General features: G+C 47.7%; 5 protein-coding genes across 8 annotated transcripts; all 5 read right to left on the bottom strand.

The window, feature by feature from the left end:
* Positions 1 to 6,433: 6,433 nt before the first annotated feature.
* On the bottom strand, positions 6,434 to 9,155 carry LOC100279360 (uncharacterized). The gene has a single exon (NM_001152377.2). It carries the CDS (start codon positions 9,140 to 9,142, stop codon positions 6,779 to 6,781), a length of 2,364 nt encoding a protein of 787 aa, NP_001145849.2. The 5' UTR covers positions 9,143 to 9,155; the 3' UTR covers positions 6,434 to 6,778.
* Positions 9,156 to 11,821: 2,666 nt separating this feature from the next.
* Positions 11,822 to 18,503, bottom strand: LOC100272897 (uncharacterized). The gene is made up of 2 exons (NM_001147350.1): positions 18,126 to 18,503; positions 11,822 to 12,676 (listed from the first exon to the last, which is right to left on the bottom strand). Exons 1-2 carry the CDS (start codon positions 18,401 to 18,403, stop codon positions 12,196 to 12,198), a joined length of 759 nt encoding a protein of 252 aa, NP_001140822.1. The 5' UTR covers positions 18,404 to 18,503; the 3' UTR covers positions 11,822 to 12,195.
* A 700-nt stretch (positions 18,504 to 19,203) lies between these two features.
* Positions 19,204 to 21,302, bottom strand: LOC100285574 (uncharacterized). Its single transcript, NM_001158465.2, has 3 exons — positions 21,046 to 21,302; positions 20,559 to 20,771; positions 19,204 to 20,482 (listed from the first exon to the last, which is right to left on the bottom strand). Exons 1-3 carry the CDS (start codon positions 21,280 to 21,282, stop codon positions 19,439 to 19,441), a joined length of 1,494 nt encoding a protein of 497 aa, NP_001151937.2. The 5' UTR covers positions 21,283 to 21,302; the 3' UTR covers positions 19,204 to 19,438.
* Positions 21,303 to 22,699: 1,397 nt separating this feature from the next.
* On the bottom strand, positions 22,700 to 26,949 carry LOC100191654 (Fatty-acid-binding protein 2). Of its 2 annotated transcripts, none has more exons than XM_035967659.1 (11): positions 26,567 to 26,949; positions 25,322 to 25,900; positions 25,003 to 25,200; positions 24,768 to 24,843; positions 24,507 to 24,609; positions 23,778 to 23,846; positions 23,661 to 23,697; positions 23,499 to 23,573; positions 23,370 to 23,421; positions 23,239 to 23,283; positions 22,700 to 23,144 (listed from the first exon to the last, which is right to left on the bottom strand). In XM_035967659.1, the coding sequence occupies exons 3-11, from the start codon at positions 25,198 to 25,200 to the stop codon at positions 23,047 to 23,049; spliced, it is 753 nt and encodes a 250-aa protein (XP_035823552.1). In that variant the 5' UTR covers positions 25,322 to 25,900; positions 26,567 to 26,949; the 3' UTR covers positions 22,700 to 23,046. The 2 variants fall into 2 exon arrangements, with proteins under 2 accessions (XP_035823552.1, NP_001130555.1); NM_001137083.1 differs by having other exon boundaries at positions 22,786 to 23,144; positions 25,003 to 25,210; positions 26,567 to 26,780.
* Positions 26,950 to 31,817: 4,868 nt separating this feature from the next.
* On the bottom strand, positions 31,818 to 36,826 carry LOC100282335 (uncharacterized). Of its 3 annotated transcripts, NM_001155247.1 has the most exon segments (10): positions 32,608 to 33,072; positions 33,170 to 33,213; positions 33,448 to 33,519; positions 33,783 to 33,890; positions 33,967 to 34,047; positions 34,171 to 34,327; positions 34,489 to 34,606; positions 34,764 to 34,815; positions 35,507 to 35,562; positions 36,468 to 36,576. In NM_001155247.1, coding segments are annotated over 8 exon segments (639 nt in total). In that variant the 5' UTR covers positions 35,549 to 35,562; positions 36,468 to 36,576; the 3' UTR covers positions 32,608 to 33,072; positions 33,170 to 33,204.
* Between the last annotated feature and the right edge of the window lie 16,408 nt (positions 36,827 to 53,234).

Raw genomic sequence — 53,234 nt, 5'->3', positions numbered from 1 at the left:
CTATCTCTAATGTGTTTTTAGTAGAGTCTCTTGGATATAATTTGCTATCTGTTAGTCAATTATGCAACATGGGGTATAACTGTCTATTTAAAAATGTAGATGTGTCTGTCTTTAGAAGAAGTGATGGTTCACTAGCATTTAAGGGTGTATTAGACGGCAAACTTTATTTAGTTGATTTTGCAAAAGAGGAGGCCGGTCTAGATGCATGCTTAATAGCTAAGACTAGCATGGGCTGGCTGTGGCATCGCCGCTTAGCACATGTGGGGATGAAGAACCTTCACAAGCTTCTAAAGGGAGAACACGTGATAGGTTTGACTAACGTACAATTCGAAAAAGATAGACCTTGTGCAGCTTGTCAAGCAGGTAAACAAGTGGGAGGAGCACATCACAGCAAGAATGTGATGACCACATCAAGACCCCTGGAGCTGCTACACATGGACCTCTTCGGACCCGTCGCCTATCTGAGCATAGGAGGAAGTAAGTATGGTCTAGTTATTGTTGATGACTTTTCCCGCTACACTTGGGTGTTCTTTTTGCAGAATAAGTCTGAAACCCAAGGGACCCTCAAGCGCTTCCTCAGGAGAGCTCAAAATGAGTTTGAGCTCAAGGTGAAGAAGATAAGGAGCGACAACGGGTCGGAGTTCAAGAACTTTCAAGTGGAGGAGTTCCTTGAGGAGGAAGGGATCAAGCACGAGTTCTCCGCTCCCTACACACCACAACAAAATGGTGTGGTAGAGAGGAAGAACAGGACGCTAATCGACATGGCGAGGACTATGCTTGGAGAATTCAAGACCCCCGAGCGTTTTTGGTCGGAAGCCGTGAACACGGCTTGCCACGCCATCAACAGGGTCTACCTTCACCGCCTCCTCAAGAAGACATCATATGAGCTTCTAACCGGTAACAAACCCAATGTATCGTACTTTCGTGTATTTGGGAGCAAGTGCTACATTCTAGTGAAGAAGGGTAGAAATTCTAAATTTGCTCCCAAAGCAGTAGAAGGGTTTTTGTTAGGTTATGACTCAAATACAAAGGCGTATAGAATCTTCAACAAATCATCGGGTTTGGTTGAAGTCTCTAGCGACGTTGTATTTGATGAGACTAATGGCTCTCCAAGAGAGCAAGTTGTTGATCTTGATGATGTAGATGAAGAAGACGTTCCAACGGCCGCTATGCGCACCATGGCGATTGGTGATGTGCGACCACAGGAACAATTGGAGCAAGATCAACCTTCTTCCTCAACTATGGTGCAACCCCCAACTCAAGACGATGAACAGGTTCATCAACAGGAGGCGTGTGATCAAGGGGGAGCACAAGATGATCATGTGATGGAGGAAGATGCGCAACCGGCACCTCCAACCCAAGTCCGAGCGGTGATTCAAAGGGATCATCCTGTCGACCAAATTTTGGGTGACATTAGTAAGGGAGTAACTACTCGATCTAGATTAGTTAATTTTTGTGAGCATTACTCCTTTGTCTCTTCTATTGAGCCTTTCAGGGTAGAGGAGGCCTTGCTAGATCCGGACTGGGTGTTGGCCATGTAGGAGGAGCTCAACAACTTCAAGCGCAATGAAGTTTGGACACTGGTGCCTCGTCCCAAGCAAAATGTTGTGGGACCCAAGTGGGTGTTCCGCAACAAACAGGACGAGCACGGGGTGGTGACGAGGAACAAGGCTCGACTTGTGGCAAAAGGGTATGCCCAAGTCACAGGTTTGGACTTTGAGGAGACGTTTGCTCCTGTGGCTAGGCTAGAATCAATTCGTATCTTGCTAGCATATGCCGCTCACCATTCTTTTAGGTTGTTCCAAATGGATGTGAAGAGCGCTTTCCTCAACGGGCCAATCAAGGAGGAGGTGTACGTGGAGCAACCCCCTGGCTTCGAGGATGAACGGTACCCCGACCATGTGTGTAAGCTCTCTAAGGCGCTCTATGGACTTAAGCAAGCCCCAAGAGCATGGTATGAATGCCTTAGAGACTTTCTAATTATTAATGCTTTCAAGGTTGGGAAAGCCGATCCAACTCTTTTTACAAAGACATGTGATGGTGATTTGTTTGTGTGCCAAATTTATGTCGATGACATAATATTTGGTTCTACTAACCAAAAGTCTTGTGAAGAGTTTAGCAGGGTGATGACGCAGAAATTTGAGATGTCGATGATGGGCGAGTTGAACTACTTCCTTGGGTTCCAAGTGAAGCAACTCAAGGACGGCACCTTCATCTCCCAAACGAAGTACACGCAAGATCTGCTAAAGCGGTTTGGGATGAAGGACGCCAAGCCCGCAAAGACTCCGATGGGAACCGACGGACACACCGACCTCAACAAAGGAGGTAAGTCCGTTGATCAAAAAGCATACCGGTCCATGATAGGTTCTTTGCTTTATTTATGTGCTAGTAGACCGGATATTATGCTTAGCGTATGCATGTGTGCTAGATTTCAATCTGATCCTAAGGAGTGTCACTTAGTGGCGGTGAAGCGAATTCTGAGATATTTAGTCGCTACGCCTTGCTTCGGGCTCTGGTATCCAAAGGGGTCTACCTTTGACTTGGTTGGATACTCAGACTCCGACTATGCTGGATGTAAGGTCGATAGGAAGAGTACATCGGGGACGTGCCAATTCTTAGGAAGGTCCCTGGTGTCATGGAACTCTAAGAAACAAACTTCTGTTGCCCTATCCACCGCTGAGGCCGAGTATGTTGCCGCAGGACAGTGTTGCGCACAACTACTTTGGATGAGGCAAACCCTCAGGGACTTTGGCTACAATCTGAGCAAAGTCCCACTCCTATGTGACAATGAGAGTGCTATCCGCATGGCGGAAAATCCTGTTGAGCACAGCCGCACAAAGCACATAGACATCCGGCATCACTTTTTGAGAGACCACCAGCAAAAGGGAGAGATCGAAGTGTTTCATGTTAGCACCGAGAACCAGCTAGCCGATATCTTTACCAAGCCTCTAGATGAGAAGACCTTTTGCAGGCTGCGTAGTGAGCTAAATGTCTTAGATTCGCGGAACTTGGATTGAATTGTAGCATACATGTGTTTATGCCTTTGATCATGTTCATTCTGCATTTTGTTGCTTATTGTGGTGCTCAAGTTGTACAAACACTCCCTGGACCTCATAAGTCCTTTTTGCAAGTGATGCACACATTTAGGGGAGATGTGCTACAACTTGACCCTTTGAGACTAACCATCTGCTTGAGTTTGCTTGATTTAGTCTTGAAGGTGGATTGAAAGGGAAAGGTGAACTTGGACCATGCAAGACTTCCACTGCACTCCGATGAGAGGGTAACTTATTCCAAGTTCATCTCTATGATCTTATTGCCTTTGGACTCTTAATTGAAGATTTTGGTGAGGCAATGGGGTTAAAAGGCCAAGATTGATCCCGTTTTGGTGCTTGATGCCAAAGGGGGAGAAAATAAAGGGCCAAAGCAATAGATGGATCAGCTACCACTTGAGAAACTTTGATAATAGTAGAATAGAGCTTTTGGTTTGTCAAAACTCTTGTATTGTCTCTTTTGTCAAAAGTTGGCCTCTTGTGGGGAGAAATGTTGATTATGAAAAAAAGGGGAAGTTTTTGAAATCTTTGATCAATCTCTTTTGGAATGACTCTCTTTATGCTTCAACATGTGTGTTTGACTTAGAGATAGAGATTTGAGTTTGATTTGCAAAAACAAACCAAGTGGTGGCAAAGGATGATCCATATATGCCAAAATTGAATCAAAATCAATTTGAGTTTTATTTGAAGTGATTTTGCACTTGTTCTAGTTGCTTTATGTTGTGTTGGCATAAATCACCAAAAAGGGGGAGATTGAAAGGGAAATGTGCCCTTGGGCCATTTCTAAGTATTTTGGTGATTGAGTGCCAACTCAAGTGCTTAAATGTGAATTCATGCCATGGATGAATAAAGTGCAAATCAAGAGCAAAGGTATGTTTCTAAGTCTTAGTACATTGGTTTTGTGTACTAATATACTTGTCTAAGTATTGGAAACAGGAAGAAAAAGAAAAGAAAAGAGTTGGGTGTGTACAGCCAGAAGGCTGCTTCGGTCTGGAGCACCGGACTATCCGGTGGTGCACCGGACAGTGTCCGGTGCGCCAGGCTGCCTCGGCCGAAGAGGCCCCTCTCGGGAATTTGCTGACGGCGTACGGCTAAAATTCACCGGACTGTCCGGTGTGCACCGGACTGTCCGGTGAGCCAACGGTCGGCCGGGCCAACGGTCGGCCGCGGATTCTGCGCGCGACACGTGGCCAAGCCAACGGTCGGAAGGGGGCACCGGACTGTCCGGTGTGCACCGGACATGTCCGGTGCGCCAACCGCTCCCAGATCTGCAACGGTCGGCTTCGCCATTTAAGGAAAGGAATCGGGCACCGGACACTGTCCGGTGTGCACCGGACTGTCCGGTGCGCCCGATGACAGAAGGCAAGGATGGCCTTCCAGATTTGTTCTCAACGGCTCCTAGCTGCCTTGGGGCTATAAAAGGGACCCCTAGGCGCATGAAGGAGAACACCAAGCATTCCTACAACATTCCTAAGCACCAAGACATCGATCTCGCACATTCGTTTCATTGTGATAGCATATAGAGCTCTTGTGGAGTTGTGAACTCTTTAAGTTGTGTTGCGAGCTCTTGTTGCGACTTGTGTGCGTGTTGTTGCTCTGATCTTTTGAAGTCTTGTGTGCGTTGCTCATTCCCCCTTGCTCTGTGTTTCTTTGTGAACTTCAATTGTAAGGGCGAGAGGCTCCAAGTTGTGGAGATTCCTCGCAAACGAGATTGAGAAAAAGCAAGCAAAACACCGTGGTATTCAAGTGGGTCTTTGGACCGCTTGAGAGGGGTTGATTGCAACCCTCGTCCGTTGGGACGCCACAACGTGGAGTAGGCAAGCGTTGGTCTTGGCCGAACCACGGGATAAACCACTGTGTCATCTCTGTGATTGATCTTTTGTGGTATTGTGTTTTGTTGAGACTCCTTTCTAGCCACTTGGCAATCATTGTGCTAACACTTAACAAGTTTTTGTGGCTATAAGTTTAAGTTTTTACAGGATCACCTATTCACCCCCCCCCCCTCTAGGTGCTCTCACATCTCCATATTATGCTCAGGCCAATGGACAGGCCGAGTCTAGTAATAGGACATTGATTAATTTGATAAAAAAGAAGATATCTGATAATCCTAAACATTGGCATAAGATTTTGTCCGAAGCTTTATGGGCTCATAGAATATCTAAACATAGTGCTACTAAAGTATCTCCTTTTGAGCTTGTCTATGGGCAGGAAGCAGTATTGCCTGTGGAAATAAGTTTGAATGTTGTCAGGTTCGCCAGACAAAATGATCTAACTGTCACTGATTATTATAATTCAATGATGGATAATATTGATGAGGTGACCGACAAGAGGGTGATAGCTTTGGGAGCAATAGAAAAGGACAAGATTATGGTAGCCAGGGCCTACAACAAGAAGGTCAAAGCAAAGTCATTTCAAGTAGGAGATCTGGTGTGGAAAACCATCTTGCCTCTAAGGAATAAAGACCGGAAGTTTGGAAATGGTCGCCAAGCTGGGAGGGTCCTTATAAAGTAAAGCAGGTGATGTCTGGTAACACCTATTTGCTACAAACATTACAAGGCAAGGATTTACCAAAGGCTTTGAATGGGCGTTTCCTCAAACAGTACCATCCTAGTATGTGGCAAGATACCTAAGAGAACCGATGTGATCACATCGAGTTAGTTGTTTTTGGTTCGCCCAGCTCCACCAAAAGGCAGGGGGGCATATGTTTGAACCATAAAAGAGCCGGCGGACGGTCCGGCCCTGAGGCCGGACGGTCCGCGGTCCGGACAGTCCACGCCTGTGGGCCGGACGGTCCGCGCGTGCGCAGAACAGATTAGGGTTCCGAGTTTTGTGCTACGGTTGTTAGCTAGATTCGCGGAATTAGCTCGGAATCAGTTGTGTAAAGGGTCCAGTCCCCCTCCTCTATAAATAGAGAGGTCTACGGCCGATTTGTAATCATCAATCGAACCAATACAACTTCTATTCGTATTTATTTCCAGTACAATTAGGAGTAGTTCTAGTCTAGTTCTAGTTTAGCCTCTCAATCCCAAATTCTTCGCCTCTCTTCGACTCTACGCCGATTAGAGGAGTCTAGGTCGGCCGGTCCGAGCCTAGACAACCCCTAGGATCTCTCCTCCCCGACGGGGTCCCTCCCGGGAGCGAGATCCAGGTGCCGCCGGTGATCTTCCGCCGCCCCTGCGCACGCGCGGACCGTCCGGCCCCAGGGCGCGGACCGTCCGGCCGTCAGGCAGGAAACCCTAGCCCCTGTGCCAGGTCGCGGACCGTCCGGCCCCAGGCCGCGGACCGTCCGCACCTGACCAGAGAGTACCGCCGCCGGTTCTTCTTGAGTATTTGGCGCTCCAAAAAAGCGTCAACAATAATAAATTGAATCTATAAATTTGATATGAAATATATGTAGTAATCGTGGTCTGAAACAAAAATAAACTCAGATACTTGAATTTTAGCAAGTCCCGATCAGAATTCATGCAAATCGATAGCTAAAACTACCGATGAAATGACAACGCCTAGCACTGAATTTTAGCAAAGTCCCCATCTGAATTCATGCAAGTCGATAGCTAAAACTACCGATGGAATGACAACGGCTAGGCGGCTAGCACTGAATTTTACAACTTGATCAAGCAACGGAAGGGTGGTGACTGGTGCACCGATGGAATGAGGCAGGCAGACATGCAGTGGCAGGTTATATTGCCTTATTCAGAAGAGAAGCACACGCAGCTGGGCAGCTCACATCACATCGCCGCCACTTGGCTCGCTGTCGCTGGCCAGGTGATGGCGATGGGGCTAGTCACCTTATGCTCGCCGTCGCTCCACACGATGGACCCGAACGTGTACTTGTCGGGCACGCTCCACATGCGTCGCGACGTGAAAGTGATCTCGTACGCCTGCGTCTTCTGCGTCGCGCTGAACCGTAGCTTCCGTGGGTTCACCGTCACGCGCACGCCGGCCGGGCTGGTGACGCTGGCCCAGTACGTGGCCCTGGCGCTGCTCCCGACGTTGCGCACGACGCGGCGCTGCGTGACGGCGTCCCTGGTGGAGTTGAGTACCACAGAGAAGGCAGGGTAGTTGTGGTCGCCGACGGAGGCCTTGCGCTTCGAACAGTCGACCGCGGGGTCGTCTTTCGTCCTGAACACGGCGATCTGCTCGGCGGTGTAACCGATCGCGCACAGGAAGGAGAGGTACTCGTCGGCGCCGGCGTCGTACACGAGGCCCGGGTCGACCGCGCGGTCCGGGTCCACGTGTCCGGCCCCGCGCACGAACGGCGTCGACGCCTTGCCGGTGGACATGTCCTTGATGATGTCCCCGGCGTTGTCGACGTTGTACGCGGTGGTCATCATGGCGGACTTGACCGCGGCGGGGCTCCAGTCCGGCCGCGCCTGCCGGAGCAGCGCGGCGATGCCGCTCACGTGCGGGCACGACATGGACGTGCCGGAGATGATGTTGTACTTCACCCGCCTCGGGTCGCTGCCGAGCTGCGACGGCGAGTTCTCGCCGGTCCACGCGGCTAGGATGTCGACACCAGGGGCAGTCACGTCCGGCTTGAGGATCTCGGGCGCAAGGAGGTTTGGGCCCCTGCTCGAGAACGACGCCATTCTCGGTGACGAAGGCGTCCGGCCGACGACGGTGCCATGGAACTCGATCGTCGCGACAGGGGGTGACGCATTCGATCTTATGTACTTCTTGATGCTCTCGGCGTCGGCAAACTTGACGGCTGTTGCAGGGAGGATGTGAGCGGTAGTCAGGGCCTGCTCGCCGAAGCTTTCGTCGCTCACGAGGATTGCTCCGGCGCCACCTGCTTGTTTGACGGCCTCGCCTTTCGCTGCTCGGCCATTCACGCCGGGGTCGCACACCACAATCTTCCCGGCGACCATGCTAGCATTGAGCTTGCCGGCTTCGCAGACTTGCGAGCCCACGTCCTTGCCGTATACTAGCGGTATCTTGGCTTTGCCAAGCGGCGCGCCGGCGTAGATCGAAGTGCCGGTGGATGTCTCGCCGTTGCCGAGGACGACGCTCGCTGGGAACCTGCGGTTTATGGTTGACGCGCCAACCGTCAAGAACCAGGGCGCGACGTTGACGGTGGTGAACTCTCCTGGGCCGAAGTTTCCCGAAGATACAGAGACGGTGATGCCGTTGCGCACGGCTCTGAACGAACCGACGGCAATGCCATCTTTGTAGAACTTTCTTGGCTTGGGCTTTGAGGCGCCGAGCGAGACGGAGATGACATCGACCCTGTCAGTGATGGCCGCCTCAAACGCCATGAGGATGTCGGAGTCAGAGCACCCGTGTTTCCAGCATGCCTTGTAGGCGGCAATGCGCGCGCCCGGGGCCACGCCGATGGCCTTGCCCTTGGCGTAGTTGAAGAAGGAAGCGTCCACCCCGGCCGAGCCGGCAGCGGTAGAGGCGGTGTGCGAGCCGTGGCCTTGGGTGTCCAGCGGCGACAAGGACTCCCCCGCCTCACTAAAGGCGGCCACGCCCATGCGCTGCTGCATGCCCTGGTAGAAGAACCTGGCGCCGACGAGCTTGTTGTTGCAGTACGCGGAGCCGTTGAAAGACGGCGTGGAGACGCAGGTGCCCCGGAACTTGCTTGGCGGTGGCGGCAGCGACGCGTCTGCGGCGAAGGACGGGCGGTCCATGGGGTAGATGCCGCTGTCGATGACGCCAATGACGACGTCCGCGGCGCCGTTGGACCTCGGGAGGAGCCCCGACGACGGGGAGAGGCCGAGGAAGGACGGCGTCAGCGTGGTGTGCGGCTGCAGCGTCTCGTCGGGGACGACGGCGAGGACGGAGTGCTGGGACGCGAGGTGCGCGGCCTGGCGCTCCGTGAGCCGCGCCGCGAAGCCAGTCGCGGCGTGCGCGTACCCGTAGAACACCAGCGGCGCCGGGCGCAGCAGGTGCGCCGGCAGGCTGTCGTGCAGGAAAGAGGTGTATGAGCGGGAGAGCAAGCGCGGGCGTGTCGACCGTGGCGCGTGCTCCGCCGCGACGTGCACGATGTAGGAGGACAGGGACTCCTCCTCGGCCGCTGCCGCCGCCGCGGCGGTGACAGAGCTGGCAGCGAGGAGGAGGCAGAGGCACACCACGCCGGCTAGCCCAGCCATTGTATGTCTCAAGGTGACAATGAGAATACGAGTGAGCAGTGGCGTCGCGGTGGCGCCGATAAGTAGGCGAGGCGATTGGGTTGGTGGTTACATTGCATGGACACGGCGCCTGGCGCAGTGTGGGATCAGATCACCACGGCAGCCATGCGCGCCGCGCCAACTCTGGGAATAAAGCTGAGACTCGTTCTGATTATTCAACTCTGCTCATGGGAGGCGTTCTGATTATTGTATGAGGAGGCCTGGTGCCCCGCTGCATGTTGCCAAATGATCACGCTCTCGTGCTGGTTTTTCCTCTGTTTTCTGAAGGCGTCGTTGCCTACCTGCTTAATGACAATCTCTGAAAAGACGGAGCAATAATGGCGACCGTTAAATTTACGTTTAATCTCTCCCATCTCACTTTCATTATTCATGCTGAGTTAAACATAAAATTAGCAATCACACAGCCGCGTGGGGCTCATGGGCATCGGGGAGCAGGAAGAAAGGGCATGGAAGAAGACAGGGAAATAGGAAAGGGAAGAGAAGGACATGGGTATTATAGTAATTTATTCTTTTTATCTTATGATATATTTTGTCAAATGGGTCACAAAAATAACTCGGTTTCACCAAGACACCAATAGAGTTGCTCATGAGGTTTAAACAAAAAAAAAACTTTAGTGTTAAAGCTGGGTTGTACCAAATGAAGTCTTACTCTGCTTGTGGCAAACATAGGAATAGTTCTTTCTCTTTCTTTTTCTCTTCTTTTTATTGATTGTAAAAGTACCAGGTTCTAACCTTTTCTTTTCGCTTTCTAATAAAATGCGCAGTAGGGGTTTCCCCCTCCTGATCCTTCAAAAAAGTCTTACTCTGCAATTCGCACTATTTGGAACTGAATTTACGCTTCCTAGATGATGGTGTTTTGGCTATGGAAGGCATTCATCAGAGAAGGAATCCAAAAAAAAAAAAACAACAACAACAACTATACACTTTAGTGCCATGGATAACAAATACTATTGTGCCCGCTATAAGCTAGTAGTAGTAGCTAAGAAATTCATGTGGTGGATGGGTACAAGAATCAGTGCCAGATCTCTGGAAACTAATTTGCTAATTGAAATCAGAGTGTTTACCTCATGTGGTTTGTTCCGATGTATAGAAAACTCTGCCCACGTGTGCCTCGTTCTCGACATTCAACTGCTGGCAGGCATGTTGCATTGTCCGCAAGCCAACACTTCCTATGTCTATACGCAGGGCTGGATCTGAGGGGCGATCCTTCAAGTATATACTTAAGTATAACAGTTATTTAATTAATTAATTTAAATATTGTTTGTTTAGTTGGTTTAACCGTCTAATGTTACTGCGTGCTAAGTATATGTTATCTTACTCATGCAACGTAAAGTGGTTACTTCAGTTCCTAAATCAGGACCCAGAACAGAATACGTCTACAAAACCATCGTCGTTCTTCATAAAAGCTTTTGCCTAGTGTCCCTAAAATCTCAGGCACGCCCTGTCTATACGCCTCCATGTTTTAACATGTGCGTTGGGCAAAATAATTGTTTTGGATGTAAGATAAAAAAAACCTGGTATGTGAACGTGATAATTTCATGATATAATCATTAAATGGAAGTGATCTAAAGCGAGGTATCTTATTCATCATAAGAAAAAAAAACAAATCAGAACATAATTAGGTACACTTAATCCACCACCTAGCACTTAATTGGCATCTGTACTTTTTTTACTCGGTCTTTATTGCCAGTCTAGGATCAATGTAACGTTCTCTTTTTATTTAAATGCTTAAAGGGGGTAGAGCTCTTTATCTTAAAATCATTCTTCAATAATCAAACAAACAAAGATAAAAGGGATTGCAATAGTCAACTAAGTACCGATGAACTCAATCACTATAGTGCACCATTTATATTTGACAATGACATTGCTTCAGTCTTATGTTGGATCCATTTATGGCCCTCTTGTGCATTTTTTTTACCTGATACTTTGTGCATATTAAAAAAATAAACATGTAAATTTTATGAATCACAATTTGGATCTCAATATACTCCATATGATAGGCTACCACAATAAACTTTATGCCATCGACTTAAGGTGAAAATGATGTGACACTTAAAACTTAATAATGCATACAACATCTTAAACTTATATGATTCTATTTTAATTCTAGACTAATCTTTCAGCATTTTTAGAACAAAATAAACTTAACTTATATTTGTTAAGTGTGTCCTCAACAATTGGTTAACAGAACCGGAACGGGTTAACCTTAACCACGCGTCATTGATCGGGGCCACTTAACCATGGTTGCAGGCTTGCAGCCCCCGATCACTATAAACGTCTAGACGATAGGGCCTGTGGGATTAGGGTTTGAACATAGCTAATTGTGTTGGCTAAACCGGTGGCTCCTTAATCCCTTTTATATAGCGCTTATCGTTCTAAGGGATAAGGGATGGAGAGTATCTTTTTTTAAAAGAGACATTCTATTCGACGAGACATACTTTATTTGCTTTCACAAAAAAAAATGTTATTAATGTTTTCAATATACCAGAAATCAAGGCAGTCAGTAATGATAGAAAAAGAATAAAAAATAGAGAAACCTCATTGAAATTATGACGCTATCGTTTAGTCTTATATTTGGAGGGAGGACTAGAACGTCTCGTTAATGAAGAGATAAATAAATACATGTCAATAGAATATAATACAGACAACAAATTTTGCCTAATTCAGAACGACGAGCAAAGCAAAGGTCAATACGAGCAACATGGTTGAATTAGGCAAAGAGAAGCAGAATCCAGCATTTACAAGTCAAATAGTAACCAATGCAATAGCCACTGACTCCTTACACCAATTTGCCTAATTCATCTGTATCTTTCTCAATTCTCGGTACATCGGGTATAAGGAGAATCCCAGCTATATGAACTCGAGTTCATTCGGTGTCGCTAAGCATGCAGACATCAGCCATTGGGTTTCGCTGTCTAAAATGGACACCGGTGTTTGGGCTGACACCAAGGTTCAGGTTACATCAGATCTACCTAGTTCTTCATGCCCTTGTTCCTGATACTATTCAACTTTTGCTAATTCTTTATGCGCTTGTCCCTGGGAGTGACCAGGTCAGTTGAATCTGTCGCATCCTGCAGATCAAGCATTGATTGAGATCTCATGACAGCTGAGAACTGCTGGGGTGGACGAGGTGCAGGCGGAGAAGCAAAAACACCCATGACACTGCTGGGCCTTCTGTGCGGACGACGGGAAGATGGCTTCTGGCAGCGGTTATGTTCATCGTCGCTACCACTGTTGCTTCCTGAGCTGCTTGTGGCAGCAGGCGATATAGCCATCCTTACGCAGTTTGTGGGGCTGCCAATCGCATCATCTTCGGGGAATACCTCTTTATTCTGTGGTTTGCCCCATTTGAGACTGAATGGAAGAAGACCTTTGCGCTTCCTAGGGGATGGTCTTTCTTGCTTCGGAAGCTTTTTCAGCGGAGAAGGTACTACGGCACCTTGAAGCTTTGCAAGAGATCCAGACTTTCCATTATAGAACTTGCATACCCCTTTCCTGCCATGTGTAAGAACAATGATCAACAAAATGGAAGACTAATATAATTTTGAAATATAATTTATAAAGTCATAACCAATATAAATCTAATAATAACAATTTAAGGACTGAGCAGAGAAATGAGCAGTCCTCAGCCTGCTCACAGCGAAAAAACAGACAAAAAATAAGTTGCCAACTCCAAAACAAAGACAAATAACTAGATTTTTTAGTGCTGTAGATAACAAAATAAGATAGATGCTAACAAATTTATGTGGACTAAGAATGTCCTGTCTGTTTGATCCTGTGCTTGGGTTAATACATGTTGTCCCAACCGCACTGTGCTGGAAATCTACATGAACAAATATCTGCTTCCATTACAAGGTACAGCATTCCAGGTAGCCATAAGTGTTAAGAGCCTACACACTATATTAAGCAACTAAGGAATGTTACGATTATAGAAAAAGAAAATGAACTTTTAAGTTTATAACTTTATATGATCAAGAGCATGTGTCCTGATAGACTATAGTTGTACGAATTATCAAATATGTCCAACAATATGCTCAAAGAGATGAATGTGTTCAGGTGATTCCACACACAAACCATGAAACAAGTTTTCACAATATCACATAGTTTAACAAAACAACAAAGAATCCCTTGCCAGAGATTACATATGCATCTGCCAATCCCAGAGCTTGCAGCCTTACACAGGCCCTACCTAACCATCAGGCAGTAAGGTTTTGGAACCAAGAACAACCAAGTTATACCGGATTTACGATAGACATTGATCTGTTTCACTTGCTATGAATATGCAAAATGAATGGAAAACTACTTCCGTCAGAACGTATACAAGCAGCTCTAGTGTCTAACAGAAAAAATTTCATCACTCAAGGGCATATGTTTTGAGCACATAAAAGCTTTGATAATACCAGGAGTCTATGGGAATACAATCTGGCTATGTCGCTTAGTATTTGGACTGAACAACTAATATATTGAAATATCGAATCCAGTTTTCCACTGAACTAGTAGGACAGACCCTCGCAGTTTCACGGGCGTGTGTGGGCTAGAGGTTCGAGTATATGGCGCATGTGGGTCCAGAGTGGTCACATGACATGAAATATGACGACACTGGACACACAGACGTGGTCAAGAGGGGAGGTTCCTGGCTTAGGGTTGACCAACAAGGACGTCGGTCTTCTAAGGGGGGTAGATTGTGATATCCTGACCCCAATGGATGATGATATTCAGACCTAAGGCTTAATAAAATTAATAGAGTACTCATACCAACAAGATGTATCTTCTTTTTTGGAAGTAGACGGCCACAACAGTTTGTCAACTACAACAGCATTTGGTAAAATCACAATAAAATATAATACTAATGAAAATAATGTCACAAGAATTATATAGTGTTTTGTGCCTAGTCCAACATACTGCTCCGATTATACATCCATGTGTCATAATAAGATAACTATAAGGAACTCTACAAAAAAAGTAGACACACAATCTTCCTGTCTTAATTAGAAAGCAAAACTCTATAAGATAGAAAGAAACATAACTTTATAATGCAATTAGGCTTTATCGGAGAAATACTAGAGTAATTGATGCATGTTTTTTATCATTGATACCCACTACTCTCCTTAGAAAGCCTAAATGAAAACTTAGGTTCATATCATTGACATTGCGCAGTCAAGTAGATCACAGAGCATTTGAAGGACTAGATCAAAGTTTGCAGGCCCCACTGAACAACTAGCGCTAAAACATAAACATAGGTATCCAGCGCCTCCACTGAATTATTCGATACCAATTCTCTTTTCTCAAACACGCAGTGATCCCAATTTATTACAAGCAACACGAGAGATTCATCACAGACTTAAGCCCTGTTTGGTTTTACCCTAGTTAAACATTAGCAATGGGGTGTTTGGTTCCCAGCAAAAAGACATGAGTACCCTTTTAATTTGGTGCCAGTATTAAAAATTATGGATATCCAGATCAATCACCCAGTATTAGCTGCCATTGTCTGGGGTTAAAGAGACAAAAAGATAATAGAATCTAGGCTCTAACTAAAGTATATTTAGTCCACTAGTTGGTCTGTTTGGTACAGGATAGCTAAAGTTTATCTAGTCCACTAGTTGATCTGTTTGGTTCAAGATAGCTAAAGTTTATCTAGTCCAATAGCTGATTTGTTTGGTCGAAGATAGCTAAAGTTTAGTGAATAATGATTATCCGGGTTAATCCAAACCGGACCTTATAGGAAAGCTAAATACCTGTTGATGCCAGGCAGTTAAGGGAGCAAACTTGTCAGCGTGCCAAACGGGACACAGGCGAAGGCTGGCACAGGTGCGCTACCGGACGGACAGGACAAGGAATTGGGTCGCCGAGTCCGTAGGCCCAATTCTCTTTTTCCATCGGACAAATGGTCCATGTAAGCCCATGAGTGGCAGTAGCAGTAGTTAAGGAGAGAGGGGGAGAGAAACAAACTATCGAATATTTTGGAGAATCAATACTAACTCTGCTCCTTCCTCTGCAATTCTGTTCTTCCTCTCCTTTCTGTTCGTAGCCAGTAGAGTAGTTGTAAAAATTGGTATCGGATACTTGTGGATCTCCGGGCACGCCGTCCGTGAAGATGTTCAATGCAACGCCTCCCAGCCTGACGGAGGCGCTGGAGGCGCAGGCGAGCACCCTGGAGACGCAATCCTAGCTGCTCCAACAAATTTGTGATCGCCTAGATGCCCAGGATCTACATTGGGACGTGCTTCAACGATCGGTGGCAACCAACGCCAACGCCATCTCGGCTCTCACCACGGCGGTGGCAGCCACCGATCCGGCTTCAGTGCTCGTGGATCTCACCAGGGAGTTGAAGATGGAATTGACGTCCCAAGTGGAATAACAGGTGACCCAGTTCCAGTCCCGGTCGTGGGAGCGCATCGATGCGGTGGACAGTGCCTTGTCCACTCGTGTGGCGGCGTTGGAGCTGGTTACATCGTCGCTCGACGCCTGGAGACCCGGCATCAAACACTCGGCACGCGTGATCCAGTCATCCGTCGACTCGCTCTGTTCCGAGGTGTCCCATCTGGGATATCGCGTGGATCGTCTTCAACCACCATCGCCTACTCTTCGCCTGGTAGTGGTATCCTTGGTCCTTAAGCGTCGACGGTGGAGTGCCCGGCGGCTACCACGGTGTTCGTCGACGGCCCAAATATGCACCGCGATGTTCACCAACGTCGAGAGGACAGCCATGGGTATGTCTATGCCCATGGCCTACTCCTGTCCAATGGTACGCCTTCTGGTTTCGACCCGTTTCATCCAACTGTTCCTCCACCTTGGCATGATCGTTTCGATAGTGCTATGCATGATTCCTTTGCTCCTACACTGGGTCAATTACCTGAAGTGCCTTTTCTCACTTTTGACGGTGATAATCCCAAATTATGGCAGAAAAGATGTGCGGATTATTTTTCCATGTACTCAGTTGATCCTTGGGTTTAGATACATATAGCCACCATGCACTTTTCTGGCGCAGCGCCGCGCTGGCTGACTGGCTCCAGTCAGTAGAATATCAACTGAATCATGTCACCTGGGTCGAATTTGGCCACATGGTCGCTGAACGTTTTGGCAAGGACCAACATTAAGTGCACATTAGACACTTGTTTCATATTCGTTAGTCTAACACAGTCTCTGATTATGTCGAGCGTTTGTCTTAGCTCATCGATCAACTCTGTGCATATAATCATAATGCTCATCCTGTGTTCTATATTATTTGTTTTCTTGATGGTCTCAGAGATGATATTAAATCCGTTGTTATGCTTCAGCGCCCAAAGGATCTGGATACTGCTTTTGTTTTGGCTAAATTGCAGGAGGAGGTCGGTGATTGGCGTCGCGATTCCAGGAAGCCTGAAAGCTCCTTTCCTCACAAGGCCTTCTCCAAGACCCCTTTTCCACTGCCATTACCTCCCAAGGCATCTTCATCCAAGCAAGATGATTCTGCTCCAGTTAGCGTCTCTCAAGCTCGGTCAGCTGATGATAAGCTCGCGCCCTTGATGGCTTATCGTAAGGCCAAGGGGTTATGTTACAAGTGTGGGCTACCGTATACCAGAGGCCATCGTTGTGCAGACTCAGTTCAATTACATGTTGTGGATGAACTCTGGCAACTCTTCCAACTTCCAATCAATGAGGATGAGAGCTCTTCTGAATAACTGAATGCAATCTGTTTATCCCAGGCAGAAGTGGAGGGTGTCGCTGCCCCAAAAACAGTTCAGTTCATCGGTCAAATTCAGGGTATGGAGCTATTAGTCTTACTGGATTCAGGGAGTTCCCACTCCTTTTTAAGTGCTCAAGTGGCAGCTCATGTCCATGGCCTTACTCCTCTGCAACGACCCTTGACGGTGCAAGTAGCAAATGGGGCTCAACTGCAGTGTACTCACGAACTCACCAATGCAGTTTGGTCGCTATCAGGGTGTGACCACTTCTAGTCTGCGGGTCTTACCACTGCAGAAATAAGACTTAATTGTGGGCATGGATTGGCTTGAAAAATTCAGTCCTATGATGGTGAATTGGGCAGACAAGTGGTTGATGATTCCTTACAACGGTTCTACGGTCTAATTGTTTGGTCTCCAGTCTGCCAAGGGCCAAAATGCAGTCATTGAACTATGTAATTTGTCTGCATTGCCAGACAAGGACCAGTCGGTGTTCTCTACCTTACCAGCTGAATTACAAGCACTAGTCAGCCGATTCCATTCTGTATTTGCACTTCCTGCAGGCCTTCCTCCAGTCCGAGATTGTGATCATCTGATGTCTCTCTTGCCCGGTGCTCAACCATTTAATAGGAGGCCTTACAGATATGCACCAGCTCTGAAGACTGAAATTGAACGCCAAGTACAAGAGATGTTGTCGTCAGGCATTATTCAGCGCAGCAACAGTGAGTTTTCTTCTTCAGTCATATTGGTGAAAAAGATGGATGATTCCAAGACCAAAGACCAAAGAATCCACATTACGAGGTGACGTTCGATTATGAAGAGCACGAATGCCTAATCCCCCCAAACCACAGTGAATGCAAGACACCAGAAAGAATTGACTAGAAACGTAAATCGCAACAGTTCCCCATCTGATCACTCCGAACGAGACAAGAATGTGATGTGAACAACACCCTTGATATCCAAACCGAAGAAACAAACGGTGGACCAAAAACCAAACTAATCCGCTCGAATTACTCCAAGACCTCCCCTGCTTCAACAGAGAATCAGGAATCTGCGTATGCAACGCACATTCCCCAACTGACACCGATCAAGAACCAATCTCTTGGAATGCGTTAGCCCAACCAAACCCAAGAAATCACCAAAAATCCCTGGGAGAAACGAGATCAGCGGGATAAAGAAGAACCGCCTGTAGCCACATTACCCCCGAATCCCCCAAAGGAGTCGCGCGAATAAGCTGACAAGGCCGATCAAGATCCGTTCCCTGTGGCGAAATGGGGGCTCACCTGGAGGGCAGGGCCTCCTGGAGCGCGTCCATGGTGTCGAAAGCGGAGCCCTTGTATGAGCTCTGCACCTCGCCGTCGCCGCCCTCGACCTCCTCGCCGTCCCACTCCCACTGCGCCGCCGCCGCGGGGCTGTCGCTGTCCCGTCCCACCGAGGACGAACCGCCGCGCCCGCGCCCCGCCGCCGGCGGCGGCGAGGCCGCGTAGCCGCAGCGGGCGACGTGGCCGAACCTAGGGGCGCCGCCGCCCACCCCGCGCCCGCTCTGCAGTGCGATCGACATGGCTCGCGCTTCTCTCGCGGCCTCGCCTCACATGCAAGTTGCAACGGAAGAAGCAGCAGCAGCCTCTTGTTTCTTCCGCTATCGCTCGCCTTCGCACGCGCACGCCGCGCACGGGTACCAAAAGAATAGGGGAGGCCTAGGACCAGTTTTATATGGAGGCACGGGGCAGGGTTCGTGTGGTATTTATCTATCTTTTTTTGGGGAAAAAGGGAGTATAACTTTTGAAGGTTGTTTTTATTTTTTTCACGTTTTTTTTATTTTAAAATTTCCTTTTCTTCTTGAAATTATAATGCTACGAGTGAAGTGAAGAACAAAATGGATATGTTGTAGATGTAGGTGCATTTGACTATAAGCTTACAAAGTTGTAAATGTTGATTTATTATGAAACTAAATAAATTGTGCAATTTAGACCAAAGTGAGTACTACCTAAACCAAAAAAAAAACTCCCTTACATGCTGTATTGGATCTATCCTAAGTCAAATATCTATATTTGTAACTACCGATTTTTTAAGGAAAAAAACTTATATAGATTCATGGCATATGATTTATGTTTTTAGATTTTCTATGAAAAATACTTTCACAATATATAATTCATAGATTTTCTAAACAAAAAGTTTGTTCCGGTTAAAAAACTGAAGCGCGCGGGCGCGCACGCACACGAGCGAGCATCCGTACGTGTACATGTATCCGCGCTCGTCGGAAAAGGTGGGTGGTCCAGAACCCGGTGCACCGCTCCACGCACGCCCGTCCCCTAACAGCCAACAGAGACCTAACCCGGCCAACAAACTCACGCGAAAGTTGCGACGAGATTATTATGAGTATCATTATAATCTTGGACGTACACGTACGTACGTACAGAAACAATAGCGAGTGAGAGATTTGGATGGATCCCCGCACGCGCCCGCAGACGTCACCTAATATAATGAACAATGCGGGGGCGGCCGGAATCAATGAATCATCAGTAACGGAGTAGAAATCATATCATGTCAGGGAAGAAACGAAACAGCGGGACACACACGCACGCATGGGGATAGATCACTGCGTGGCGACGAGCTGCACGCCTCGGACGGCGAGCGCGGCGAGCGGGCCGATGGCGAGGGAGTTGATGTAGGTGCAGGGCTCGGTGTAGGAGGAGTTGCCGCGCTTGTCCACGAAGCCGTCGTTCTTGTCGGGCCCGCCGACGATGGCGCCGGTGAGCTCGTTTGGGTTGGGCTTGTCGGGCGCCATCCAGTCCCCGAAGCTGAGGCCGCAGTTGACGTCCGTGCCGGGGGGCAGCACGGGGGTGGATGCGCCGCGGTGGTGCGGCTGCGTGGGCGGGTTGGCGCCGAAGCCCACGACGTAGGAGCTGTGCCGCGGGTTGGCGCCCAGCAGGTAGTCCATCTGCTGCCGCGCGAACTCGTGCAACCGGGCCGGGGGCAGCGGCTGGTTCCCGCACAGCACCGTCTGCCCCGTCCGCAGCAGCAGGTCCGCGTACACCACCAGCAGGAACGCCGTGCTGGTCACGTACTGCGAGTTGGCGCCGTCGCGGAGGTGGATCACGCCGCCCGGGGTGATGAACACCTGGTGGAACGCCGTGTCCGGCAGCACCGCGCACACGAAGTTGTCCGCCTGCGACTTGAAGTTCTGCGCGCCGCCCGCCGAGGTCATGTTGAACTCGGCCAGCAGCACCTGCGCGCCCGGGAACTTGAGGTCCCAGCTGAACTCGGCCACGCTCGACGAGATGGCCTCGTGGGCGATGAAGTCCGCGTACACCTGCCGCCTCGTCGCCAGGTACAGCCAGGTCGCGGCCCACAGCAGCTCGTCGTTGTAGCCCGAGTAGGAGCAGTAGAAGGGGCACTCGCCGTCGTAGCTGCCCAGGTGGCTCTTGGCGAACGTGAACAGCAGCTTCGCCTTGTTCAGCAGCTTGCGCGAGTACTTCTTGTCGTCGCGGAACACCATGGACGAGGCGGCGAACGCGGCCGACGTCTCGGCGGCGATCTCCGTCCCGGGCGTCTTCGAGTCGATCTCGTACAGCGTGCGCGGCGCCTTCATGTTCTCCGGACGCACCCAGCACTGGTGGTCCAGGTTGGGATCGCCGACCTGACGATGGTACGTGTCACGATGATCGATCGTAATTAATCCAACGCGCACGGACGCCGGCCGGCCGGCCGCTCACCTGCACCCACAGCTTGTTCTTCCTGGCGGCGCATTTCAGCAGGTAGTCGGTGCCCCACTTGATGGCCTGGTGCACGTGCTTCAGCTCCTTGGTCGACTCCAGCTCGGGCTTGAATGCCAGCGCCGTCCACGCCAGCGTCGTCACCGTGAACGCCAGCGGGAGCCCGTACTTGACGTTGTCGCCGGCGTCGTAGTATCCGCCGGTGAGATCCACCTGCTCGCGTCGGTCGATCCATCCATCCATCGGCCACATAACACATTAAGCTCTTGTCAGTGCCATACCGCTATATATGGCTGCCACTGGCAGGATATATTGTATCTTTTTTTTAATCAGTTGGGAGGACATCCCATTATATGTGTCAGTTTCGCATCAGCATCCATGAGATGAACAAGGGGCGAGGACGACCAATTAATAATGTCCATGGAAATGGAAATGGAGAAAGAAGACGACGACGAACACCACCATATCTATCACCAATTCACCATACATTGGCGAGCTTGCCGTCGTCGAGCCCGGAGTCGCCGCGCCACTTTACGCGGTTGCTGCGCGGCAGCTTCCCGGAGCGCTGCGCCTCCAGGAATATGATGGTCTTGCTGAGGGCATCCTTGTAGTCGAAGCCGCAGCCGCCGGCCAGCGCCGGTTGCAGGGCGTCGCCGGCCAGCACCAGCGCCGCGAAGGCCAGGGCGACGTGGGCGCGCATGCTGCCGTGCCTCGGTGCGCGCATGGCGGAACGGAACGACGCGAGAGGCGGGTACCGGGCCCTGGGGGGATATGGGGGGACGCCACGCCAAAGGAAGGGTCGCGCTTGGATTCAGGAGGACGGGCGAGCACCCAGGCGGTTTGCGAGGTGTTCGGCCCAGAACGAAGCCAGGTGACCGTTGCTCCTGAATCGTGATGGTTAACGCTGTAGAGCCTTTCTTTGCATGCTGCCAAGTCGCCAAAATGGGACGACCTCCTAATCAAAATGCACTAAATTTGCCAGCAAAATCATTTGAGTTTTGCACAGCTCCAGCACAAATAGCAGGTAGGGACCAAAACGATCGATCAACACTATAACTATTTTTGTTTTTATTTTTTTCTCGAAAATAAAATCGAAAACGATAACTCTAAAAAACGGAAACGGCATCGATAGTTTGAGAATATTTAAAACGAAAGTTCAATATGTTATGGTCGAAATCTAAAATACGATCAATAAACATCATAACATGTATGCTTAATTGACCTAAAAATCACATAAGTCATACATCCAATAGAAATTAGTGATAGCATATAAATATTCACAAATTCAGAAGGATAAAAACATATCTCACAAACAATTAAAGCAATATCTCATGTATACAAGTGATGACAAGCATTGCACATACATACATATAGTCAGAAAGTCACAAATCGGCACCTCACAAAATAAAACTATCTAATTTAAAACACATCAATAACCATCGAAAACCCTAAAGCAATATCACACATCAAACTATGATGCATAGAACTAGTCATATGACTTAACCTAAGAAATTTTAATACAAGGTAGAAGGTCGAAAACAAAATAAGATAATGTAATACAATAACTAAACCATCATCATGTATTTAAATAAAGCATTAGCAACTCTAGTAGCATGACTACATAATCAAGATGTGAATGATGATATGACCTTTGTGTTCTTATTGTACTCCCACTACTCGATATAGTCAATATAATTGGTGTCCTCTCCTGATCCTTCTCAAGTTATTAATAAAATTATGAATATGTGTATCAGAGCAACTCCAAACTATATACATTAGATAGATCTTGATTTTTTTTAAAAAAAATAATGAAATTAATTTTATATTTTTCTAAGTTAAGATAACATTATAAAGTTTAATTTAGATTTAATATTTTTACGAAAACATTGAATTTGTTAGCGATGATAAAATGTCCAATAAAGACAGGTTTAAATACACTAGAGTTAATAGTTAGTTGCCAAAATTAGTTGATGGCATCCAAACAGTCTTGCTCCTAGTTTAGCTATTAGCTGCTTTTAGCAAATTAACTAATAGATAGTTGTTAACTTGTTGAGCTTCCCATGAACAGTACGGCAGTACCTAGCTTGCATGCACACGCCATCTATATCTAGCTTTGCTAAAATACAAGATCGGCAGATAAGTAAAACAAAAGGGAGAACCATCAATCATCTGTATGAACAAAGCTGAACCCCGTCATTTTTCACTTGGGGCACAGAAACATGCTCTTGTTGTACAACTTTTTACTGTATCATATATTTGTCGACATGATACAGCACGCCAGCCAGCCAGGAAATGGCAAAGATGCCAAACCATATGAAAGGCATGGAGGCCTTTGCCAAGCATATGCTTTATGTTTATAGCTTACAAAGACAGTCTACCACTATAAATACAATCGATCCTCTCCTGGCTTCCTTTCTGTTTATATGTCCTCTCCTTGTATAGATGAATGAAATAATTCCAGGTTCTTCGATTTAGTTTTCCCGTTTCCCTAGCATCTTCTTATGAGTCCAGCCACATTTTGCGCAATGTCTTGTTTAGTCTCCACTGAAACTGGGGGGTCACCAATATACATATCGAAGAAGGCTCCTGTTCATAAATACATGATTTAATAAGAATTAATGATTAGTAAACTCTAAAATAAATGCATAAAATACTCAGTATCTTTGACACTCTGACTTACTGCAAAGATCTTTGCTCTGGACAGTGCCAATTTGTTTGCCATCAACTGCACACGGATGTTTTTAGTCAAGACATTGTAGTGGAGACAAGAAACTAAAGCATGTGGAAAGAAATAAGCTATATGGTACTAACTTTCAGTTATTAGCTGGCCATCAGATGTTTGCCGGAAGTCAATCTTTGTACCCTGCAGTTGCATTGACTTTTAACTTCTCACACCAAATGCGCAAAGTTATGTAGCCCAGACATAACATTGAAACTTACAGCAGGTATACGAATGTCTTCACTAAAACAAGAACCAAAAGTCTTCAAGCAACCATAATCAGTATTAGGATTCATCTGGTTCAATGATGTATACATAAAAAGCTCACTTAGGCCTATATGGTTAGGAAAGGATGAAATAATTGCTGAATAAACAGCAAATACCTTTTGCAACCGGAAGCCAAGAGACTTCTCAAATGCACTGGAAAGCATGTTGAGACAAATGATTAACTTTGCATAGATACTAACATATTTGAACCAAATAAAGAAAAGAACGCTTACTCTCGAACTGTGCCAATGCTGAGACCATTGTAGCTTACTACTAGCCTAACAGTCATATCAATATTTTCCCTGGAAAAGATTGGAAGTTTGTTAGCATCATAGGCAACTAGGATGCACATAAGGGGAAAATGGCAGGAAACTTTGCAGTGTCAAATCCTATGCAGCATCAGAACCTCACGAAATAAATAGCACTATAAATGATTAAATGGTTCTCAAACAATTGCAGGCCCTGAGAAGTGTTCTATACACAACACTTTTTCCCTTTTTAATGATACCAACATTTCCTAGCATTTCTTTAAAATGTGGGCCTAAGCTGACACGAGTGTTTCCGTGTAAAGGGTTGACTGGCTAGGTAATGGCCAGAATTTTGGGAAGGTCTTTAGAGCAAGTATAATAAGGTGACATAGACCGACTGCAAGAGATGTCATGTCAGATTTATGGTGACGCGAAAAAAAGAGAAATGGAGTGAGAAAGAAAGCGGACTGGTCACTAGTAGCCAGCTAAAAGTAGACTGCTCACAAACTCCAAGACACTTTGTGAGAGGAAGAGATAAAGCAAATATTAAATATATAGCTTATATCATGAGAGGGTTATAATATAAGTAGGCTTTTAGTTGGCTATGATATGTGACATGGCAACATCATAATCCCATTATGGGTTATATTATTGAACTTGCTCTTAATAACAGAATTCGTGAAGACACATAAATGATCAATAGGCATCGCACACCTCAGAAGATCTTCATAGAAATCTGGGTGATCCTTTAACTCAGCATCTGGAATATAAGCGTACTTTGGACCCAGCTTCTTGCAGACAGAATCAGGTTGTATATCTGAGAATATGCCAATATAACATAATAAAAACTCGGCCGGTAGGGGAAAGACTGCCCCCACGGTAAGTAACCAAAAGGCAATAATTAAGCAGTAACTACCTGTTAGCAATTCACAAATCATAAATAACAGTAAACACGACAAATTTTACTTTACTCACATAATCCAAAGGCATAAAGATTCAGATTTTTGACCCTCATTATTCGCATGCTTCTAAAACCCATTCCAACAAGGACCTGCCAATTTTTAACCATCAGATACATGTATCAAGTGGAGGCAGTGTACCTAGAAGCATCAACATTATAGATAATCTGTAGAGCATGTGGTGTTCAAATATGGAGAAAAAATATTGGCCCATAAAACAAAAATTCACAGAAGCATGCTTGAAAAAGGACCTCTGTAGTCAGATTGGAATTGTCTTCGAGTACAGTGGGGAACTTGATGCCAGTTGTTGGTTCCGTTGCATCTTCTGGTAAGAGTACTCTTGGCACAGCAACACACGCACAACCTGGACGGTTTTCCTCTGAATAAGACTGTTCAGTAGGCTCTATGTTTCCACGATCTTTTCTTAGTGCCATTGACGCAGCCAGCATCTTTGGTGATCTTGTCCACGAATAAAAAAAATATTAACAAAGCAAAAAATAAAAAAGTTAAAAAACAAATGGCAAAAGTAAGTTCTGTCAGCTCAGAAAACAGCATGTGACGAACTCATACATGTTTTCAAATGGTGGAATTACAGTAGCAGCAGCCAGCATAAGGATGTTGCAGGCATGCCGCTCCTCCACCTCTGTCCACAGGCGTCCAAAAGTTGCGCTTGCAAGCCTTGCTAAAAGCACTTGTACAGCATGATCTTCTCTTAATTGTGAACCAAACTCCAGTCCAGGTAAATGCTGCAAGCAAGAGGTCACTTGCTTTATGTGTGACCGACAAGCTCTTGAACTTGAGCCTGCAGCTGCTGATAGCCTTTGGAATAACTTAGGATTCGATGCTCTAGAAAACCAGAAATAGAAAGCTCCAGCAAACTTGTTGAAACAGCTGAATGCTTCCTGAACAGCTCCACTCCCCGTAGCACATATATGCCTTGGATGTTGAAATGAACACTCAACTAAGTTTCCGACTTGCGATACCAATCGTAACCCAATATCATGAGATATTGGAGAGTCCATTGGGAACCTGGGAAGGTAACCTCCATTGTGATCAAGTTTGGAGAAAATAGACCAGTCTTTCATAATGAAATCACTTGCTTCCTTAGACGAAGTTGGGGAGTTTAATAAGAGTAAAACGTTGTGGAATCTGCCAATTGGAGCAACAAAAGCGAATCAGGACACAAAGAAGTAATATGTCAATTGCATACATGCTTACACAGATTTTCCCCCCTGGGCATACTATTTTACAGCAGAATCTGTATGTAGACCTTAGCAGCACTATTTAATCGTCTCACAAACATTTAAATGAATAAATATGAAAAGATACTAATCAAAATCGCATCAAAATTGCAATATAAAAGGTTGAGCTTCTCAAACTAGATCCTAAATTGCTCTTCTCAAACTATCTCCTGGAAAAAAAAACCGCGACCTCAAAGGTAAACAAAGCAAAACAGTGATGATCTATCTGCTATGGTGTTCTAACTCGATCAGAATTAGTGCCTCGCAAACGAGCTTGAAAGAGCACCCGAAATCTCACCCGGTTACAGAAAAACTACAAAGCCCCGAACCCCTGATCCCAAACATCCCAAATTAGCATCAGAACGCGACGATCTCGCTATTGGCCCCCAGGATTCACATTCATACAGCACCAACCCCGCAGAGGCCGCCAATCGTAGCGCCGCCCAGCCTCACCGCGCAGCACCAGGCAACCAAATGCCCAAATCTCCAAACAAACCCCACTCCTTCCACACGACCGCAACAGATCCCGCATTCGTTGCTCGGACCGCGATTCCGCAAACCAAAAGCGCCGAACCTGGCCTGGCCGTCCCCCGGGATCGCGCGGTGGCTGATGGTGACCGTCGTGCTCGTGCCGCGCCGCCTCGCGCCGGCTGCGGCGGGGATGGAGACGAGGCCTAGGGCCCCAAGCTTCCCTTCCTTGGGCGCCGCGGCGTGGCGTGGAGTGCCGGTCGCTTCCTCGCCGGATTCGGGAGCAAATCCAATTCCAAGGGAATGGGGGAGGTGAAACTAGGCCGTAAGCAAGCAGCTTGGTGGCGGTTTCGTATTAAAAACTCGGGCCGCGGCCGCGGCGTCTGCCTGCCTTCGTCGCCGCTTCGGCGCTCTCCGCCCGTGACCGTGAGGGAGGAACGGCAACCAAACCAACAACACGTTACACGTGCGTGCCTCTTCTTTATGCCTGCTCGGCATCCGCCAGACCGCCACCTAGGTATAGGGTAACAATATGCTCTAAATTTATCAATATAAGATTTAAGTATCATGTTGTATTAGAATCCGACTCTACTTTTATTTATTTTTAAAATAAAATTTATTTAGAGTATTGATATTCTGTGAAGAAGCACATCGTGATTCAATACCACCCCGCCACCAGTCCACCACTGTTATTTCTCGGGGAGGTTAACAGAATTTGCTATTTCTGACCTTGTTTTGCTGTCATAAATGGTACTATTTGTTCATAAATACTCTCTCCGTTTATAAATATATGACACTCTTGATTTTTTTTAAAAAAATTTGACCACTCGTCTTATTCAAAAAATAAATATATGACACTGTTGATTTTTTTAAAAAAAATTGATCACTCGTCTTATTTAAAAAAATATGAGTTATCATTTATTTTTTGTGATTTGTTTTATCACTTAAGATAGTTTGTGTTGACTTAAAATTTTACATTTTTAATAAATATTTTAAATAATACGAGAGGTCAAAGTTTTTGAAAAAAAAATCAACGGTGACATATATTTATGAACGGAGGTGGTACTACGCATATAATAATCTTTTCCATAACATATATATTTGGTGTTACAAGTGTTGGCACTTCTATTTATGTAAACTTAGATAAACTTAAGATGATTTAGCTGGTGCAGGGGATACGGTTCCTGGGGTCCATCGGCCAATGAGTACAGTGGGGAAATGCCATTAGCAACTAGAGCCCCGCTAGTTGAAAGGGAATTAGGCTTACACCTATTTCCTAATTGGTTTTGGTGGTTGAATTGTCCAACACAAATAATTGGACTAACTAGTTTGCTCTAGTCTAAAAGTTATACAGGTGCCAAAGGTTCACACTTAGTCAATAAAATGACCAAGAAATGGGTTCAACCAAAAGAGCAAGGGACAACCGAAGGCTGCCCTGGTCTGGCGCACCGGACTGTCCGGTGTGCCACCGGACAGTGTCCAGTGCACCAGGGGACTCCAAGCCAAACTTCGCACCTTCGGGAATTTTCAGAGGCGCTTCGCTATAATTCACCGGACTGTCCGGTGCCCCAGAGGAGAGCGACTCTGAACTCGCCAGCTCCGGATTTCTGCTCCGCTATAATTCACCGGGCATGTCCGGTGCACACCGGACTGTCCGGTGAGCCAGCGGAGCAACGGCTACTTCGCGCCAACGGTCGTCTGCAACACATTTAATGCGCGCCAGCGCGCGCAGAGGAGCAGGGCACACGCGGGTGGCACACCGGACAGCCTACATGACTTGTCCGGTGCACCACCGGACAGCCAGGCGGACCCACAAGTCAGAGCTCCAACAGTCGGAACCCAACGGCCTGGTGACGTGGCTGGCGCACCGGACAGTGTCCGGTGGCGCACCGGACTGTCCGGTGCGCCATGCGACAGCAGCGTCCACCAAACGGCTAGTTTGGTGGTTGGGGTTATAAATACCCCCAACCACCCCACATTCAAGTCATCCAAGTTTCTCAACTTCCAACCACTTACAAGAGCTCTAGCATTCAATTCTAGACACACCCAAGTGATCAAATCCTCTCCCAATTCCACAAAAGCTTTAGTGTTAAGTGAGAGAGATTTGTTGTGTTCTTTTGAGCTCTTGTGCTTGGATTGCTTTCTTTCTCATTCTTTCTTGAGATCAAACTCACTTGTAATTGAGGCAAGAGACACCAATCGTGTGGTGATCCTTGTGGGAACTTTGTGTTCCAAGTGATTGAGAAGAAAAGCTCACTCGGTCCGAGAGACCGTTTGAGAGAGGGAAAGGGTTGAAAGAGACCCGGTCTTTGTGACCACCTCAACGGGGAGTAGGTTTGCAAGAACCGAACCTCGGTAAAACAAATCCGCGTGTCACACTCTTTATTCGCCTGCGATTTGTTTTACGCCCTCTCTCTCGAACTCGTTTCTATTTCTAACGCTAACCCGGCTTGTAGTTGTGACTAATTTTGAGAATTTCAGTTTCGCCCTATTCACCCCCCCTTCTAGGCGACCTTCACTAGTCACCCGAAGGAGATAGGTAACATTTACTCTAGCGGCACCCTGCCCCGAACGAACCTCGCGGCACCAAGCCCAGGGTCGACGTGGCAGAACATGACAGGGGGGCGGGCGCGCTAAAGGAAACCGCTCGAGTGGATGCCACGTCGGGCCCGAGACCGACCCGTTATAAGTGATCGGATGCACTAACTACGTCTGGCAACAAGCCACAACGGAGGTGCTGGTCCGCCTCCCACTCATGACCTATGAACCTCTCCGGGCGCAGTGTATTCATAACCTACGAACCCTCCCGGCCTGTGGCGCACTCATGACCTATCGGACTAGTCCTGAGTGCACAGACCGCCGGCAGGGCGCAACACGACAAGACGCACCGAGCCCCAGGCTACGGAGGTCAAGGGTCGGTATAGCCCAAATGATGGGCCTTGGGCCCCACGCTGCTCGCGTCATCCACCATAAAGAATACAAGACGGACATGTGACCTCGGTGCTCACGAGCACGGGTGACTTCACCCCGAGGTAGAACAATTTGTTTTACCTTGCCCGGTTGCTCCTTCCCAAGAAAGCCACTGTCGGCCGACCCCTATCTCGGCCTATAAAGGAAGGGGTTGGCCCTCAGACAAACGGATGCACACACGCACGGATAGACCTCAGACCAGAAGACACTGAGACGAATCGACGAACAAGAGGAGCATGCACCGACGAGGACTCAGAGGCCAGAGCCCCGCCATCAAACCAAGACTTAGATAAAACTCCACTATGTAACTTTTAGTTCCACTTCCACCCCGATAAGAGACTTGAGAGCCTCTCCTCCCTCTCTTGCTTGCGTATAACCCCTACTACGAGCTTTGATCATCAATGGTGTCGGTAGCGCAAGCCGCCGGCGACTAGAAGTAGGAACATTATGCCTGAACCAGTATTGCGCCCACCGCGCGCACCGTCCGGAACCTGGAACACGCACGATAAATTTACTTATCGGAGTGAGGTTCGAAACACCGACACTGGGTTTATGAAAACTATTAAGACTTATTAAACCGGATAAAAATTATTACGTTTGCTATGAAATATGTTTTCATAATATGCATATTTTGTGTTATATGTGTTGGCACTTTTATCTATATGAAGTTAGGTAAACGTAAGATGCTTTGATTTGATATAAATTGGATGGCTTTCCTTCGAAAACACATCATATATTTAGTTTTTTGGGCATATACATCTTGTGATTTTACCATTGTTTTTTTTAACTTTGTGGTTTTATCCCTTTATTTAGAAAATGAAGCTATGTCATACTCCTAAGCTGTTACTTATAGTTGATAATGTTAAATCTGATGTGAAAAGGAAAAAAATGACCATACAATTTATTGTGATTGTACCCCCGCGTTATATTGCAAAAAGTCAAGATAGAAGGAGGATAGTTTAAACCTTCCATCTATCGTTTTTTATATTTTTTTTTATTTTTAATCAATAATTCTGGTTTTCAATACCGACATTGAGAGTGAGGGACAAACAGTAACTTCATTTTTAAAACAGAGTGATAAAATCATAGAGTGGAAAAACGGAGAGCAAAATTACAATTACAGAGCGAAGGTTATAATCATAATTGTCCTTTAGTTTTTTTGAAAAAAAAAAGAAATGTTGGGTGACTCTAATAGAATATACTTTCATTATTAATCACGTGACAAACTCGCCGTATGCGATTTGGGTTGCCACGATCACAGATGATGAATTAGCAATGGCACCGGCCGATCTTATGGGTAAATATGCTAAACAGGGGTAACGGTAATGTGTAGTATAGTGCGTGTCCACTTCATACCAGGGTCCAGATTCCAGAGCACACGCGCGCCTAGTACCAATAGTGGAAAGGTTAGCAAGCATGTCAAACACGTTGGAGGAGACCAGCTGGCCACGACTTTGCGCCTTTGCCTTTGCAAAAGGAGGGACGAACTCCTCTAGCTCTAGTCTCTAGAGACGACGCGCATGGTGGACCAGGCCATGACGACTCGGCGGCAATCCAGAACAGTCTCTCCGCATGTGGCCCAACAGTCGGCACCGATTCTTCTCGGGCCGACCGACAGCGGCCGACCGCGGACTTGAGCGCCGCGCCTGGCGCCGGAGCGCCTGACGGCCTGAGGCCTGAGGGACCCCGACGGTTTTTCATGGCCTGGACGGCGGCGCGCGCCGGCAGCTGCCTCGTGGCGCGGTGTCGTGGCGTGAGAGTGAGAGCGATGGCTCTCCCCGCCCCTAGCCACATGGAGTGCTTGCAGCGCCCACATGCCTACCACAGCAAAGGGCAGCTACGTGCGACCGACGTACTACGCATATGCGATGATATTTGATGTGATCCGCACCGGAGGGCCCGGATATAAAAGCTAAGCAATGCAATGGACCACCCCCCACCAGACTATCAGAGAGTGGACTCTATCAGGAGCCATTTGGATGCTTTTAGAGCATGTCCAACAATGCCTCAAACTAGTGCCTCAAATTGAAATATAGGGCTCTACACAGAAAAAACTACTCCAACACTGCCCTATTTCATAAATTTTTGTCAAAAAACTATAGGGCACCATCTCAAGTGCCTCAAATATACTACACCGTAGTGGGCTGCCCTATAATTTAGATTTGGGGCTTTACTGTTGGAGCGAGGTGTTTTGTTGGTGCCCTAAATTCTATAAAATATACTTATTTTTAAATTATAGGGCATTTTTATAGATCACGTTGTTGGAGATGCTCTTAGTTCGATAAAATTAGAATCCACTCAGTGAACTTGTCTTAAAATTTGATGTTTCATAACTTTTTCAAAGTTCATGTTATATATATATATGCATGCCTCGTATTCCTAGGACAGAAGATAGAAATTGATTCGATATATCAATGTTACATTTTCTACTCTACAATTTGTAGTATGCTCTTTGGTTCGCTCCATACAATAGAGTATTATAATACTCATTCATTATGACGGCACACAAATATTCAATAACATGTTGGTATATAACAATTGCATAAAAACAAATAGTACATATATGTATATCTAAATTATAATCGAACGAGGTCTTGGTGTTTTTAGAATTGGGATTATGGATACAAATGAATGTATTTCAGTTTTGTTCAGTTCTTTTTGGCGTCGCTGAAGAAGGGCCCACGAGCTGTATCGTTTTCCCTTCTTAGATTGGAAGTGGGCAAAATTCATTGAACCTAGCCCAGAGGACTCAAAAGCGGGAAGGAGGGGAATGGGAGCGCCAACAAATGCTGCAAAACAGTCGGTTTCCGTCAGGTGCGCTGTTGTCATTTTGTTTACAACATCTTCGACTTCAAGAAAGGTCTACCGAGATACAGACATACTCTCTAGTCTCTCTATCCCAAAATAAATTCATTTTAATAAATACTAATTCGGAACAGAGGGGGTATATTATATTTTCTACTACTATTTAGATTTGGATTAACTGTGGATAGTATAAGTTACCTAGGGTCCAAACTTTTTTATGGAGTAGAGTTGTTTTTTAAGTGAATCCGGATCTCATGAAGCTGTCAGAAACATGCCACACACAATTAAACAAGCAGCAGCATGTACAACTACAAGAGGCTTGCTAAGCTTAGATACTTACTGTTGGGAGGGTATTATATACATACAAAGTCATCAAAACAAATGTTCAGTGCAATGAACATATTTCAACGTATAAAGAATATGGCAGCAGTTTTATACTTTCCATAATGCCACAAGAAATCTGATGGGATCGCACAAGGTCTCATTGCTCTATAAGGGCTGGTTTGGTGGATAGGAAAATGGAGAGAATCCATGAGGCAGGAATCCTCTTATTAATTTATAAATAACAAGGGGATTCCTGCCTCAGGCCTGATGGATCCCCTGTATTTCCATGTCCAAACTAGCCCTAAAGTAAATTCCACATTGGTACAACACAACATCAAAGGATATACATAAACAACAGTGGTAAAATGTTACTCTAGCAGGACCCCTGAGAATCAGATCTAAATATTGCTGATAACAAATCGAATTGCCTACTGATGCGCTGGTAGCTCATATGAGCCAAAACTTCTGTTCTATATTGAAGGGTTCATAATCACATATATGTTTGTGTGTTGCCTGCAAAATGATTATGAAGATTCTATGAGAATCTCACTTATGGTGGCAAGAACCAGACGAAATCATTTAGGACAGGTGCAATATAGAGGGAGTATACCTATGACACCTTTATCATGTCCCTTTTAGACTGCTCTATTCAGCCTGATAGAGAAGGCAAAGTGATGAGTATATTTGTACTAGTATTTTAGATTTTTAGTCATGCAAAAATAATGGACAAAGGTTTTTAAAGGTGAACATAATTTAATGTTTGCAGACGTACATTCAAAGATGGAAAACAACATATTCAATGCAATGCAGATAGTGCTAAATCAAATATGAGATTAAGAGATCCATCTGGAAATGCTACATTTGCTCAAAAAAGTGAAACCTAATTACCTTTGGAGCATATGGGGCAAAAATGGTTTTGACGTCTTCAAACACCTCAGGAATTGGTTTTGCAGCATCAATCTAATAAAAATGAAAGTTACTATAGGTGCTAAAGTTTGCAAAAAGAAAAGGCCATCAGTTAATTGAAATGTGGACTATAATGACCATTAGCAAAGAAACACACACACACACACACAATAGATCTAAAATATACTTTGAATCTCCCGTATTTATTCTAATGTGCATCTTATTTCTGGCTTTATTTCTACTGTATAATACATCACATATTTGTGTCATCGGAGTGCAGTAGGAGTACCCCTGGCAAGATAAAAATCCATCAATACCTTTTTAACCTTGTCCCTTGAGTTGTAATGCTCAATGACAGGCAAACTTGACTCAACAAAGGTTTTGAACCTTTTTTTGATAGTTTCAATGTTATCATCAACTCTTCCCTGCAAAGAAAGTAAGAAATGTTGGAAACAAGAATTTTGTGACTAAAAACGACGATTGGTCAATGATGAAGGAAACCTGATTGCGCCCCAAGAGACGTTTCTCCATCTCTTTCTCAGAACAGTCAAAGAATAGCACAAATGCAGGAGAAATTTTGGTCTGAAGGAATGAGAAAGAATTAATAGTCTACGAATTCATTTGAGTAACTAAAAGAAAGGAGCAATAATTTCTTAAACTGGCATGAGAATCAACAAATTTTGTGTACAAAAAAGAGGGCCTTACAACATTCTCAAATGCTGCACGATTCTCCTCATTCCTTGGAAATCCGTCGATCAGGAATTTGTCATTTTCATTTTTTATCATTGCCTCCTGCAACAGCTTTATAGTCACCTCTGATGGAACAATCTTTCCCTCCTTTATCATGTTTTCAATCATGGTTCTGTGAAAAATCAAGGAGCACCATAGATAGAGAACGCACAAATGTCAAATGTGCAGCTCAACAAGACCGATCATGTGTTTTCTCTAAGAAAAAAAGATATGTCCAGAAGGAAAAGTAAATGAAAAGGATAGGTTAGCTTTCTTATAAAGGGAAAAACATACCCATTCTCAGAGCCAGATTTAATCTCTGCACGCAAAAGATCTCCAGCACTAAGATGGGTGAATCCAAAGTGTTCCACAATGTTGGCACACTGTGTGCCTTTTCCACTTCCAGGACCACCTGTGTAAATTCTTGATCAGATGCAAAACAAAATCATCTATTTGAGTTCAAAGTTGTTATAAGCTCCTTCTCTTTTATGGTAGGACACAAATAACCCAAAAATCTCTTCTATGTTAGGACACAAATAACTGAAAATTACTGAAGATAGAACATATACCTAGAACAAATACAGCTGTAACTTTCTTACCACCCAACATGTTCTCAGTGACCTGCACATAGAACACATTTCTAAGATGAACCATAGTTTATGAATAGCACAAGTTGATGATGAGGACATATCTTTAATAAAAACATGCAGGGAGCACAGTTTCCTTAAGGACATGGAGAACTATTTGATTTCAAGAAGCATGAACCAGACAGGAAAATAAGGCAACGCATACATGCTAACCAAACCAACTGAAATTTAGCTACAAAAATGCAAGGTTCAACGGCACTAACTATTGATGTAATATAAATTTAGAAACTTAGAAAGACGAAAGAGCCTCTAGCTTAATGGGGTTAAGGCTTCCGAGTAGCACCTCTAGGTCCTAGGTTCGATCCCCCCTCGGGGGCGAATTTCTGGCTTGGTTAAAAAATCCTCTCGTTGGGCCGTTGTAGAGTGGACGGTGACGGCCCGCTAGTGATGGTGGACCAGGGTTCAAGGATTTTCTCGTTCGGGACCATGTTTCGGTCTCTTCTTAATATAATACCGGGAGTGTGGTCTTTCCCTCCTGGGCAGAGTTTTTAGAAACTTCGAAAGGACTAACCATTAAACTAAAGGGTACATCAATATTAATTATATTTTGTTAATGAAAAGGTAAGATGCTGAACATTCTCAATGAACCTAGTGCTTTGCAGCAGAGCCAATTATTGGATACATAGGGGACCAGGAACTCCAAATAAATGAGTAATGCAAAGTACCTCTTCAGCCACAACTGCTGGAGCATCCACAACTGTGCCCATGGCTCAAAGTTACCCTGCAGTTTGATTACAATTGGTATTGCATCTTTGTACAACAAAATTCCAAACTTGCACATATCAAATGCAAAAAAGAGAGGGATTATTTCAGAAAAATGGGGCAAAGCAAGTAAGCAACCACTTTTGTCTACCGAGAAATACAATGTTACATAATTGGGACACCAGGCAAATTATATCAATTAGGATGTAATGTAAGGACAGATCAGCTTCTACCGATCGTCTTACGTTTGCAGCATTAGAAGTCAACCAGCTAAAAGATTGATTTGCCAGTCACCACCAAGCAATTCAAGTGCAACCCATTCCATGAATTCTATTGACGAACCCTAGACTCTTAAGAGTGCATAAGCTGCTGACTTGCCGAACTGAGAAAAAACTATAGATTTTTCAGTGCGTATTCGGTATGCGCCTCAATGAAGAAGGCATCCTAGCCGTTAACAATCAGAAGATCAAACAATCATAAGTCATAAACTGATCGGAAGTCCCCTGAGCTCGTGGCACCAGCTATTTTTGTATTGCTCTGACAAACTCCCGCCAATAGCCCGGTCCCAGCGTCACAAGGCGACAAATATCACACAGCAAGAGCACCTGACGCACCCTTCTAGAACCATAGATCACGGGGCGTCCCCTATACCCTCATTAGCGGAAGGCGAATCCAGCCCACTACCCCTAGATCCGGCTCAAAACGCCCCTTCTCTGGATCCCTACTCACCAGATACGCACCATAAACTGCGAAATCAACTCATTCAAGCCGAGATCCCCCCCCCCTCCCCTCGCCCCCCGAGCAACGCAGATCGCACCCACAAGACTCGAGGGATCATTCAACCAACCAACGATCCATGGACGGAGATGGTCGGGCGTCATAAGCGTTAGCAAAAAGAAATGGTGGCGGGGTCCGCGTCCGTACCTTTGCGGGGCGCGCGCGAGATCTGAGAGCACGGGCGAGGGCAGGAGGTAGGCGTGGAACGAATCTATGCTGGTCGCTAGGCGCGTACACTTCCCTCGGCCTTCGGGGCGGGCGGGGGAACGAGGTGGCCGTTATTAATAAGCGCGCGGGCGGGTTCCCGGGTCCGGGCGGTCTGCTTGAGGATCCAGCAACGCCGACGCGGCAACGGCAATCGGCAAGTGGTCGGTGGGGGACTGGAGTGGCGGCGTGGCGCTGCAGCGCTGCTGGTGAGTGGTGACCGCGGTCCGCGGCGCGGACCGCGGAGGGTGGAGACGGAAATTGGAAAGTGAGGAACGGAGGAGGGAGGCGGGAGTTGGGCGGAAGCGCCGAACGGGGGAAGAAGGCGTAAAACGAAAGCGACATGTTCCCTTCCGTGACGCTTACGGTTGTGGGTAGCCAGGTGCCTAGGTGGGCCCACTTTGATAACTCTTGCTTAAGCAAGTTGGGCAGATTTTTTTCCACCGGGAAAGCGCAGAACAAATTTTTTTTCCAAAAGAAATTTATGCAGGCACTTCAGATTTTCAATTCAAGAAACAGAGATGCATTGGATGTTATTGTGCCACCACCCTCGTGTTTTTTTCCTTCTTTGGTGGGTGGGTGGGTGGGTTGGGGGGGGGGGGGGGGGGGGTGTTGAAGAACGCGTGTCCTTGGTTTTGAGTATCGACAAAATTCAATGCATGGTCTTCTGCCAGATTTTAGGTACCGGTTGACTGTTAGGAATTTAGGTTTTTTCATGCTTACTTTAATATACAAATTTATAGCACAAAGTATGATCAATAGTAATAGAAATGTTCTCCTTACAGTAAAAAAATATATATTGAATTTCCCAAATTCGGAGTATATAATGTACCAAACAGAGATATTCGTGCTTATGACACTGGTGGCTTCATTCACTCGAGTTGATATCGTATGTTTCTCAAAATCGTGGATCGGTGAAGGTGGATGTTTGTAATATCGTTTCATCCACCATAAAAAAAGATGATCAGCGAATGGCCATAAAACACTTTCCAAAAACACTTTCCAAAAATCTGATCGCTCGTACACCCGAGCAGGTGTCTCTCCGGGAAGATGGTTCTGGTGGTTTATTCTCTCAACTCTTTATGTGCATAGAGGTTTGGAACGAGGACACTCTTGCGACAACACAACTGAAAAGAGAGGTATATCCTTGGTTTTGAGTATCATTGTTTTCCTTGAGCCCTATTTACTCTATTGAGTCTTGATGAGCAAAACAAAATGCCCTGACGATACATTTTCCTTGAGCCCTATTGTCGGCGTTTCGACCCCGGGGGGTCCCTGGACCGACGAGTAAATCGTCGCCGCGTGTCCCAGCCCAGATGGGTCGGCGCGAGACGGAGCACGAAGGGGGCAAAAGAGAGGGAGACAGGCAAAAGGGGAAACCCGCGGCCTTCGTGTTGCCCTGCGCCCAGGTCGGGTGCGCTTGCAGTAGGGGGTTACAAGCGTCTGCGTGGGAGAGAGCGAGAGACTTTACGCGTCGTCCCGTTCCCCCACGCGGCCAACCTTCTCGTAAGAGAGCCCTGGACCTTCCTTTTATAGGCGTAAGGAGGGGGTCCAGGTGTACAATGGGGGTGTAGCAGTGTGCTAACGTGTCTAGCAGAGAGGAGCTAGTGCCCTAAGTACATGCCGTCGTGGCAACCGGAGAGGTCTTGGCACCCTGTTCATGTGATGTCGTGGCCGTCGGAGGAGCGCTGGAGCCTTGCGGAAGGACAGCTGTCGGGGCTGTCGAGTCTTTGCTGACGTCTCCTTGCTTCCGTAAGGGGCTGAGAGCCGTCGTCGTCATGGAGCACGCGGGGCGCCATCATTATTTGTTTACCGGGGCGAGCCAGATGGGACGCCGGTCTTGTCCCCCATAGCCTGAGCTAGCTAGGGGTAGGGTAATGATGGCCCCCTGTGACGTGGTCAGTCCGAGCCCTGGGTCGGGCGAGGCGGAGGCTCCTCCGAGGTCGAGGTCGAGTCTGTCTTCCGAGGTCGAGGTCGAGTCCGAGCCCCGGGTCGGGCGAGGCGGAGACCGTCGTCTTCAGGAGCCGAGGCTGAGTCCAAGCCCTGGGGTCGGGCGAGGCGGAATTCGTCGTCCGAGGCCGAGACGGGGGCCGAGCCCTGGGGTCGGGCGAGGCGGAGCTTCCTATGGCGCCTGAGGCCGGACTTGGCTGCTGTCAGCCTCACTCTGTCGAGTGGCACAGCAGTCAGAGCGACGCGGGCGGCGCTGTCTTCTTGTCAGGCCGGTCAGTGGAGCGGCGAAGTGACGGCGGTCACTTCAGCTCTGTCGACTGAAGAGCGCGCGTCAGGATAAGGCGTCAGGATAAGGAGTCAGGCGCCATCATTAAATGCTCCTGCGATACGGTCGGTCGGTGTGGCGATCTGGCCAAGGTTGCTTCTTGGCGAAGGCTGGGCCTCGGGTAGCCGAAGGTGTGTCCGTTGCTTGAGGGGGCCCTCGGGCGAGACGTGGATCCTCCGGGGTCGGCTGTCCTTGCCCGAGGTTGGGCTCGGGCGAGGCGAGATCGTGTCCCTTGAGTGGACCGAGCCTTGACCTTAATCGCACCCATCAGGCCTTCGCAGCTTTGTGCTGATGGGGGTTACCAGTTGAGATTTAGGAGTCTTGGGGGTACCCCTAATTATGGTCACCGACAGTAGCCCCCGAGCCTCGAAGGGAGTGTTAATACTCGCTTGGAGGCTTTTGTCGCACTTTTTGCAAGGGGACCGGCCTTTCTCGGTTGCGTTTTGTTCCGGTGGGTGCGCGCGAGCGCACCCGCCGGGTGTAGCCCCCGAGGCCTCGGAGGAGTGGTTTGACTCCTTCGAGGTCTTAGTGCGTTTCGTGATGCTTCGGCCGGTCTGGTTGTTCCCTCATGCGAACTGGTCGTAGCCCGGGTGCACAATCGAGTCCCAAGTTCTCGGGCTGGTATGTTGACGCTGTCAACGGTTTGGCCGGAGCCGGGTTTGCGAGAGCAGCCCCTGAGCCTCCGCACAGAGCGAGAGGACGGTCAAGGGCAGACTCGACTTTTTTACATACGCCCCTGCGTCGCCTTTCCGCAAGGAGGAGGGGGGAAAGCGCCATGTTGCCCTCGGAGGGCGCCGAACATGGTGTCTCCAGTGAGTTGCTAACGGGTAATCCGAGTGGACGCTCGTGCCCCATTTGTTAGGGGTCGGCTAGTGGCCCGGAGGCGCGCTCCAAAAGTACCTGTGGGTGATTTGCCGGACCCGGTCACCTTTTGACGGGGTCCGAGGGCTCGATGCCTCACTCTGATGGGATTCTGTTACAAGATCATTCCCGTTGGTCTCGGAAATGTCCTAGGGTACCTCGGGAGCGTAGCCCGAGCCTTGGTTATGTATCGAACGTACCCAGGGTCATCCCTCGCTCTGCGTCTGAGGCGACTGTCGAACCCTTCGGGGGCCAGCCTACGAACCCCTGATCAGTAGTGGGTGCGGAGCCCGAGTGGCCTGAGGCGGCCGTTGAACCCTTCCGAGGGGCCGGCCTTCGAACCTCTGACCAGTAGTGGGCGCGGAGCCCGAGTGCTCTGAGGCGGCTGTTGAACCCTTCCGAGGGGCCAGCCTTCGAACCTCTGATCAGTAGGGGGGCTCGGGGCCCGCTTCCTTCGCGGAGAAGGATCCCTTTCGGAGTATCCCCTTTCCCGATCCCTGAGGCAAGAGAGAGAAAGAGGAAGTGGAAAAGGATACGGAATCGAATGATGTGGCACACCTTTTTTTACGCGGTCATTATGGCGGAGGTGAAGCGTCGCCTGCTTCGCCTGCCAAAGGTGTCGCCTGTCCTGCCACAGAGTTAATGCGACGGGACGAGTGGCTCGCGGGGCGGCCGTTGTGCGTGCGCGAGCCGTTCGAGGAACGGGACACGGGCGCGTCGTCTTCACGCCGTGGGAAAGGGTTCTCTCGCCGTCCCAGGAGGGGACGTGAGCTTGCTGACGACTTGACCGCTGCTTCTGCCCGCCTGCCACCGCCATTACTGCCGGCCCATTTCTGGCCGTATCGGCCCTCGCGCCTTCTCCCGCGGCTGACTGACCCGTGACCGATTTGCTCGGTTGGCACTGTTGGGCCGTGCGCAGGGTCGCCTCGAGTCGCGGCACTGGTTCCGCAGTCGAGGAGGCGCGGTACTGGTGCAAGTGGCGGTGCAGTTTCTCGCACGTAGTAACCGGCACGCCGGTTACATGAGGGCCTGGGCCTCCATGCTGGACGCGTCGAAGCCGAAAGGGTGCGCCCCCTTGGTCGGTTGCATGCCGCCTGCATGGCGGCCCGCCCTTTCACCCGCTGGTCTGGGCGAAAGTGGAGGAATGCTCGTAATCGCTGGGCAGTTGCGCGCTGACAGTCGCCTAGAGGGGGGGTGAATAGGGCGAAACTGAAATTCTCAAAAATAATCACAACTACAAGCCGGGTTAGCGTTAGAAATATAATCAAGTCCGCGAGAGATGGAGCAAAACAAATCGTAAGCAAATAAGAGTTGTGACACGTGGATTTGTTTTACCGAGGTTCGATTCTCGCAAACTTACTCCCCGTTGAGGTGGTCACAAAGACTGGGTCTCTTTCAACCCTTACCCTCTCTCAAACGGTCCCTCGGACCGAGTGAGCTTCTCTTCTCAAATCAAAACCGGGAACAAAACTTCCCCGCAAGGGCTACCACACAATTGGTGCCTCTTGCCTTGATTACAATGGAGTTTTGATCACAAGAACAAGTGAGAAAGAAAAGAAGCAATCCAAGCGCAAGAGCTCAAAAGAACACAACAAATCTCTCTCGCTAATCACTAAAGCCTTGAGTGGAGTTGGAGAGGATTTGATCTCTTTGGTGTGTCTAGAATTGAATGCCTAGCTCTTGTAAGTGGTTGAGAAGTGGAAAACTTGGATGCAATGAATGGTGGGTGGTTGGGGGTATTTATAGCCCCAACCACCAAACTAGCCGTTTGGTGGGGCAGACTGTCGAATGGTGCACCGGACAGTCCGGTGCACACCGGACATGTCCGGTGCGCCAGCCACGTCACCAAAGCCGTTGGGTTCCGACCGTTGGAGCTCTGACTTCTGGGCCCGCCTAGATGTCCGGTGGCGCACCGGACATGTACTGTAGAGTGTCTGGTGCGCCAGTATGGGCGTGCCTGATGTCTGCGCGTACTGGCGCGCATTAATTGCTGTTGCAGGCGACCGTTGGCGCGAAGTAGCCGTTGCTTCGATGTCACACCGGACAGTCCGGTGTACACCGGACATGTCCGGTGAATTATAGCGGAGCAGCGGTTGCGAATTCCCGAGGCTGCCAAGTTCCAGAGTCGCGTCCTCTTGGAGCACCGGACAGTTCGGTGAATTATAGCGCGCCGGCTCTGAAAATTCCCGAGGCTGAGGAGTTCAGCGCGAGGTCCCCTGGTGCACCGGACAGTCCGGTGCGCCAGACCAGGGAGCCTTTCGGGATGCCTTTAGCTCTCCTTTTTGAACCCAACATTGGTCCTTTTAATTGGCTTGTTGTGAACCTTTGGCACCTGTAAAACTTATACACTAGAGCAAACTAGTTAGTCCAATTATTTGTGTTGGGTAATTCAACCACCAAAATTATTTAGGAACTAGGTGTAAGCCTAATTCCCTTTCAATCTCCCCCTTTTTGGTGATTGATGCCAACACAAACCAAAGCAGGTATAGAAGTGCATAATTGAACTAGTTTGCATAATGTAAGTGCAAAGGTTGCTTGGAATTGAGCCAATATAAATACTTACAAGATATGCATGGATTGTTTCTTCATTTTTAACATTTTGGACCACGCTTGCACCACAGATTTTGTTTTTGCAAATTCTTTTGTAAATCCTTTTCAAAGTTCTTTTGCAAATAGTCAAAGATAAATGAATAAGATTTTACGAAGCATTTTCAAGATTTGAAATTTTTATCCCCCTGTTTCAAATGCTTTTCCTTTGACTAAACAAAAACTCCCCCTAAATGAGATCCTCCTCTTAGTGCTCAAGAGGGTTTTGATATATCATTTTTAAATACTACTTTCTTCCTCTTTTGAACACAATAAGATACCAATTTGAAATTTACCAATTGAAAATCTCCAATTTTAAAATTAGGGTGGTGGTGCGGTCCTTTTGCTTTGGGCTCATACTCTCTCCCCCTTTGGCATGAATCGCCAAAAACGGAGTCATTAGAGCCCTTTCAAATGACTTTCTCCTCCTTTGGTCATAAATAAATGAGTGAAGATTATACCAAAGTAGGAGTCCTTTTGCTTGGTGCTCATGCTTTCTCCCCCAGAAATGGAGAGTTGCTTGGAGTGATGGCGAAGGATGAGTTACAGAGTGGAAGCCTTTGTCTTCGCCGAAGACTCCAATTCCCTTTCAATATACCTATGACTTGGTTTGAAATAGACTTGAAAAACACATTAGTCATAGCATATGAAAGAGACATGATCAAAGGTATACAAATGAGCTATGTGTGCAATTTAGCAAAAGAAATTGCGCGAATCAAGAATATTGAGCTCATGCTTAAGTTTGTTAAAAGTTTGTTCATCAAGAGGCTTGGTAAAGATATCGGCTAATTGATCTTTAGTGTTAATGTAAGAAATCTCGATATCTCCCTTTTGTTGGTGATCCCTAAGAAAATGATACCGAATGGCTATGTGTTTAGTGCGGCTATGCTCGACGGGATTATCCGCCATCTTGATTGCACTCTCATTATCACATAGCAAAGGGACTTTGGTTAATTTGTAACCGTAGTCCCGCAGAGTTTGCCTCATCCAAAGCAATTGCGCGCAACAATGGCCTGCGGCAATGTACTCGGCTTCGGCGGTAGAAAGAGCTACGGAATTTTGCTTCTTTGAAGCCCAAGACACCAAGGATCTTCCCAAGAACTGGCAAGTCCCCGATGTGCTCTTTCTATTGATTTTACACCCCGCCCAATCGGCATCCGAATAACCAATCAAATCAAAAGTGGATCCCCTAGGATACCAAAGCCCAAACTTAGGATTATAAGCCAAATATCTCAAGGTTCGTTTTACGGCTGTAAGGTGAGATTCCTTAGGGTCGGATTGGAATCTTGCACACATGCAAACGGAAAGCATAATGTCCGGTCGAGATGCACATAAATAGAGTAATGAACCTATCATCGACCGGTATACCTTTTGATCGACGGATTTACCTCCCGTGTCGAGGTCGAGATGCCCATTGGTTCCCATGGGTGTCTTGATGGGCTTAGCATCCTTCATTCCAAACTTGGTTAGAATATCTTGAGTATACTTCGTTTGGCTAATGAAGGTGCCTTCTTGGAGTTGCTTGACTTGGAATCCTAGAAAATACTGCAACTCCCCCACCATCGACATCTCGAACTTTTGTGTCATGATCCTACTAAATTCTTCACATGTAGATTCGTTAGTAGACCCAAATATAATATCATCAACATAAATTTGGCATACAAACAAATCTTTGTCAAGAGTTTTAGTGAATAAAGTAGGATCGGCCTTGCCGACTTTGAAGCCATTAGCTATAAGGAAATCTCTTAGGCATTCATACCATGCTCTTGGGGCTTGCTTGAGTCCATAAAGCGCCTTAGAGAGCCTATAGACATGGTTAGGGTACTCACTATCTTCAAAGCCGGGAGGTTGCTCAACATAGACCTCTTCCTTGATTGGTCCATTGAGGAAGGCACTTTTCACGTCCATTTGATAAAGCTTAAAGCCATGGTAAGTAGCATAGGCTAATAATATACGAATTGACTCAAGCCTAGCTAAGGGTGCATAGGTTTCACCGAAATCCAAACCTTCGACTTGGGAGTATCCCTTGGCCACAAGTCGGGCTTTGTTCCTTGTCACCATACCATGCTCGTCTTGCTTGTTGCGGAAGACCCATTTGGTTCCTACAACATTTTGATTAGGACGTGGAACTAAATGCCATACCTCATTCCTAGTGAAGTTGTTGAGCTCCTCTTGCATCGCCACCACCCAATCCGAATCTTGTAGTGCTTCCTCTACCCTGTGTGGCTCAATAGAGGAAACAAAAGAGTAATGCTCACAAAAATGTGCAACTCGAGATCTAGTGGTTACCCCCTTATGAATGTCGCCGAGGATGGTATCGACGGGGTGATCTCGTTGGATTGCTTGGTGGACTCTTGGGTGTGGCGGTCTTGGTTCTTCATCCTCCTTGTCTTAATCATTTGCATCTCCCCCTTGATCATTGCCGTCATCTTGAGGTGGCTCAATTGATTGATCTTCTTCTTCATCAACTTGAGCCTCATTCTCATTTTGAGTTGGTGGGGATGCTTGCGTGGAGGAGGATGGTTTATCTTGTGCATTTGGAGGCTCTTCGGATTCCTTAGGACACACATCCCCAATGGACATGTTCCTTAGCGCGATGCACGGTGCCTCTTCAATACCTATCTCATCAAGATCAACTTGCTCTACTTGAGAGCCGTTAGTCTCATCAAACACAACGTCACAAGAAACTTCAACTTGTCCAGTGGACTTGTTAAAGACTCTATATGCCCTTGTGTTTGAATCATATCCTAGTAAAAAGCCTTCTACAGTCTTAGGAGCAAATTTAGATTTTCTACCTCTTTTAACAAGAATAAAACATTTGCTACCAAAGACTCTAAAATATGAAATATTGGGCTTTTTACCGGTTAGGAGTTCATGAGATGTTTTCTTGAGGATTCGGTGAAGATATAACCGGTTGATGGCGTAGCAAGCGGTGTTGACCGCCTCGGCCCAAAACCGATCCGAAGTCTTGTACTCATCAAGCATGGTCCTTGCCATATCCAATAGAGTTCGATTCTTCCTCTCTACTACACCATTTTGTTGTGGTGTGTAGGGAGAAGAGAACTCATGCTTGATGCCCTCCTCCTCAAGGAAGCCTTCGATTTGAGAGTTCTTGAACTTCGTCCCGTTGTCGCTTCTAATTTTCTTGATCCTTAAGCCGAACTCATTTTGAGCCCGTCTCAAGAATCCCTTTAAGGTCTCTTGGGTTTGCGATTTTTCCTGTAAAAAGAATACCCAAGTGAAGCGAGAATAATCATCCACTATTACAAGACAATACTTACTCCCGCCGATGCTTATGTAAGCAATCGGGCCGAATAGATCCATGTGGAGTAGCTCAAGCGGCCTGTCGGTCGTCATGATGTTCTTGTGTGGATGATGGGCTCCAACTTGCTTTCCTGACTGGCATGCGCTACAAACCCTGTCTTTCTCAAAATGAACATTGGTTAGTCCTAAAATGTGTTCTCCCTTTAGAAGCTTGTGAAGACTCTTCATCCCAACATGGGCTAGTCGGCGGTGCCAGAGCCAACCCATGTTAGTCTTAGCAATTAAGCAAGTGTCGAGTTCAGCTCTATCAAAATATACTAAGTATAGCTAACCCTCCAACACTCCCTTAAATGCTATTGAATCATCACTTCTTCTAAAGACAGTGACATCTACATCAGTGAAAAGACAGTTGTAACCCATTTTGCATAATTGAGATACAGAAAGCAAATTGTAATCTAATGAATCTACAAGAAAAACATTGGAAATAGAATGGTCAGGAGATATAGCAATTTTACCCAACCCTTTGACCAAACCTTGATTTCCATCCCCGAATGTGATAGCTCGTTGGGGATCTTGGTTTTTCTCGTAGGAGGACAACATTTTCTTCTCCCCAGTCATGTGGTTTGTGCACCCGCTATCGATGATCCAACTTGAGCCCCCGGATGCATAAACCTACAAAACAGGTTTAGTTCTTGACTTTAGGTGCCCAAACGGTTTTGGGTCCTTTGGCATTAGAAACAAGAACTTTGGGAACCCAAACACAAGTTTTCGAGTTCTTGTGTTTGCCCCCAACATACTTGGCAACGACCTTGCCGAATTTGTTAGTCAAAACATATGATGCATCAAAAGTTTTAAATGAAAAGTTATGTTCATTTGATGCACTAGGAGTTTTCTTCTTAGGCAACTTAGCACGGGTTGGTTGCCTAGAGCTAGATGTCTCACCCTTATACATAAATGCATGATTAGGGCCAGAGTGAGACTTCCTAGAATGAATTCTCCTAATTTTGCTCTCGGGATAACCAGCAGGGTACAAAATGTAACCCTCGTTATCCTGAGGCATGGGAGCCTTGCCCTTAACAAAGTTTGACAATTTCTTAGGAGGGGCACTAATTTTGACATCATCTCCCCTTTGGAAGCCGATGTCATCCTTAATGCCAGGGCGTCTCCCACTATAGAGCATACTTCTAGCAAATTTAAATTTTTCATTTTCTAAGTTATGCTCGGCAATTTTAGCATCTAATTTTGCTATATGATCATTTTGTTGTTTAATTAAAGCCATGTGATCATGAATAGCATTAACATCAACATCTCTACATCTAGTACAAATAGAAGTGTGCTCAACGGTAGATGTAGAGGTTTTGCAAGATTTTAATTCTACAACCTTAGCATGCAATATATCATTCTTAGTTCTAAGGTCGGAAATAGTAGCATTGCAACATCAAAATCTTTATCCTTAGCAAGCAATTTCTCATTTTCAATCCTAAGGCTAGCAATAGAAATATTTAACTCATCAATCCTAGCAAGTAAATCAACATTATCATCTCTAGGATTGGAAGTTGAAACATTACAAACATGAGAATCAACCTTAGCAATTAATTTGGCATTTTCATTTATAAGGTTGGTAATAGTGTCATGGCATGTGCTTAGCTCACTAGATAATTTCTCACATTTTTCCATTTCTAGAGCATAAGCATTTTTAACCTTAACATGTTTCTTATTTTCCTTAATTAGGAAGTCCTCTTGGGAATCCAAAAGGTCATCCTTTTCATCAATAGCACTAATTAATTCATTTAATTTTTCCTTTTGTTCAATGTTAAGGTTGGCAAAAAGAGTACGCAAATTATCTTCCTCATCACTAGCATTATCATCACTAGAAGACTCATATTTAGTGGAGGATTTAGATTTAACCTTCTTTTTGCCGTCCTTTGCCATGAGGCACTTGTGGCCGACGTTGGGGAAGAGGAGTCCCTTGGTGACGGCGATGTTGGCGGCGTCCTCGTTGTCAGAGGAATCGGTGGAGCTCTCGTCGGAGTCCCACTCGCGGCACACGTGGGCATCGCCGCCCTCTTCTTGTGGTACCTCTTCTTTTCTCTCCTCTTGCCCTTCTTGTCGTTATCCCTGTCACTGTCACTTGATAATGGACATTTAGCAATAAAGTGACCGGGCTTACCACACTTGTAGCAAACCTTCTTGGAACGGGATTTGTAATCCTTCCCCTTCCGTTGCTTGAGAATTTGGCGAAAGCTTTTGATGATTAAAGCCATCTCCTCGTCGTCGAGCTTTGAAGCGTCGATTGGTTGTCTACTTGGTGTAGACTCCTCCTTCTTCTCCTCTGTCGCCTTGAATGCCACCGGTTGTGCTTCGGATGTGGAGGGATCATCAAGTTCGTTGATCTTCTTCGAGCCCTTGATCATACATTCAAAGCTCACAAAATTCCCGATAACTTCCTCGGGAGTCATTAGTGTGTATCTAGGATTACCACGAATTAATTGAACTTGAGTAGGGTTAAGGAAGATGAGTGATCTAAGAATAACCTTAACCACCTCGTGGTCATCCCATTTCTTGCTCCCGAGGTTGCGCACTTGGTTCACCAAGGTCTTGAGCCGGTTGTACATATCTTGTGGCTCCTCCCCTTGGCGAAGACGGAAGCGACCGAGCTCCCCCTCGATTGTTTCCCGCTTTGTGATCTTGGTGAGTTCATCACCCTCATGCGCGGTCTTGAGTAGATCCCAAATCTCCTTCGCATTCTTCAACCCTTGCACCTTGTTATATTCCTCTTTACTTAGAGAGGCGAGGAGTATGGTTGTGGCTTGGGAGTTGAAGTGCTCGATTTGGGCTACTTCATCCTCATCATAGTTTTCATCCCCTACGGATGGTACCTGTGCACCAAACTCAACAACATCCCATATACTTTTGTGGAGTGAGGTTAGATGAAATCGCATTAAATCACTCCACCTAGCATAATCTTCACCATCAAATGTTGGTGGTTTGCCTAATGGGACGGAAAGTAAAGGTGTATGTTTAGAAATGCGAGGGTAGCGTAGGGGAATCTTACTATACTTCTTACGCTCTTGGCGCTTAGAAGTGACGGACGCCGCGTCGGAGCCGGAGGTGGATGCCGATGAAGAATCGGTCTCGTAGTAGACCACTTTCCTCATCCTCTTTTTCTTGTCCCCACTCCGATGCGGCTTGTGAGAAGAGGATTTCTCCTTCTTCTCTTTGTGGTGTGAAGAAGATCTCTTTTCCTTCCCTTTGGAGGAGTCCTTCTTCTTCTCCTTCTTCTTGGTGCGGGACTTTTCCGATGAAGTGCTCCCGTGGCTTGTAGTGGGCTTTTCGCCGGTCTCCACCTCCTTCTTGGCGTGATCTCCCGACATCACTTCGAGCGGTTAGGCTCTAATGAAGCACCGGGCTCTGATACAAATTGACAGTCGCTTAGAGGGGGGGTGAATAGGGCAAAACTGAAATTCTCAAAAATAATCACAACTACAAGCCGGGTTAGCGTTAGAAATATAATCAAGTCCGCGAGAGAGGGAGCAAAACAAATCGTAAGCAAATAAGAGTTGTGACACGTGGATTTGTTTTACCGAGGTTCGGTTCTCGCAAACCTACTCCCCGTTGAGGTGGTCACAAAGACCGGGTCTCTTTCAACCCTTACCCTCTCTCAAACGGTCCCTCGGACCGAGTGAGCTTCTCTTCTCAAATCAAAACCGGGAACAAAACTTCCCCGCAAGGGCTACCACACAATTGGTGCCTCTTGCCTTGATTACAATGGAGTTTTGATCACAAGAACAAGTGAGAAAGAAAAGAAGCAATCCAAGCGCAAGAGCTCAAAAGAACACAGCAAATCTCTCTCGCTAATCACTAAAGCCTTGAGTGGAGTTGGAGAGGATTTGATCTCTTTGGTGTGTCTAGAATTGAATGCCTAGCTCTTGTAAGTGGTTGAGAAGTGGAAAACTTGGATCTAATGAATGGTGGGTGGTTGGGGGTATTTATAGCCCCAACCACCAAACTAGCCGTTTGGTGGGGCTGACTGTCGAATGGTGCACCGGACAGTCCGGTGCACACCAGACATGTCCGGTGCGCCAGCCACGTCACCAAAGCCGTTGGGTTCCGACCGTTGGAGCTCTGACTTCTGGGCCCGCCTGGATGTCCGGTGGCGCACCGGACATGTATTGTAGAGTGTCCGGTGCGCCAGTATGGGCGTGCCTGACGTCTGTGCGTACTGGCGCGCATTAATTGCTGTTGCAGGCGTCCGTTGGCGCGAAGTAGTCGTTGCTTCGATGTCACACCGGACAGTCCGGTGTACACCGGACATGTCCGGTGAATTATAGCGGAGCAGCGGTTGCGAATTCCCGAGGCTGCCAAGTTCCAGAGCCGCGTCCTCTTGGAGCACTGGACACTGTCCGGTGTACACCGGACAGTCCGGTGAATTATAGCGCGCCGGCTCTGAAAATTCCCGAGGCTGAGGAGTTCAACGCGAGGTCCACTGGTGCACCGGACACTGTCCGGTGGCACACCGGACAGTCCGGTGTGCCAAACCAGGGAGCCTTTCAGGATGCCTTTAGCTCTCCTTTTTGAACCCAACATTGGTCCTTTTAATTGGCTTGTTGTGAACCTTTGGCACCTGTAAAACTTATACACTAGAGCAAACTAGTTAGTCCAATTATTTGTGTTGGGTAATTCAACCACCAAAATTATTTAGGACCTAGGTGTAAGTCTAATTCCCTTTCACGCGCACCGCGCGCGGCGGTTTGGCTTCTTCTGCCCTGGGCCAGCTTGCATGACGCGTGGGACCCAGCCCCCATGTCGTAGGGGGAGGACCTTGGAACGTGTTGGTGAAGACTCAGTCCGCGACGGCTGAGGACGCAAGTGGGGAGAGTTGCCTTTAAAAGGAGGGTGACCCCCTTGAAAGGCAACCATGTTTTCTCGCTCCCCTCATGCATCACGTGTTTCCAGCTTCCGTGCCCCGGATGGGGGGCGCCCGCGGTTCTTCCGCCTTGTCGTCGTTGGAGGAACGCAACTTCGCGAAAGTTGGTACCTTTTAGCCATCGTTCGGCTTCAAGGATTTTCATCAGGCAACCCGGTTGCATCCCCTCGCCGGTGGTCACCCAGGACGGTGACCACCAGTTCGATGGTGGGGAGAAGCGAGCCGGGTTGCGGCCTCTACCCCGCCCTCAGCTTCAAGGATGTTCATCATCAGTGCTGGGGAGGGGAGTGCGCCGAGTTGGGGCCTGTCTCCGCGCAGGCAGCGGCCCACTCCTTTCCTCAGTGATCGGGGGGGAAGGGCATAAGCCGTTCGTGGCGCTGGCAGCTGCCGCGTGTCTGGCTCTCCGGCCCGAGCGGCTTCGGCGCCGCTTCCGGTGCCACCTCCCGCCAAGGCAGCCGAAAGAGGTTTCTCCGCCGACGAGATAGTCGGTGCCGCCCGCGGACTGACCTCCAACTCTATGGCCTTCTGCTTGTCCTCGCCCCTCGAATGGGGACGTGGGCGAGGGCCTTATGGCAGCAGCATCCGCCCTGAGGTCATCGCTGCTGCTGTTCGGCCGCTCGGAGCAGAGGTCGTTGTCGCTGCTGCTCTTCGGGCGTCGGTGAGCCATCCGTCGGCCTTCTGTTGCTCCGCAGGCCCTCCAACGTGGGGGGTTGTTCGTACTTGCGGAGGTGGAACCGGAGTTCCATTTGTAATGGCACCTTGAGTGCCGGTGTCTGTTCATTATGGCTGTCGGGTCCTGAACATGTATGTATTTTTGGCATGAAGCCGTGTTTTTTCCTTATTTCGAGCACCAGGACTCGCCTGTCGGCTAACTGAACCGCTTAACCAAGTGTGAGTTGCCTCGTGTGAAGGTGACGAGTGAGGTATCTGTATCCCGGAGGCGTAGGAGTCCCTCGGCTCGGTCGGCCTTGCCGCCCGAGGCTTCTCTTGCTTAGTTAAAGGAAACCTCGGCCGCTCTTCGATGAGCCGGAGCCAGAGGCAGCGGTGTCAGTATGGACAGAGGCAGAGTTGGCTCGAAAAGAAGACTTCGTCGGCCGGAGCCTGGCCGGGCCGTCCACTGGCGGGACCAGCGCCGGAGTCGAGTTGCCGAGGCCATGAGTCGGGCCGATGTCCTCGGGGGACAGCTGGCTGAGGCTTCGGGGTGGCCGGCCGAGGCGTCTGCTCGGGCCGGATTCCTGAAGAAGACCCTGTCGGCGATGGCCCAGGCGCAGTGCCGATGTCGTCCTTCGGTGCGGAGATCCTCCGACTGTGTTGTCGTCCGAGGCTCGGTCGGACTTCGCCGAAGGTGGAGTTGACGCCGAGGGTGCTGCTCCTCCCCCTCCGTCGACGTCTGAGCCTGCAGGATCGGTACATCTTGTAGTGTGCGTATGTTTTCTGCGGTCGCCGAGGCCCAAACATACTGTCGTCGCGTTGTAAAGCTGCGTTTCTTTTCCTCTTGTTTCGAGTATCTGGACTTATTTGTCGGTAACAGAATTGTTTGTCCGAGCGAGAGTTACTTTTCACGGAAGGTGATGCGTGAGGTATCCGTATCCCGGAGGCGTAGGAGTCCCTCGGCTCGGTCGGCCTTGCCGCTTACGTGTACTCTTACTCGTCTGTAGGATTCTGCTATCGATATAGTCGAGAAGGCACGAAAAATCGTTTCGGCAGAAGAGTTTTCGAGCGTTAAGACTTGTTCGGTCCGCGGAGTCGCTTATCCGAGCGTGAGTTACTTATCGCAGAAGGTGATGGGTGAGGTATCCGTATCCCGGAGGCGTAGGAATCCCTCGGCTCGGTCGGCCTTGGCTACTTACGTGTACTCCATTGTTTTCAGGATCCCGCTTTCGAAGTAGTCGAAAAGCACGAAAGACGTTCTGTCAAAAAGACTTTTTCCGAGGAAAATTTTGACACAGAGGGGGTTCCCCCCTTCTAGCCCCCGAGGGAGGGTCGGGCTTTGCCGAGGCAAGACTGACCCGTCCTTGATGGTTAGACTTGGTATGTGAACGAGGTGTACGAGCAACTTGAAAGCATCTTAAGGGTAGAAGCGACGTAGCTGTCGGATGTTCCAAGCGTTGTTGTAGACCTCGCCTTGACTGTTGGCCAGCTTGTATGTCCCGGGCTTCAGAACCTTAGCGATGACGAACGACCCTTCCCAGGGAGGCATGAGCTTGTGCCGCCCTCGGGCGTCTTGTCGCAGCCGAAGCACCAAGTCACCCCACCTGGAGGTCTCGGGACCGAACCCCTCGGGCGTGGTAGCGTTGCAGGGACTGCTGATACCACGCCGAGTGTAGTAAGGCCATGTCCCGAGCCTCTTCCAGCTGGTCCAGCGAGTCTTCTCGGTTTGTTCGATTACTTTGGTCGTCGTACGCCCTCGTCCTCGAGGAACCGTATTCTAAGTCCGTGGGCAAGATAGCCTCGGCCCCATAGACTAGAAAGAACGGTGTGAAGCCCGTGGCTCGGCTCGGCGTTGTCCTCAGACTCCAGACCACCGAGGGGAGCTCCTTCATCCATCGCTTGCCGAACTTGTTGAGGTCGTTGTAGATCCTCGGCTTGAGTCCTTGCAGAATCATGCCGTTGGCACGCTCTACTTGCCCATTCGTCATGGGGTGAGCCACGGCGGCCCAGTCCACCCGGATGTGGTGATCCTCGCAGAAGTCCAGGAACTTTCTGCCGGTGAACTGGGTGCCGTTGTCGGTGATGATGGAGTTCGGGACCCCGAAGCGATGGATGATGTTGGTGAAGAATGCCACCGTTTGTTCGG

Source organism: Zea mays, chromosome 5 (assembly GCF_902167145.1).
Source record: "Zea mays cultivar B73 chromosome 5, Zm-B73-REFERENCE-NAM-5.0, whole genome shotgun sequence".
Lineage (NCBI taxonomy): Eukaryota > Viridiplantae > Streptophyta > Magnoliopsida > Poales > Poaceae > Zea > Zea mays.
This window is presented reverse-complemented; position numbering and strand designations above follow the sequence as displayed.

What these genes read in the sequence shown, in the direction of transcription:
- LOC100191654 (NM_001137083.1), bottom strand. Translation starts at nt 25,836, where the DNA reads ATGAAAGACTGGTCTATTTTCTCCAAACTTGATCACAATGGAGGTTAC. An exon ending in TGGCCAGCTAATAACTGAAA is followed by an intron (nt 23,284 to 23,369) that starts GTTAGTACCATA and finishes ATCCGTGTGCAG; the next exon opens with TTGATGGCAAACAAATTGGC. An exon ending in CCAGAGCAAAGATCTTTGCA is followed by an intron (nt 23,145 to 23,238) that starts GTAAGTCAGAGT and finishes ATTTATGAACAG; the next exon opens with GAGCCTTCTTCGATATGTAT.
- LOC100285574 (NM_001158465.2), bottom strand. Translation starts at nt 21,282, where the DNA reads ATGCGCGCACCGAGGCACGGCAGCATGCGCGCCCACGTCGCCCTGGCC. An exon ending in ACGACGGCAAGCTCGCCAAT is followed by an intron (nt 20,772 to 21,045) that starts GTATGGTGAATT and finishes CGACGCGAGCAG; the next exon opens with GTGGATCTCACCGGCGGATA. An exon ending in AGAACAAGCTGTGGGTGCAG is followed by an intron (nt 20,483 to 20,558) that starts GTGAGCGGCCGG and finishes TACCATCGTCAG; the next exon opens with GTCGGCGATCCCAACCTGGA.
- LOC100279360 (NM_001152377.2), bottom strand. Translation starts at nt 9,142, where the DNA reads ATGGCTGGGCTAGCCGGCGTGGTGTGCCTCTGCCTCCTCCTCGCTGCC.
- LOC100282335 (XM_020553347.2), bottom strand. Translation starts at nt 35,548, where the DNA reads ATGGGCACAGTTGTGGATGCTCCAGCAGTTGTGGCTGAAGAG. An exon ending in AAATCTGGCTCTGAGAATGG is followed by an intron (nt 34,328 to 34,488) that starts GTATGTTTTTCC and finishes GATTTTTCACAG; the next exon opens with AACCATGATTGAAAACATGA. An exon ending in GTGCAGCATTTGAGAATGTT is followed by an intron (nt 34,048 to 34,170) that starts GTAAGGCCCTCT and finishes TCATTCCTTCAG; the next exon opens with ACCAAAATTTCTCCTGCATT.
- LOC100272897 (NM_001147350.1), bottom strand. Translation starts at nt 18,403, where the DNA reads ATGTCGATCGCACTGCAGAGCGGGCGCGGGGTGGGCGGCGGCGCCCCT. An exon ending in CAGGAGGCCCTGCCCTCCAG is followed by an intron (nt 12,677 to 18,125) that starts GTGAGCCCCCAT and finishes TACACATGGCAG; the next exon opens with GAAAGGGGTATGCAAGTTCT.